This window comes from Porites lutea, chromosome 13 (assembly GCF_958299795.1).
Source record: "Porites lutea chromosome 13, jaPorLute2.1, whole genome shotgun sequence".
NCBI lineage: Eukaryota > Metazoa > Cnidaria > Anthozoa > Scleractinia > Poritidae > Porites > Porites lutea.
The window spans coordinates 14237001-14305018 of NC_133213.1; the positions used below are offsets into that span (position 1 = coordinate 14237001).

The 68018-nt window shown below is 38.3% G+C and overlaps 7 protein-coding genes across 11 annotated transcripts in view; 3 read left to right on the forward strand and 4 right to left on the reverse strand.

Annotated features, from left to right (window-relative positions):
- LOC140922709 (pre-mRNA-splicing factor 18-like) overlaps positions 1-14958 on the forward strand; it is an 85028-nt gene extending 70070 nt beyond the window's left edge. Inside the window, exons 1-15 of one of the 3 annotated variants that reach the window (XM_073372715.1) lie at positions 5143-5274; positions 7491-7559; positions 8494-8514; positions 8611-8712; positions 9002-9081; positions 9183-9216; positions 9420-9494; positions 10723-10800; positions 11309-11377; positions 11466-11531; positions 11894-11968; positions 12870-12941; positions 13622-13739; positions 14009-14046; positions 14588-14958. In XM_073372715.1, coding sequence (XP_073228816.1) covers positions 5209-5274; positions 7491-7559; positions 8494-8514; positions 8611-8712; positions 9002-9081; positions 9183-9216; positions 9420-9494; positions 10723-10800; positions 11309-11377; positions 11466-11531; positions 11894-11968; positions 12870-12941; positions 13622-13739; positions 14009-14046; positions 14588-14671 — 1047 coding nt within the window. In that variant the 5' untranslated portion in view covers positions 5143-5208 and the 3' untranslated portion in view covers positions 14672-14958. Of the gene's footprint in view, positions 1-5142; positions 5275-7490; positions 7560-8493; positions 8515-8610; positions 8713-9001; positions 9082-9182; positions 9217-9419; positions 9495-10722; positions 10801-11308; positions 11378-11465; positions 11532-11893; positions 11969-12869; positions 12942-13621; positions 13740-14008; positions 14047-14587 lie in introns of those variants that run through there. The other 2 variants (XM_073372717.1, XM_073372716.1) reach the window with 2 other exon arrangements.
- Positions 14959-19272: 4314 nt separating this feature from the next.
- LOC140922958 (uncharacterized) lies at positions 19273-23271 on the reverse strand. The gene is made up of 3 exons (XM_073373006.1): positions 22982-23271; positions 21320-21931; positions 19273-20470 (listed from the first exon to the last, which is right to left on the reverse strand). The coding sequence occupies exons 1-3, from the start codon at positions 23138-23140 to the stop codon at positions 19859-19861; spliced, it is 1383 nt and encodes a 460-aa protein (XP_073229107.1). The 5' UTR covers positions 23141-23271; the 3' UTR covers positions 19273-19858.
- A 1317-nt stretch (positions 23272-24588) lies between these two features.
- On the reverse strand, positions 24589-25892 carry LOC140922959 (uncharacterized). Its single transcript, XM_073373007.1, has one exon. The coding sequence runs from the start codon at positions 25890-25892 to the stop codon at positions 25086-25088; it is 807 nt and encodes a 268-aa protein (XP_073229108.1). The 3' UTR covers positions 24589-25085.
- Positions 25893-25927: 35 nt separating this feature from the next.
- LOC140922960 (THO complex subunit 7 homolog) lies at positions 25928-32048 on the forward strand. Its single transcript, XM_073373008.1, has 8 exons — positions 25928-25998; positions 26084-26207; positions 26905-27032; positions 28298-28384; positions 28541-28598; positions 29959-30025; positions 30694-30763; positions 31829-32048. Exons 1-8 carry the CDS (start codon positions 25986-25988, stop codon positions 31897-31899), a joined length of 618 nt encoding a protein of 205 aa, XP_073229109.1. The 5' UTR covers positions 25928-25985; the 3' UTR covers positions 31900-32048.
- Positions 32049-33643: 1595 nt separating this feature from the next.
- Positions 33644-54309, reverse strand: LOC140923229 (lysine-specific demethylase 5A-like). Of its 2 annotated transcripts, none has more exons than XM_073373315.1 (27): positions 54073-54309; positions 53894-53971; positions 53555-53614; positions 53321-53383; positions 51818-51886; positions 50887-51003; positions 49259-49363; positions 48711-48837; positions 47892-48112; positions 47291-47446; positions 44369-44641; positions 43897-43989; positions 43654-43742; positions 42703-42985; positions 41592-41786; positions 41095-41212; positions 40916-40982; positions 40675-40796; positions 40053-40203; positions 39275-39392; positions 38804-38950; positions 38405-38525; positions 38197-38284; positions 37559-37697; positions 37096-37275; positions 36036-36992; positions 33644-35492 (listed from the first exon to the last, which is right to left on the reverse strand). In XM_073373315.1, exons 1-27 carry the CDS (start codon positions 54226-54228, stop codon positions 34821-34823), a joined length of 4965 nt encoding a protein of 1654 aa, XP_073229416.1. In that variant the 5' UTR covers positions 54229-54309; the 3' UTR covers positions 33644-34820. The 2 variants fall into 2 exon arrangements, with proteins under 2 accessions (XP_073229416.1, XP_073229415.1); XM_073373314.1 differs by having other exon boundaries at positions 47892-48115.
- A 3265-nt stretch (positions 54310-57574) lies between these two features.
- On the forward strand, positions 57575-60600 carry LOC140923108 (coiled-coil domain-containing protein 77-like). The gene is made up of 4 exons (XM_073373177.1): positions 57575-57769; positions 57888-58227; positions 58971-59689; positions 60364-60600. Exons 1-4 carry the CDS (start codon positions 57578-57580, stop codon positions 60511-60513), a joined length of 1401 nt encoding a protein of 466 aa, XP_073229278.1. The 5' UTR covers positions 57575-57577; the 3' UTR covers positions 60514-60600.
- Positions 60601-61819: 1219 nt separating this feature from the next.
- Positions 61820-68018, reverse strand: part of LOC140922608 (uncharacterized) — a 21246-nt gene continuing 15047 nt past the window's right edge. Inside the window, exons 14-18 of one of the 2 annotated variants that reach the window (XM_073372590.1) lie at positions 67383-67410; positions 66549-66764; positions 65917-65981; positions 65105-65228; positions 64239-64382 (exon numbers count right to left, since the gene is read on the reverse strand). In XM_073372590.1, coding sequence (XP_073228691.1) covers positions 64375-64382; positions 65105-65228; positions 65917-65981; positions 66549-66764; positions 67383-67410 — 441 coding nt within the window. In that variant the 3' untranslated portion in view covers positions 64239-64374. Of the gene's footprint in view, positions 64383-65104; positions 65229-65916; positions 65982-66548; positions 66765-67382; positions 67411-68018 lie in introns of both variants that reach the window. The other variant, XM_073372589.1, reaches the window with a different exon arrangement.

A 68018-nucleotide genomic window follows, 5' to 3' on the forward strand; every position in this document is an offset into this window, starting at 1 on the left:
GAAAAACCTCTTTTTGAGTATGCTTTTGATCATCCTATGATATCATTGTTATTATATTTGGTTAAACACAGTATGGATCGCCTCACACTGATATGCAAATTAGCTATGAAATGGTATCTAATGCGCATGTGCACCAACTGAATGTGTCCCTATAACTTTCAATGATGTAATTACAATGGTTGTACCTTGTTCTTTGGATCCGGTATTGGGTGCAGCTTAGCAACCATTACTCGAACGCGGATTTATCAACCAATCAAGAGTAAAACTAAACCCAATCGTGACCACCCCACTCGTTTTCCCGCCCTTTTTGCTGACGGCGTCTATCTGCTTTGAGTTATGATTGGTCCATTGACCTTTTTGCGCATATGTTAAAAAAAACACCTGCTTTGGTTTGGTTTTGCCACAGTCAATTGAAAATCACGCCATCATAAGTGTCTAATTGTCAGTTCGTAACATAACTATCGTGTTTACCTCAATCTGTATCCTTGGAACAATCAAGCAACAAACTTTTTCGCCACTTTCATCGCAATAATTAGTATTACTGGATGTTGGGCTTTGGATTTTGATAAAGCAGGGCAGTCGTGGGCAGTCGTCGTTCTCTTTCTCAAAACATGAAAACCAGTCACTCTGGCCCACATTTACCTCCGGCCGACAGTGATCTTCCACTATATCAACTGTTTGAAAAGAAACATAGACATTAGAAATTAGAATGAAAAGAGGAGCTCGATTTAATGGCATATGTAATTCATACCAATGTACAATGATAAATAGGCTAGACTTTCAATAGCCTGTGCCGCAGAGGAAACTAAACCCCGGTTAGTAACGTCTGCGAAGCAGTGTTGAAACCATTGTTCGGGGCCCCCAACGAACTCAACGAATCACCGGAAGTGGGTTTCAAATTTTCTTTCAATCTTATTGGCTATTCCCAGTTTTCTGAACAATGCATTATCATCGCGCATGCTCAAATCCTGGTCCGTCGTTGGGTGAAAGAGGTTTCGGCGCTACTTAGCAGACGTTACTTACCGGGATTTAGTTTCGTCTGCGGCTCAGTCTAGACTTTCCAACGTTACCATTCGACAGACTAGAGGACTTTGAGGACAAGATATGGACTAAGCAGCGGTTTCCTTGCAAATTAGGCCAACTATCATGAAGACATCACTTTTACATACCAGAGAAACAACCTTTTTTCCTTAAAATGGTACACACTCCATTCTTAAGGGGGCACAATTAATGCGACATTCGCTGACGAAAATATTCATTTGACAGCTACTAATCATATACGCTGGACTTTTCCCTAAATACTCGAATTTGTGCTCGCAAAGTAAATCAAACTACTAAGTTGTTATTCTGAGCTTTTTTTGACACTTACCAAGTATGTGAAAAGATGCAAGCAGAAGACATATCGCAACAAGCTTCATTTTTGTCCCTCTTTATCGAGACAGCTATAAGAATACGTAAGCACAGATCAGTGATTTTATTTGAAGCGGGTTTAGCAATCGTAAAAATAAAAGAAAAACTTAAAGGAATTGCTATTTTAAAAAATGAAAAATTAAAAGAACAGGCCGAAACGGAAGGCGCAATAGCATGTCAGACTTTTGAGGAGAAAAGAAGAGGCTGAAAGGGCAATTGAACCTACAACCTGGCAAATAATGGTGCGATACTCTTTCAGCTGAGCTAAACCAGCCATCCATGCTGCAAACAGGGCAAAAGTGGCTCTATATATGTCTGTGTGAAGAAGGACATCGTACGGTTTGTTTTTAGGTTAAATTGCATTTGCCTCATATATCGTTTTTAAGAAAATCTTTAAAAGAGAGTCAAAACAAACAACCGGGCCTATTCGCAAAACCCGTTTGATAAGTAGCGGCCATTTTACTTTCCCATAACAACCCGCTAATATCCGCTAACTTTGCTTCTTGTATACTCTGAAAAGAATCTACTAGCTAGGTGTCATATAAAGGAACTAATAACTTATTTTATTGTATCTCTCAAATAGCATGCTCGCTTTGATTGGTCAATTTAGGGGACCGTACTTCACGGTAGGGCCCGTATCCGCTGAATGGAAAAAGCTTTCTTCGCTCTCCAAAATGCCTCTTAAAGGCAACTTAGAGAAGGCATTATTAGAGAGTCAAAACCTAAATAAAAGTTTGGGTGAGTTAACGATACGATTTTGGAGGTCATAGAGGTTTCCTTATCATATGTCGTGTTTATACGTATTTCACACGCTATTTTTATCAGTGGCCGTTCTGTTTCTTTGAGTTTTTTCTCCAAGAGATATAATAAATATTCTATGAACCTCATTTTCTCGGGTTGCACTATGAAGTTACGGAACCTTATTTTCTCCACCTGGATTTATGGCCCAAGCGCGAAGAGCTTGGACCATAAATCTCTGTGGAAAAAACTCGGTCCGTAACTTCACACTACGGTCGTCGAACTCGATATGTAAGTGGTATGTATTTCCGTAGAGGAAGGAAAATTTGCATTCGTTTAACAGAGATACGTTTCATTTTCCAACTCATGAAAATATGGAATTCTTACCATTGCACTCATGTACCTATATAATACTGGAAGCTAATCAATGGCTAATAGGCCACAAATTATACTGATATTGACTTCAAGTTATGTAAATCCGTTTTCTTAAATCATACAATGTGATAAAGTAGGTTTGAGTCGTCGCCTGAGTGGAAACCCGCTGTGATGTCATGGTGAGTAAGAGTCTGATTTCTAGGTAAACAACCTGTTGGGTGATTTTGGCACTATTTCTCACCTCACTGAAGGAAGAGAACTTCACTTTTGCAATATCACAGGTGTATCAAATTTCACTAATACAATTTTGTTGCTTTTCATATAAATTTGTTCCTTTTGTCCACTGACTCTAACTAAATGCTGTAAAAGTATGTAATTGTACCTTGAGAGTGTACCATTATAAGCAAATAAAATACATGGTTCCTTAGGAATCTCTCGATGCCAGATTGAATACCTATATAATTTTTAGAGTAACGTTAGGAAAAGAAACTCTGAATTCTCGAGCGATTTACAATGACCAAATGTAGAATGAATGTTTGATAAAACCATCGGCCGATAAAAAGTATAAAAGAATATCAAGGGTGCAGAAGTTTAATTAGGGAAATGAGACAGAGATGAGTGTAAAAATCCAGCCAATATGGAAGAATCTTCTGCGATTCTTTAAAGCATTCGAGGCATGCAAAGTAAGAATTAAAGCGTTGAATACACCTCGCAAAGGTTAAGATCATTGACCTCTACTTTCCTCGGATTTGCAAACTCAAAATACAGGCCCTTTACACTCAGTAACAGGCAATGAATGATTTATTGGTTTCCTGGTAACATTTTGTTCTTCATTGATAGGGTTGCTAAAAAGTTCACTTCCTTTGTGAGACGAATCATTGAACTTCGTGAATGGAAGTATGGGTGAGGTTAATAACTACAATTGCATGCTGTTGAAAGGGCTAACCATAAGGCACCAACACTCATAGTTCAATATCCTTCCTACATACTCATTAGCATTTAGTTATGGGAAAGTCACCCCAGACGAGCGAACCCGCTGGGGAAGACACGTAGGTGCTAATAGAGGGTCTCAATGGGGTGGTGGCTTTTACGGTTATCGACTAGAATTTTGGCTCTTTTACGGCTATCGGCTAATTTTTTTCAGTTACGGTTAACAAAAAAGTTAAAAATTAACTTCTTTTGTTTCAAAAAGTTAAATATTAATTAACCTATATTTTTTGTATCTTTAGAGCAAAATAAAGGTCTTAAGATCATCTCGGGATATGAAATAAGCTATTCTTTTGAAAAATTTTAACATTTGATAGATCATACTTCTTATAAAGTATTCCACTTCTAATATTATTTTACACATAAAAATGTCAATAGTCAATTTAAAAATAATCTTTGTGAAACAGCAAAGCACACACACGAACGCTAAACTCAAGGCCGGGGCGCGACATTCATTACAACAGAAATGGCCGTTTTCACACTAAAGACGGATTATTCGTGTGAGACGGGTTATCCGTTTGATGATTCGCGTCAGATAGGTAATACGTCTTAATTTGAAAATGGAATAGTTTTAATTTTTCATGACCAATCCGCCTGACTTTATCCTTCAACTTCGACGGACCGTTTGAAGACGGGATTATCCGTTCCAGATAGCCTGTGTACAGCCGCCCCTTCCCCTCAGAAAAAAAATCGGAAAGGAGGTGTACATGTCTGTCGGGAAGGGGGCGACTGTACACAGGCTAGTCTCAGACGGATAATCCGTTTCTAGCTCTAGTGTGAAAACGGCCAATAACAAAATTCCAGTGTCCAGTGTTTTTAATGGTAGCGAAGGACTGTACGGAACCACTGTCAGCCGTTTTGCCTTGTCCGTAGGCCTTATTATTTCGCGCGGCTAATGCGTTTCGGGTCACGTGGTCCGAGCGAGTTCGCCACCGAAATGCCTTGACCGAAATTGCGTGGGAAGACGCCGTACAGGGACTAGGCATGGCAATGTCTACCGTAGCGTCAGAGAAAAACAGGGAAATGTTGTTTATCGGCAACTTGTTTTACAAACAGTGAGATCCCTTTGTGTTGTTTCACTAGTGTTTGGAGGGCACGACCTCCTGAAAATCGCAAATATTAATCCCCAGCAAGAAGCCACACTTCCGCTATGGAAAAAAAATTAGTTCCCCGAGAGAGCGGCCGAAATGGAAATGGGTCTTGGTCTTCACCTAAAAGGCGCTATACCTAACGTGCGTACGGAGTCAACTAGCCGCGAAATAAAAAACCAACCATAAGTGAGTTTAGTACCTTCCTTAAAAGTAGCAAATCTAGGGAACAATTTCTTTTACGGTTAACTTTTTTTTACCCTATTTACGGCTAACGGTTAAAATTTTTCAATTTTTACGGCTATCGACTAAATTTTTGGCCGTTTTACGCCTATCGGTTAACCCCATTGAGACCCTCCTAATAGAGTACACAGGAGGGGTGGGCGGGCGGGGCGAATCCAACCAAAGTTAGACAAACTGACAACTATGAATAATCAACACATGCTTATATACTATGCACGAAGTCTAATGAATATTAATAAGGTATAAATAAGAGGTTCCACTAAATTTGAACCGCGCGGGAACTGGGTCAGATTCAGTGAGAGGACATTCCCTGCAAATTACACGACAGTTTTCCTAATGTATTTTGAAGTAAGGTATCGTGTTGTCGATGGATTTTCTTCTCGCAGAAATCAACAGAAAAAGTAAGCAGATCGAACAAAATGAAGTCACATCGGTGAGTATATTAAGTTTGTGACCAACAGTTATTTTGATAGTGAAAGGTGTTGTAGTTCAAAGTGAGAATCAATCGATTTATGATTATGACTAGGTGCATGAACATTTGCATTTAACCTTACAATGTAATCGTAATTAAGCTTATGTTTTCAGTTTGTAACCTGAACAGAAATAATTTGACACTCTTAACTGTTTAAAATAATTCGAGTGTCTAACTGAAAATATATTAAGACGAATGCTACGTGCATAATGAATGAAATTGCTTTGTTGAAATCTATAAGGCAAGGACTATGGAGATACAATGTAGCATGACGCTCATCAGTAGTGTTCCCTTGTTTAAACTAGAACACCCAGTCAGAGACTAGTGGGACTGAACAAAGAGAAATGAGTTTATACCTGCCAACTCTCATGCCTGCGCGTTGAAAACTTCGATCTCACGCCGGCTCACGCTTGCAGGCCAATTTCTCACGCCTGATTGAAAAATGTGAGTTGTTGCCGTCTAGCTTGACACAATTTCCAAAAATATGTTAACTCAGACCCATGTAAGGAACGAAATCCATGTGTAAAATGAATAAATGACAACACCTTCCTCGCGATCTCTGATTATATGGATAAGCGTTTTCTCGATAACTTCGCCTTCGGCAGACTTCGGACGTCTTTGGAAGACTTCGGGCTTCGGAAGGAAGACTTCGGACTTCTTCGGAAGATTTCGGACTTCGTTGGAAATCTTCGGAAATGATCGTGTCGTCTTCAAAAATCCCAGCACTCCCAGGATAAAAAAATCTCACGCTTATATCTCAGAAAAAGTTGGCAGGTATATGAATTACAAATGCAACTATATAATACAGACAAAATTATTAAATGTCACAGTTCAGACTCTTGTAGTGGAAGTCTTTAGTCGTCTTCCATTTTTGCGCAGCCTGATATAAACACGAGAGGGTTGGGAGAATTCGAGACAGTTATGCAAACCCGAGACGAAGTTAAGGGTTTGTATAACCGTTGAGAATTCTCCCAACCCCTCGAGTGTTTATATCAGGCTATGCAAATACAGGAAAAAGTTTTCTATTGCTTTTATAAATTAACTTCCCTGAGGAAAAAAACAAAACTCTTTGTTATCGCACTGATTAAAAAAGAAATTCTTACCATTCGCGAAGTCTTGTACATGAAGCCTTGCATGTGTAATCAGTTCTTGTTTTGCAAAAAAGTTACTTTCCAAAATACGGATTTTTTGCGCTTGAAATGTCAACTTTTAAAAGTGAAAGTTATTGACATAACATATTTGGAAAGATTTTCCAATTTTCAGTGGACGAGGCAATGGGTAAATAAAGTAAACTTGTAGAGTTGTCAACTCAAAAATTATTTCAAATTGGTGCTTGTGTGATTAGTGCACGAAAAGCAAAACATTTTGATGTCACAACCTTGTTTACATACTCTCATGCAAACACGCCTCTCGGCCAATCAGAGTGCAGGTACTATCTTAGTTATTCTATAAAATATAGATATTGTAAGCAGTATCTGTTGTAGATGTTGTGGTTTAATTTTAGCCTTGGTTTAAATTTTATTTCCCTTTGTTGTTGGGTATGGTTATATATGATAATGAGTTTGAAACAAAGGAAAATAAAATTTAAACCAGTTTTAAAATTTATGACAAACTACAACATACTTAGCTAAAATCCATTTTCAGGTTAAATTAGGATTTCCTTTGTCTTCTATGTTATGGTAACAGGACTGAATTGTATGCGGTCGTCCGATTTTGTTAATCACTAGTATGATTACAGACCGAATTGGACTACATGAAGTTCTGTTACCAATTAATCATAGCTTTAACAAAATTTGTGATATAATAGGCTATTTTTTAAATCAGAACACAAGAAATTCGAAATTTTGTTTTGCTAGCAGTGAAAAAAAAAAGCCATTTGAGTATGTGCGTGATGGCGCGTATTGTCCAATTACTTAGGCATGACGCGTACTGTCCTATTAAACTGTCCAATTAAGGCTGAAATCAGGGCAGTTGATAGCCAATCAGATTTGACAATTTTGTTATAGTTATGATTATAATAATAATACTACAGCTCAGAAACAAAAAAATTCTGAATCAAACAAGGTTAAAAATATTGTATTAATCTGAGAACAGCTGTTACCTACATACTACTCCTTGGATTAACTTACTTGTCACAAGTACAGTCTAACCAGCATTTTTTATGTATTTATTTTTAGAATAAGAAGTACTTTAGAAGAGGTGACCTAGCAGCAAAACAAGCAGAGGAATACAAGAAGAAGCAAGAGGTTCAGTGTTAACATGGCTGCTGTATTCATTTGATTAGATTCCCGCGTGGTATTAAATTTTTGGGCCTTGAGAGTGGGTGCTTGTTTAAGGCCGGGCCCTTGTTAAATTTTTATTATTTTGAGCAAGTATTAAGTTAATTTTATAATAAAACAGTAAATAATAACAAAATGTGAAGATGTGAGTATGTTAAGTTTGTGACACACAGTTATTTTGATAGTGAAAGGTGTTGTAGTTCAAAGTGAGAATCAATCGATTTATGATTATGACTTGAGGTGCATGAACATTTGCATTTAGCTTACAATGTAAGCGTAATTAAGGTTATGTTTTCAGTTTGTAAGCTGAACAGAAATAATTTCACACTCACTTTTCTGAGCCATTTTTACAACAAACTTTGAATGAACAGTTAAAATTCTGCTCTGGCACATCTTCAAATAATGACCAATACTTTTATTGTCCACTTAAGTCAGAAAGCCCCTTTAGGGCAAAGTGTCTCAACGAATTTTGTTGCCAATTGTTGGTGAAAACATTTTAACCTAAATTTAATTTTGACCTGTAATATTTACAATCTTTTGTTCCCTATGAAAGTAGCTGGGAGAAATCCCTAGACCCTGGCCCTTCTTGAAAGCCCTTCCAATATTTGGTAACTTTATCAAAGTTTTCAAAATTGTTTGTGGCTTATGAACAATGATTACAAAATTTGGATCTCCAGTGGGTTATCACAGAATTAGATAGAGAGCTATGAGATGTCATTTAATGTAGACAAGTATATTTTTAAACTATCACATCAAGGATATAGCTAGTACAGTTACTTCTTGAGAATAAATCAGTTTATCATCCTGCGAAGTTAATACCACCGGAAGATAACATGTACTATCTGATACTTTGATGGTTACAAAAATTTATGTTATGTTTGTTTTTGTTCATTTAACTTAGGAAAAACTAAAAGAAAAAGAGGTAAGGCAATCAATCTTTTTATCTTTCGTAGACCTGTTTTTATTTCCTATTTTGGTAAAGGAAATGTTTGCCTTATGAAAGAAATTTAATTCACAGGAAAAATATGGGAAGAGAACTGCAGAAGATGATATATTTTCTGGATTTAAAAAGAAAAAGGGTGAAGGTGAAGGAAAAGCAGCAATGATCCCAAGAGAAGAGGTGCAGAACATGTAGAATATCATTGGACATTTCAGTCTTAAATTAAGTTTATGGCAACGTAGTTATGGAAATTTCTTTGTTACCAGAAATTTTTTTGTTTTAATGAAGTTATGACATTTTTTTAATTCCCTGATGTGTCTAAACGTATACATGAAATTCCTGACATTACTTTTATACAAAGAAAATTTTCTAAAAAAATTATGTGTAATAACCAGTGTTTGGTTTAACGCATGAGAAACAGAAAATTATTTCTTCACCCTTTACTGACACACTTTCATCATTTTTAAAGGTGATTCGTCGTTTGAGAGAAAGAGGAGAACCAATAAGATTGTTTGGTGAAAGTGATGAAGAAGCTTGTCAGAGATTGAGGTTACCATTTATTGAATTTGTGAAATTATCTTTATAAACTATGACTCTTTAAGATAGACAAGTTTCTTTTTTTGTTGACAAACTAAATAATCTCTCTGCAGGAGAATCGAGATGCTTGCTCCAGAGATTAACAAGGTATGCTCTTAGAATTATGGAAGGAGTAAATAAATACATCTGTTATTGCAGACACTGTAATGGTAGGATGTTATTGGGAATGTCTTACACCTTTAATTTGTGGGTCAATAGAAATACTTTGTCCTTTTTTTATTAAACTTGCTATAAACATTGTACTATTTGAAAAATTAGTCATGCTTAGCAGTTTCTTATATGTTTACCAGGGTCTAAGGAATGACTTCAAGGCTGCTATGGAAAAGATTGATCAAGAATATTTAGCAGAGCTGATCAAGCAACAGGTCTGTCATACTCTATGGACGAAATATTTTCTCATGAAAGATGTGAATTTAGTTAAGAGACTCTAAGTTAACCCATTTGCTCCAGGAAATGTTTCCGAAAGATGCCTTTTGGAGATCTTCATACCTCTCCTCCGAAAATGAACCAAAATGGCCCAAAATGTTGTTTATAAGTTTATCACTTCACAGCCTTCTGTTTCTGATGCTACATGTCAGCTTCTGAAGTTCAGGCATGCACAGAAAGCAAAATATTTGTCGGACACTTACACCTTGCACATTCTCATTCTCCTCTTCTTTTCCTTTTCTTTTCTTACCTCATATTTTTTTGCTGGACATTAACCAGGCTTCATATTTGGTAGGAAAAGGGTTTGGGAAAGCTTTTGTGATGATAGGATTAGATGGAATAAAGTGCAGGTGGATAGTGGGTGGGTAGTGGCTACTGTTTTTTTGCATTTTTCTCTGGCCGTTGAACTGAATCATGCTCATTTGGGTATGGTTAGAAAGATCTCTTCCCCCTGCTCAAGTTAGATGTCAAAGTTGTTGGTGACTGTCGAAACTTATGAAATCACAAGCGGTAGAAGGGACGTACATCCCTACCAGTGGTTATGGGTGGTTCAGGTGTGAATGGGTTAAGATCTCAGGCAACAGAAACATTTCCTTTGCTGTCACAAAGAGGGAAATGTTCAGTGGCTGTGGAAAAAATGCTTCATTCTCATGATTGTAATTGGCTATATTTTGGCTGTAAAGTGAGTGTGTTGTGGCTGTTTACGGTTAATTTTGTTAGTGTTGCCAATTGCGTGTCCCCCAACACACTATGGAACTTAAATGATAGAGAAGAAATTATCTTGAAAATAACAAAATAACAGCTTCTCATGTCAAATGATTATGTCTCCCAAGCAATATCAAACTTTACAAACAACAAAAGAGAACTTAGAAAAACTGTTAGGCTAACAAGTTTTTAAAATCCTCAACACAGTATATTGCAATCTATTTTATTCTTCAAAAAATTGTGTATCTGTGCCCTCTTTTTAATTTTACTTTGCTGTGTTATTTGTTATACCTTCTTTCAAAGCTTTTAGCAATTACAGTATTTATATTTCACTTGCTTGGTGTTAGCTGTGATTGTCTGAATTTTGATAATTTTCCTGACTCAGCTCTTTTACAGTGTAAGCTGTGCACATTTGACACTTCTGATAACACAAAATTAAGATCATGTTTTTCCTTCATGCAGGGTGGGGAGGAGCAAAGTAATGAAAGTGAAGAGTCATCACAAGCAGAAGATGATGGAACAACTCTTGAAGATATCAAGGTAAAAAAAAATGCAGTTCTCCTCCTAAAGTTTTTGATTTGTGTGAGTAACAATTTTGCTAATCATGTTTTAAAACCACTTATTAATAAATTTATTGTTCCTCTCACTATTCTGTATAAATTAATGGATTTCATAGCAAAAAAATTTGATAATACTAAGCTATGTAATCTAATCTAAACTTATCAAACAAGTTAAATAATAAAATGATCATCAGACTCTTGATCATTTATTTATTTATTTTGTATTATAGAGGGCCGCAAGTTTATTAGCTTTGGCTATTTGGTGCCAACCCTCTTTTAATTTAAATAAAGACTTTATCTTATCTTATTGTACATGCGTGAATGTACACTCAAGTACATGTATCAATATTGGAAAGAATGACTTGTAAGTAAATTTTATGTGTTGTCAGTTTGAAAGACAAGCAGACGCAGTTGTAACTCAATAAGGCTCTGATAACTCATACACATAACTTGTATAAAAATAGTAACAAACAGTTTTGACTTTACAGAGTTTGGCCATTAACATGGGCAAAGGTGATGAAAGCCTGGATCAAGATGTTATATTAAAGTTTATACAGGTTTGTTAATTTGTCAAACACCAAAAAAAATTAAAAATAGAAATGGGTTTTCCATTTGTGCTGAGTAACAAACTAAATCTTTTCACAGTTCCTCCTTCATCTTTGGGCAAAAGATTACAAGACACGATCTGAAGACAGCAAGAGAAGCTTGGAGGTAAATAGATAAGAACGGTCAACCCTGTTGATATGGACACTGAGGGGGTCATAAAAATTGTCCGTATTAATGGAATGTCCATATTAAGCGGATTGAATTTAGAGAAAATGGCAGGGTTTTTTCCCCAGGGACAAAGCAAACTGTCCATAGTAATAATGAGGGGTCTGTATTAAGCAAGTGTCCATAACGGCAGGTTTGACTGTAATAAGTTTAACATTTTACACAAGTCCTAAATCCCTGCATTTGTCTTTTGTGCTGATAATAGTAATTTATAGTGAAAAACTTTGACTGCCCCACTGGGTTTTAGCTACTCTATCAGGGTACTTCCTATATAATATAATCTTCATTTTAATTTCTTACAGGCAAAACTGGCAGGTGCCACTCAACGTCAGACTGAATCGTATCTGAAGCCATTGTTAAGAAAACTGAAACATAAGGTCATATTTTCATGAGATATTCTTGATGTATGAGGCCTTAAGCCACGACTTTAAGGAAGTAGTATGTGCAACAAAATAAGGGTACTGATTATCAGATCTGGAGGAGCTACAATAATAGACAGACGTCTTTGAAACAGTTATGCAATATTCCCCCCCCCCCCCCCAATCCCTTTCAAGTATCTGAGTGTAATTTCAGAATGCGCTTATAAAGCAGTACTGTGTTTTTGACAAAGGCTTTGCAGATCTCCCTCCCTTAACCTACTGTATGTAATGCTATATAGGTACATAGCACACAAACAATCAGGGACAAAAGTCATTGTGATAGTCGTGTAGTATTCATACTTACCTGTAATTTCAGGTAGGCCTACTTAAAGCAGTAGTAATTTTTTTACAAATACCTTGCATGTCTTCTCCCCACATCCTATGCAATGTTAAAAGTTAGGACAAATTTTCGATAGGTGGGTTTTACATTGTAAGTGAGATGGGAAAGGGGATGTGCATATGTAGTTTAAATCGCAACTAGTGCAAATTTGTCCATGATCTTTTTTTTTTTTTGATCACCAGTAGCCACAGTTTATTTTTGGTAGACCCATTTCAAATTTGCATTACACATTTGTTGACATTCATCTCTAGGCCTACCTCCTCCAAGCAGGGAAATTTAACCTTGGTGTAGTAGTTAATGACATTAATGCTTTTATTTGTAATAGTGGCCCATTATATAAGTAAAAGTTCACAAAAAAACTCAAACTTCTTGTTGTAAAATCCTAAGATTTAATTTTAAATACTATTCAAATATTCCGCCAAAGAGATTTCACCTACAGGTTAAACATTGAAAAACCCTCTCCCAGTGGCTCATGGTAGCTTTTTAAAGTTTTAATCATGTCTTTTATGCTCTTAACAGAAAACCCCACGGGACATTCTTGCCTTTCTCACCACCATAATCATGAGTTTGTTGGAAAGAGAATATGTCAAGGTATGAAACATTCAAATATTCATGTCTTTGGGTGCAAAATCATAAGTACCAATGGGAAATTAGCTGGCCTTATTTGTTAAAGAAATTTTGAGCAACCAGTAGCACGTACAAGAAACATATTATTCATTATGAGATTCTTAAAGGGGCTGTATCTTGCTATTTGCTATCATTTTAAAAAACCAAAACTTGTCTTCACGTCAATTGAATTTCAAAAATAATGGTCCAGTTTTGTTATGTCAGATGTTATTTAAGTGTTGAAACTGTTTGCTGTCGTCTGTTACAAGGGATAGCAAGGACGGACATGGATTGAAACTTTAAAAAGTTGCACCAACTTTTTCAAGTTTTAATGTTATTCCTGCAAAAATCGTCAAAAAAATATTGGTTAGTTTTCCTTCATGAAATTTGTTTGATACCTTCTTCACCACTGTAAAGGTACACTTTGTTTATGAGAAAAGCCACTCTAGAGGTAATGACCTCAGCACGGAATTGACCTGTAAAAACACTCTCCTCTTGACATCGCCCCTTCAAGAAGTCTTTGTAGTGTTATCAATCGTGTTTTGTTAAAAAGAACTTAAGAACACATAAAATTTTTTTACAGACAGCTGTGTTCCTTGTGTAATGATCAACAACAGTATTGTACTGTTTCTTTGAAATGTTTTTTTCTTTTTAAATATTTTCAGGCAAATGACTCTTATCTTCAGATGGCAATTGGAAATGCTCCGTGGCCCATTGGGGTAACAATGGTGGGAATTCATGCCCGAACAGGAAGAGAAAAGATCTTTTCACAGAATGTGGCTCGTATCCTTTTCCTTCAGTATGATCATCTGGTACTAACGTGTACACACCCTGTAGTTGCTTTGTTTGTTTATATAGCGAAGCATACCTAATTTACGTGGAACCACACATGTGAAAAGCCTCAGAAAACTTCAAAATTATTACGTTAATCTGAAGTGCGTATAAGGTATTGGATACTAACTTCATAATGAGAGGCAAGAGGGAATCGAAATGTATTTATCATGCCTTTCCAGTTAAATCACTGTTGTTTCTCTAACTCATCATTTCATCAGATGTCCTCAACGACGAAACACAAAGAAAGTATATTCAGGTACGGCTATGATTGGAATATTAAAAGTACAAGTTCAGTTTTTTTTTTCACGGAAATCCTGTAACAAAGGCCACCCCTCATCGTTAGAACCACTTGGTACAGCATTATAAACATTACCACAGGAAAGTATTGCTCAGTAGCTTTCGTTTGAATGGTCACACTTAAGGATTTCATCCACAGACTCAAAAGTTAGAACCACCTTGTACAGCATTATAAACATTACCACAGGAAAGTATTGCTCAGGAGCTTTCATTTGAATGGTCACACCATAGGATTTCATCCACAGACTCAAAAGTTATAACCACCTTATATATACTAGGTGTGGCAATTATGCGATGCTTTTTAGTGGTATACCGGGAAATATCCTATGAGTGACTTGATTTTCCTAAGTACACGCACGAGCCTTTAATCAGCTTAATAGACAGCACCTTCGTAAAATACTGCTCATCTTTGTGGTGGTAAAGTGGGATTTCTTCAAGACAGAAAAATTGAAATCAGAATGTGCAACGCAAAATTTGATTTGATGTTTCTTCCATATCAGGGTCTCAAACGTCTGATGACATTTTGCCAGAAAAAATTTCCTGCAGATCCATCAAAGTCTGTAGAATACAACGCTGTAAAGTGAAAGAATTCAGAAAAGACGGAAGAATTGTATATCACCGACTTGCTGGAGAAACATCGCCTAAGCCGAAGGATTGCTTTCACAACTTTGTTTTGTGGACTGATCACTATGGCAACGGAAGTAAACTAGACACAAAATGTTGAAAATAAAACCTAGTGTGTATATATGCAATTCTGAATATTTTATTAATGATCTCAAAGTTCTGGTCGTTCAATTTTCTCCTTGGTTAAAATTTTATTTTCCTTTGGGTAAGTTAATGTATGAAAATTAGTAGGCAAGGAAAATTAAATTTGATCCAATGATAAAAAACTGAACCATATCATAGAAACTACTGTGCCTTCCCCTGGAAGGTGTGCATATGTGGGGTGTGACGTTAGTGCACTCTGTTACTTAAGAGTACAAAAAAGATGCTTTGTTATCTCAACCCTTAAAAGAGGAATACTCCTTTAAGGTGTTTCGATACAGTTTTTCAGAGGCCATACCGATATTTTTCAATCACCCTAAAAGTGGTTTTTTCCTTGTACGATCGCTATAAAATTTTCGTCAGTAATTGGCTATGGATTGAAATTTGTGAAAATGTAGTTTTAAGTAAAATCGGTATTACTATGACAACAATAAACAAAAACCTTTGAAATTGATAAAAGCCGAATTTTGTGTGATCTAGACCTGCTACTGAAAATCCAACACTAGGAACTTAAAGTTTGGTGTTTAGCAAACAATATCCGTAAGAAGTAAAAAATTCTGTATGTTTGAATTCGACTAAAACGAAAATATATTTCAAACCTTAGATTTTCAATAGCCGTGATAGATCATTTAATGAAAACGTTATAAATGATTCAAATTATTCTTAAGTAGCGTGAGAATGATGTTTAATATCATATTTTGATGCTAGGAAATTTTGGTGTACTTTCGTTCTTGCGATCTTGAAAACTAACCCGTTTTTCTCACCACCTGTATAAGTGCAACTTCATTCAGAATTTAGACTTCTAGCGCTTTCTTGTATATCTCCGAAACGACTCGAACGAATTTTTTAAAAATATCTTCACATAATTTTCATAATGTATATAAAAATGTCTGAAACTTTCATTAAGATTGATTCACTGCAACACCTTGAAATTTCAAGACGAGCTATCCTAAGAACCGATCAAAAATCTGCGTTACAATATTCACTGTTTTAACGTTATGCTAAGTTTTCCAAATTAATGCGGACAATATATATATCCATAACTAGTACATTTCAGTGTGAGTATTGTCGATGTTTTACATTTAAAAGATGCCGTAAATTCGTGATCGTGAGACACTGGAGTTTGCAATTTTGTCCCTAGAGATAGAATTTTAATGTATCGAACGTGGACTATTTCTGACCAAATTGTTTTTCTCTTTGAACAGTTTTTCTGTTATCTCATCGCGGGTACCTTGTTATATGACTTATATTGCCGTTGCCTTCGTCGGAACTTAAGGTCGCTAATAAAAAAAACACTGTTCAGTTATTTCCATCATGAGCCGGACGGTTGAGTTATGTTTGTGTCATCAGGCACATTGTGCACGGATTGTCAGAATCAAAAAGTATATCTTCCAGCGATCGTAGTAGACATACAATCTATTCGATATGCTCCGTTTAGGTAAAAATATTTTGATGGCTTGACCGTGGTCAGATCAACGGGTTCGGCGCATTTTATTTGTTTGTAATTATTCCAGTTATAGTAATAATACGACGTTTATCTACTGACCTCTCAGAACAAAACGTGACGTCACAGAGGCGATGAACAGTGCAAAAATGAATCTGATGAAAACGACGGTCTTCATGGTGCGCATGCGCTGATGGTGGATGGCAGTGGAATTTAAAAACTCTGCGACAATAAATAAATAAATGGATAAATATTATAGCTGTATACAGTAGCAAAAGAGGGTAGCAGGAAGCAGAAAGCGAAATGGTAGACTCAGTACTCTTTACTTGGTTTTTCATCGACTGCGGTGCATTCGGCTGACGACGACAATCGGTTTCCCCACTGAATTCTTTATTTTATAACTTGTTTTGACCACATTTCATTCATGTTTTTAAAAAAATATCTCTAACATGCCTACCATAAAAACGAGGCTAATTTTTATGAGGTTATAAAATAACAACATAAAATTCGACTGGATTTTGATTCTCCCAGATATTTTTAAATCAAGTTGCTCATCAACTATCCAAGCCAGTTCTTTTTTGCTGAAAACAGTGTGAAAACTTAATGTTCGGTAGCAATGTTTAAGTAAATTCTAATCTCCTTGTCTGGGTTCAACCAGGGATTCAACGTAATGTTTAAACAGCTGAAAATTACCTAGAAATTTCGAAAGCTTGGACTAGTTGCCTCTGGCCAGAAAAGCCATACTAACACTTTTAGTACAGACCCAGTCTTATGACAGTATAGAGCCTCAAGTTATCAGGTGCCTACCCTAGACGCCAGAAACTTTCGGGCAGGGGCCGAAGTTACTTCGGCGTTCGCCGACACCGAAGCATCCCTCTGCAAGCGAGAAAAAACCTCTGGCGAAAATGAATTAATGTATTGCAGGAAATCGAATAATTAACTAAATATTTGATAAGTAAAACCGTAAAATCACCCTTGAAAGCGCAAATCAAATAGCAGCAACCACAGAGCTACTTAGAGTCTTTCAGAGCAAATTGACTACATCTCCAGATAAAAACACATCATAGAGGATGATGCATCAAGGTCGTAACTCCCCAAAATCAATTCTATATTCCAGGGGAAATATTCAGGAATAAGTATGCAACGAAATTGGTCTTCTTTGTTTTTTATCTCTGGCTCTAGCTCTTTCTCTGTTATCCACGCCAATGTAGACTTTAAAATTAAGTCGAAAGAAAGAATTGGCTTCGTTGTTGGTGTTTTTTATCTCTAAAAGTCCGGGTGGCCATGTGATTTACTGCCGAAACGCGCGGGTACTTGAAATGCAAAATTTCACCCCGGCTTACATGAAGGGGTGGACGTACTTACGGACCTACTCCGTACGGACGATTTTCTCAGGACCAAAATTTCGTGGATGCGTAGTTTACCAAATTTTCTTACCCATGGTGCTACGCTGCTCGCGCTTCGCGCGCGAGAGCTCCGCTATTAACAAATGCATTCCTTGGTCCATCCTGTCGGAGATCGGTACTCGTGGCTGAGAAAGAACGAATCCTGCGAAAATTTTTGTCGTGAACAGTACTAATTCGTTTTTTTTCTCTTAAGTTCACGGACAAGAATATTTGTACAGAGGCAGAGGTTTCCTAGCCTGCGTTGCAGCCGCCCACTCTCTCGTCTAAACCATTTGTAGGGTACTTCTTGGTGTAAGACAGCCCAAAATGTCCCGAGACACTACCCACTACTGTTAGTGCTGTAGTAGCTAGTAGTAGTACTACCACAGCTAGTACAGTCTTACACCAAGTACTACCCGTGTAGCAGGTTTAGAGCGTCTGCGATGCAGGCTAGCAGGGCTTCGGAGTGCTTATTTCCTTTGTTCCACCAAAAACAAAAGAAATATATATTATATGGAGATGTGTCTGCTCGTAGGCTTAAAGCTATTTAATTTTGGAATCTTTTCTTTACTTTTGTTGCAATAGAAAATTGGTTCTGCTAAAAAATAAAATTGAAGGGTGACTATAAGCTTCATACGTTAGGTATTCCGGGCTTTGGGGGCCTCTGCGTTAGCGCTGCAGTACTTTACCAACTGCAGGGCTGTGAGGAACTATACTTCAAGAGCAGGCCAATTTACTGAGTTGATCTTAACTCGAGAAAAGAATTTCAACTCAACAAATTGGCCTGCTCCCAATGTATGGGTCTTTCATATAGCTCAAGGTTGAGCACAAATATCCAAGGTTCGACCACGGCAATAGCGTATACCAGTTCACGGTTAAAACAAACATTTACTACATTCCCTGTGGAAATTTCTCTGATATTTCTCATGTTGAGACTTAATAATGCTTTAGACTTGATTATTTCTCGACTTATGTCCATGAATTCTCCACATTTTCAGCTGTCAGCGCCGAGGGCGTATACCTATTACAAATATCGTATTAACTCATTCTAATGTCAGTGCTACAAGAGGGTTGTCGTCAAAGGAGCCAAGCCGAAGTGGACGGGTGTTACATCTGAGGTACGTACCACAAGACACGGTGCTGGGGCCGACTTTGTTCAACGTCTTTGTAAATGAAATCACTGAGGCAGTGCAGAAGAGAGGTTTTCTCAGTCGTCCTATTCAATTAAGTACAGAATTCTCTCTACACCCCTCGAGGGTCTGTCTGTCTGCAACTACTCCAGGTGTCTTACTCACAATAAGCACCTTGTCATAACATTAGCAAGAACCAGGCAATGAAGAACAAACATCAATTTAGTTTCGTGGCTAGAGCAATGAAAATTAACATGAGCAAAAAAAAGAAAAAAAAAACACGGTAGTCTAGCCATTCAAATAAAACCTCTAGGGCAATAAGACTTAAATTCGCGATATGGCTGTAGTAATTGAAATAAGACTTTCATAGGTTTACAGTAAGTTTGCCACTTCAGTCAGATGCTAAACTTGGAGAGTTTTGCGTTGCTTTGCCCTTTAACAGATTCTGCTTAGGCAAAACCTTCAACATATACATAACATTTTGTATTTATTCTTGTATTTCATTTATATTAATTTCACACACATATTTTTGGACAATGATATTCACTTTTTGTCTATGGCAAAACCATTAAATTTTGTGAAAACTACCCCTTAATACAAGCACCATTTTAAAAAGCTGGTATCACCAGCGGTACTGTTGCAAGGTAGGATTAAAAACTATTGTTAAATAGAGACCTAAGAGCCCTGTTTGCGGCACAGTCAGCTTTCAAAAGCTTGCCTTGCTATAGTAAGCTAGCCCCCACTGGTTTGCCACCAACAACTGCATTTTATAGGGGTCCTCGAAAAAAAGCTCTAAGTAACCTCCAATGAACTTTTACATTCTCTTTCCAGATTGCCTTGGATTTGCAAGTTAAAGAATGTGAGAATTTGACTTTCGATCCAACTTGTTCTCAAAGACTCTAGGCAGGTAATCAGGATGGCATATTCACAGGCAAAAATTTTCCAAGCAAAGTTTATGAGACAAGCAGAAAAACTGGCTCCACATGTTGCTGAGTCTCAAAAGATTGATAAAAAATTGCTTCGAACCTTTTTTTTTTGTTATCTGTCTTATCTGAAACTAAATTTTAACTTTGCTATGATCATCATGTGATCAGAGGGAAACATCTCTTCTGGTATTCTACCATTCACAGTTTCTAAAGTGTCCTTGAGTGATGTCATAGTAATTAGGTACAATGAAATAACTAAAGTGATTACAACAAGTCCAGATGTTCTGTTTGACCATAAGAAAAGTACTCTAGAATGTGATCGTCTTGTCCTGACCATGCACCTTGTCATAAGAAACTTGAGTACGAGGTATAAAATAAATATTGCAGATGCTACAAATAAAAGACCAATGAATATAAAACTGTGGTAATGTTCTGCATCACACTCATAGCAAAAAGGCAGTTCGCAGTTATTTTTGTCACCACCCTTAACACAAACACCACAGCGACATGACCCATGAGGACCACAGTCTTGATGGCATGTGTATTTGAATCGTGGACCAAGAGCTGTTTCTCTTGCCATCCGAAACACTGTTTTGAGTCTCTGCCACTTATTTTGTAAGCTGTATTTGTCCTGATAGATTTTTCCATCTCCAAGAAGTTTTGCAGAGACAACTTTGAGTCCAGTCAAAGAAACCAAGATTCTATCGGGACGGCTCACCAGCCCTGGTTCAGGCTGAAAGATAAAATGAGTAGAAATATATGAGTTAAGCAGCATTTAAATTGACACGTTTAAGTTCCAAAAATAACAATTCCCCCCCCCCCCCCCTAAAGTAGAGACCCTCTGAATGTAGAAAGAAAATTTTACAGGTGTTTGCAAAGCCTGAAAGTAGCAATACCCCCCCCCGCCCCCCGCCAAAAATGACCCTCCGAAAGTGATGACTTTAAAAGTGATTTCCCTTTTTTGCAAGAAATAACAGGAATGATGGAATAAAAAGTGTGGATGTTTTCACATTTGTTGCAATTTTCTTATTGTAACTTTGAACAGCCCATGTACGGTACACGTTTTAGCTACCCAAAAGAAATGTCCTCCCAAAAGTAGCGAGCCTCTGAAGTAGTGATTGGAGAAGGCTGCTAAATCCATTAGTAACAACGGTTATTACTTTCAGAACTTTATGGTAATCCAGTCTACTCTTTGAAAGTCAAAGAAGGGGTGGTCTATGTATTGTTGAATGGCATAAGAAATGGCTAAGAACTTGCCGGATTTTTACTCCAATACGTATTTTCACAGCTTTTTTGCAAAGTACAGTGAAAAAAATTCCCAAGGCTGAAATTGGGGGTGGCCACAAGCTCTGCTAGCAACATGCATGCTAAAAATTTGGTGAAAGGAATATAATATTACTAGAGAATAAGTGATGTGATGTTTAAATGATGTTTCTTACATGAAACACAGAAAGAAGGAAAGTAATGGGAATTACTAGCAATACTGTAATGTCAAGTAGAATCTTTCCATCTCCCACCACACCTCTCTATCCCTTAATACGTGAGGCCATTGCTTAGTGAGTGAATAAAAGCCAAAACTTACCATGTTACTGAATGTGTATCCTGCACTGTCTCCATTTGCGGTCACCCATGCATCCACAAAACCATACCCCTGACTGGAACCCTGGGGTTCAAAATAGTGCAACGGTTTACAGGAACCGTCCTTGTCAAATGAACCATTCATTATTCCATTCAATGGCCACGGAAAGTCATTATGAGCATTAAAATCTCCAAGTAACACTGACCGTTCACTTCCCATGGAGGCAACATAGTTGATGACGTCAACAGCATTTTCACACTGTTGTGCTTTGTCATATGATAAATGAACAATAGTTACATCAAACTCATCTCCGCTGATATCAACTTGAGCATGAAGAAGAACTCTTTTATTTTTGTCAGGGCTTGCCTTGCCGACAGTAAGATTGACAATATGACTTAATATTATGGGATGTTTACTAAGGAGGCCAAGTCCCTCATTTTCCCACCCTGGAGGCTCTTGTTGGCCTAGTGAAGGAGTAACCATGGTAACAGGATGATAAATCATGTATCTGTATTGCGGAATTAGCTTTTGAAGTTCACTTAGTTGATTTCTTCTGCTATTAGTATCAGATCGCACCTCTTGAAAACCAATCACATCTGGATTAGCTATTTTAATCTGCAAATAATGAAAATACAGATGCATTAGTATATTGCATACATGTATCATGTGTTTACAACAAATAGAACAAATAATTTTGAGTCATTGGAATTCACAGCTTGTTCTAGGTTTTGCCACTTCGTGTAAAGGCTTACCCTCTACTAATCCTCTGTCCCCTATCTCAGGTTCAATTTTCTATGATCTAATACCCTGAGTCCCACCCTTTGTAACAGCTCTACCTCTTCCCTCAGATCGGATTCTTCCTGTGGGTCCCACCCTCTGTGACAAAACTGTCTACTCCTTTTTTAATTTTAACAACCTCTTCTGTCCTCTCACCTATGATTTTTCTATGAAAGAACACAAACCACCACCTTTTGTTTATTTTTTCTTTGTTCTCCTTCATAAACAAATTAAATACCCAGTAGGTTGCACTGATAATAATCAATGAACAAACAATACACCAAAGTTGTTTTCTTGTTTCTTTAGTGGGAACACTATCATATAAATAGCAAAGGAGGATAAAAAACTGAATTAATGGCAAGGCAAAAAAATTATCTATCACCTTATCAAGGGAGAAACTTTTAGACTACAAATCATCAAAATTTTTTGTCACCTGTTCAGTTTTCGTCGCTGTACCTGCTGGAATTTTAAGACTATGAAGTAACAGATAGAACTTGTTTGCATGCTTTTGAAGAGAGTAATACAATATTATTTTGGTCCGACTTGTTATATATTCTAAAAACTAAGGAATATTGGGAAAGGATGAGAAGGAATTTTTTAAGGAAAAGGAATTGAGACCTTAGCTACTTTTGAATTCGCAAACAACTTTTATCTTTAATTTCCCATACAGATCAATATATTGGTGGTGAAAGATCAATGGAGTGGAAAAATAATAACAATGTTTTGATCCATAAAACTATGGGGTTTTATTTTTCTTATTACCCTTACGCCTGACAGGGAAGTTGTGGTGATGTAAAAAAGAAGACTTAAGAGCGCTGGAAAACAATATTACTTCAAGAAATACAATTTAGTTAGGTCTAATTAAAACTAGGGAAATCTAAGAATTACCATTTTCGCAATGTACTGTTTTCTGGTATCCCACTGAAACATGACATTCCAGATATTGTAGCTGGCCACCGTTACGGTTTTTTGTCCAAAAACTTGTCGACTGACGAAGAAAAACCCGGAGAAAGGTATCAACCATTGCAAGAAGAATCGAAGCGCCATGATAGCTCCTTGTCAGTTTGTTTTGGAGAATGAGTAAGCGGTTTTTATGGCCCGCTCTAAGTATGTCATATAACTGGTAACAAAGTGTGACTCAATGAAACTTCAGTTTCAACTGTAAGCGGTTGCTCCCAAACCCATAACGTCATAAAAATGAAATTTCTGAAAAAGTGTCTTATGTACATTATCTGAAAAGAGAGTCGGTGTCGCGTTACAAGCAACCGTCGAGACTTTGTATGAAAAATAAAATACTGAGGTCTGCGAAGGCTAAATATCATTTTATTTGTACTTTTTTCTATAAAATAAATAAAGGAGACCTACCTTTGATGTATTTCCTATGTTTTTTGGTGAGATTTCATCGATTTAGTTGGTTTTTTGGGGTGTTATTGTGTGACCTTAGTCACTCTCTTTACATCAAAGGTAAGTCTCCTTTATTTATTTCATAGGAAAAAAGTAAAATAAAATGATATTTAGCATTTGCAGACCTCAGCATGTTATTTCTCATTCAAAGTCTCAACGGTCACTTGTAACGCGACACCAACTCTCTTGTGAGATAATTCACATAACACACTCGTAACATGACTGGGCTTGGGATGCCTGTGGGATCCCACGTTTCTTTTTACAACTTTCAAAATAGAACTTGTTGGGGCCGTCACTCTGATGAGAAGTATACTTTGTGTGAGTGTGTGACTAATGTCAGTGGGGTGGAAAAGAGCTTCATGGGGAGGGGGTTTACGTTGGAAGAGGGCAAGAAAAAATACAGGGATAAGGCCATATATCAGACAACTTTGATAATATTTGTCACGCCACACTTATTCCTTAATTGTAAATTTTATATATATGGCACTTGACATTACACTGATTTTGATTCTATGTGAGGGATGGGGAGATATGGAGCTGGGTAGCCCACAAGCAAGCTCTCCAGGGCACTTTGGTGGCGGGGCAGGAAAATGAAGGATAGCTTGCAATTACATCTCTGGAATTTGATTTCTACCTCCAATTCCCCTGTGGCTCCCCATTGACTGAGCTGTCAGATCTCTGCCAATCAGCATGAAAGTGGAAACGAGTGTGAAATACGTAAACAAACATATTGAAAAACATGTTCCAAAGGTAATGATGTCATTACTAGTGTCATCTCCGCCAATCAGCATTTCACATCAACTTTTTCAATGCGGATATTCAAGTTCCAGAGATGTAGTTGCAAGCTCTCCTTGTCCTTGTCCTCTAACCAGCCTGGCAAAGTGTGCAGCTGGTACAGAGGATTACACTCACACAAGATCTGTAAAAACCAGCAAATAAGAACCTACACCTTCCTAAGTAAGCCTATACAGAGGGTTCTTGTAACGTAAATGGTAATTAGCACAAATTTTGTCTCGTTATGACCGGAATTTCCGAACATTCCCGACAATTTTCTGAGGACTTCCGAACACTGCCGAAAATGTCCGAAGAAGTTCCAAAGACCCTTGAATGACAATATTTTAGTGTGTTGTGATAAAGTAAAGTGCCTTTTTGGATTCGGGAATATTGAATTTAATTTTCGTTGTTAATCATGTGTTAAAGAAGAATTCGTCCGGGTTTGTGAGTCAGGCGTGAGAACTTGTCCTTGATGTGTGAGATCGATGTCTCAAGTCTGCAGGTGTGAGACTGATGCATAATGCGTGAGAGTTGGCAGGTAATTACTAGGCACCAGCGTCTCCAAAGAGGATCCAGAATGTTGACTTATCTTATTTGCCCAAGTGTACAGATTTTTTTCATGCATTTTAGGAAATAAGAACCTGTTTCAAATTTTGGGCTAAACAGCTTCTTGTATTGAGGGTGCCTGGCTGGCAAATTTAAGCCCAACAGGTTCTTAAAACCTGGTTGTTAGATGCGCGTTTTTACCGCAGTCTGCATTGTTTTGTTTGGGTAGAATACATGTGCCTACTCCTTAACCCATTAAAGTAGAGCGTCAATGCTTCCATCCAACAGCATGACCGTCCTCCATCTGAGGCTCTAGAAAACCACGGAAGGCTGATCCATCATGACTCCAGCGAGCACCATATCCTTCTGAACACCTCACCTCAATCACCTTAAGATCATGTGGTAGCAGATGAATGTTGATCCATGATGAATCATTTAATATTCGATTTAGCACTGTGTTAGCATGCTCATTCTTGACTTGTTCACTTCCAGCACAGGCACCCCACCATTCACTAGTAACATCTCTGTGGCAATGTTTTGACAGTGCCCTAGCCCCAACAGTCAAATTTGAATTTGGTTTATGTTTCGTATTGAATGATGCAAGAAGTGATGACACTGAAGGTGGTAAAACATCAACACTTCCCTGAGTGTGACAGATATTCAACAAATCAAGAATTCCTCTAATGCCAAGAAGTTTTAGTACTAAAGTTAACTGATGAGCTTTTTCAAAATCAGAAGTCTCTGTCCAGGAACTCCTGAGAGCTTCAAGTAGTGGTGTAGTTTTCTTTGTCATTTCCTCTCTTTGAGCAATAAAATCTCCTTCAGTCAATAAACCACTATCTTTACTTTTTACGGGAAAATCCCCATTTTCCATCCACTGCAGTAACTTTTTAGAAAGTTCAATATAAAGAGGGAACTTCGGATACTTTCCTGTTTCTGATGTTAAAGAAGAAATAGATTCTTCAGGATTCAGTAATCCCTTGCAATGTTCAGCAGGAAGTAAACCAGTTTCCTTTGCTATTTCCTGTTCTAAGACGCTCTTTAACACAGCACTGAGATTCTTTATTGACACCATCGTTAGGAGACGTGCCATTGTCGCATATACAAGGTGGTTTTCTTTAATTAGAGCCCAGTCTCCGAAGTGCTATTTCTCCGCTCAAGTTTCAAAATGGCGTCTGATGGTAAGTGAGAGATAAACAGCTTCGGTTAAAAACGATCTGTATTCATTTAGAAGGGATATATATGCTGATTTTTATTCCTACCTAGACGAGATCATTCGGAAGAGGTTACTGATCGATGGTGAAGGCGCCGGTGATGATCGTAGAATCACTGCTCTTTTAAAGACGTTTTTAAAATGGTGTAATTCAACCGGAACAGAAGAAGGCGATAGGTTGGAGCTATTTCTCCTCTGTTTTTTAATCTTTTAATCTTGATTGATCCTTTGGTACGTCTGGCCTCATTTGAGAGAGTTTTTGAGTGGTTCCGCTCACGTTTTAGGTCGATTCACTGACGTGTTTTTACTCGACTACTTGATTTTTACTTGTTAAAGCTTACATTGATAAAACAACGTGGTGTTTGCAGGCTGAGTGAAATAGCTGAAATACTATCTGTAGTAAACGCAAACGTTTTCAGGTTGTTTTTTCGTTGATGCCACAGTTCTTTAACCCGTGTCATTAGCATTAGTAGAAGAGTATTTACCCAAAATAGTTATCACGTTTATGGTAGGTTAGGTGACAATTGGTGAATTGACTGGCGAAATACAAGACTATGTAGGTAACTATTTTAACTTCAGCAGGACTAACTCAGTTGCCAGAGAACTTGACTGTACCGTTGGAGGTCATGGGTTTGATCCTTAGGGCTGGACCAAGTGGCCCGAGCCTTCTCTGGCTGTCTCATCTCTAGTAATAATGTGAATTGTTTTTAGCGTCCTCAATTGGTTCATGTACTTTTTTGCTAAATACATTGACACTGAAATAAAGTGCGTTTTTCATAGTCTTGCATAGGTATATAGTAGGGGCTTATTGCAGCTCGTGGTACCTAAATATCTGATAAACTTTGAAATCCTTTTGTTAAATTTCATTTTACAGTGATGCTACTTATCAGAAGATGCTTATACAGCTTGCTCAATGTGAATTCGCAATTGGCAAGACTCAGACTGTGTTTGAGATGAATGAGCTTGAAACCGAGAACTATGAGAAAACATACAAAGAGATTGGTAAGTGCAAGCCATAGGATGAATAAAAAACTAATCGTAGAAAAGTTAAAAGGGCTGTGTCATGGCTGTCTGGCTAGTTCATTTGGTTAATATTATAAGTAATGCATCTTTGTTTGCCAAGCTACTTAAAGTTAAAGTTAAAGGAATTTAATTTCACAGTGTGGGCACTCAAACTGGGACACTTGGAAGAAGATTGCCCAATCACTAAGTCTTTTTTTCTCAAAACAGAAGATTCTCAAGTTTTTTTTTACAAATGAATAAACATCATTCATAAATTTGAGGGCTGTTTCCTGAGCAGTCAGGTAAGTTCAAACAGTTTTAAAGTCTTCAACAGTTGCATTGTTGAACCATAAATTTTATTGGTCTGTTTTCAAAAATACTTGAGAATCTTTTGTTTTTAGAGAAAACGTTGTGATTGGACAATCTTCCTATCCTGGTGTCCTGGTTTGAGTGTCCGCACTGTGAATGACAAAATAGCAGCTTCTTATCAAACAAATATCTCTCCCAAAGTGTTATATCAAATGTTACATTAGCAAAAATGAACTTTGAAAAACTTTTAGGCTAACAAGCTTTCAAAAATTTAAATTTCAATCCATTTTGATCTCTTCATGTTTGTCCACCCATGCCTTCTTTTGCAGTTGCCGTGTTATTTATACCTTTCGCAATTTGATGGCAGTTCTTACTGCTTGGATTTTGTAACATTTTTGACACAGCTCGATTGAAGTTTCTAAAGGAGTTCTCAAACTTATTAATTATTCATGCAGTCAGAAGCGAAAAATTACAGCCATTTGGGTCAGTTGGATGAATCTTGATGAAACACCAGATAAAACACCTCCAGTTTTTCATCCAAGATGACATGCTTTTCAACTGAGATCAGACACGTTCATTTTAATGAGAAGTTTTACTGGTTCTGTAACACAACTCATGGAAACAATGCAATACCCGGGAAAACATGTCACTGCATAATTTCTTACTGTTTCATTTGAGAAGACGTATGTCAAAAACTTGGGCTTTGTGCTTCATCATGGGTTCCAAACTCGACCTACAGCTCATGTTTTCATCCATATTGTTTCTTGGTGTTTGGAACCCTTGGTGAAGTATTTTCTTGGCGTTTGTGAAGTGGCATCCTTTTTCTCTATCAAACAATTTCTTTTGTATTCTGGGGCAGATGATTTTTCAGCCACTTTAGATCCACAGGAACTTTTGTTGTTGTCTGTCTTTATTTGGAAGGTACATGTATTTATAAAGTGATGTTGATATTTCAGAACAGAGTATTTCACATGCCTATCAGGAAATTGCAGCATGTAAGACTGAACTGCAACAAGCAAAAAGAATACGGAGAAATAGACAAGGTCTGTTTATTTTTATTTATCAACTACCCACAGTAAATATTGTTACCTTCTGGTACATTTTTAGAGTGCTTATTGAAAATCATATCACCTCTGTAATTATTTATTCTATGGCAATGAAATGAATGCTCTTTTGTTGGCCCTATTTGATTTCTTCAGAATATGATGCCCTTGCCAAAGTTATAAGCAAGCAACCAGAGAGACAGGAAACACTCAAGTAAGCGATGAATCTCTTTTATTGAGTATTTCATGCATTCTGACCAATCAAAATACAAATGTAGATTGGAAATTGGAAACATCATTTTGATCCAAAGTTTCCTCTTTGTTGTTGTTGTGTTGTTTTGTATAGCTGATGTAGTGCAAACATATTGAGCAGTGTGCAACGAAAGTAATGTTCATTAGCCCAGGACTAGTGGATTTTGCTATCAGGCTAGTGAATTCTGTTCTTAACTTGCTTGATGGACAAGTGAGGCTTTTTGGCAAATTCAAATAATAATTATTAGTAATAATATTATTTCAGAAGAACTATAAAAAATCTTGCTTATAAATAATAATTTTGGGGTTAGTTGAAATGACTTTTGGGCCAGTGCATGCATCTGGACTAGTAACCAGGAAGAAGTTCATAGGTTCAACTCCTGCTGGGAGAACTCAGATTTTTTTCTTCCGAGCCGCCTGTGTCACTGATTGAAAAATCATATTTCTCATGTATTCACTAGGCTCAAAATTTACCATCCCATCTCTACCATTGTGCATAATCACACAATTATTGACATTTCTAGTCCTAACAGTCTGTTGGATGTTTGTCACATGAACCTATTGTAGTTTAATGGCCTTAATTCCCATGAGTCTCCTTTAGCTCAGCGGTAGAGCAACTGGACTAGTAACCAGAAGGTCATAAGTTTAACTGCTATTACAAGTACCTGGATTTTTTCTTCCAAGCTGCCAGTGTCGGTGACTGAACAATGTTCTTTCTCTGATGTTCGAATGGCAAGCTGTAAATGCACCCTGAGTGAGTGGTCTAGGCTGGAATTTCCCTGACTCACCCACACTTGAAACATGAACTACTCTCTTCTTCCTTAAGAGCTTTGGTTCCATTTAGGGTAGCAAATGTTTGATCAACTTAGCTGATAGAATAACATTTTGTTTCTTGCTCCTCTGCCAATTCAGTGCTTGGTACAGTTTCTTTAGCAACTAACTTCTTTATTTGAGGATGTGATGAGCCAGTACATGTATCCCATTCTTGAGTTTGAACAGGGGGAGGGGTGGGTGGCTAGCAAGACAGCAACCTTGTCCCCAGGGTCTTCTCGTTTTCCAATATGGTGAACGAGGTTGGCAATATAATGAACTGTTGTTAAGTCATACATGTACTTTCACAGCTTGTCTACTAAAATTCTCCCCGACCCAGCCTTTGTTTATGTATACCATGTTTGAAATGGTTGCAAGTGTTTTATAAATATTAATTATGGTAGTATCAAATTTAAAAATGAACACACCAGTTACTAACTAACTAACTAACTATCTAACTAACTAACAAGATGGAATGATTTGTATCAAGTAGAAATGTTTCTGCCCCACAGACAAATAGAGGGACTTGACAAGGAGCTTAATTCTCTAACTGAAACAAAGGAGAGTCTCTTATCCAAGGTAAATTAATTGATTTCATCATTTTCCGTTTCTTTTGCATACGTAATTGACTTTATGAAAGAGACGCAATAGAAAAGGACTGAAGAAAAACATTTGAACCACACATGGCAGTTCACCTTAGAAAGGTCTTCAAGAAAATTACAGTAAAAACCTGCGACTAAGAACCTGCATTTTCCCGAGTTCACCTGAATAGGTTCTTACATAAATGGTAATTAGCACAAATGTAGGCTCTTTTGGTACTTGAATAGGTTCTTATTTTCTGAAGGAAAAAATACATTGTAGCTTAGAGTATTTGAGGGTGTTCAGATTCCTTAAGTAAAATCTGCACATCAATACAGTGCAGTTGGAGTGATAAGGCACCTATGTCTCCAAAGAGGATCCTGAACGTTGACTTATCGTATTTTCTCAACTGTACAGAATTTTTTAAAAAAACTTGTAGAAAATAAAAACCTGTTTCAAATTTTAAGCTGAATAGGTTCTTGTATAGAGGGGGCCTAACTGGCAAATTTTAGCCTAACAGATTCTTAAAAACCAGGCTCGTAGTCGCGGGTTTTTGCTGTATTCCTTAGATACGGTTGTCTTTATGAGCTGCTGATGTCTGGTTAGAAAGTCAGTCCGTTACAATTATTGTATGTTGATGTACGCGTTTTTATTTTTTTTCCTTTTAGCTGGAACTTCGGCAGAAACAGTTTCATCTTCTTATCAACACGATTCATGAATTACAACGAATGTTGGAAGGTAAGTGTAACATAGTTGATTTTTCAATGTGGGGTTACTCTTGCAATTTTTAAAACCCTCTATATACGAAAACGTAGTGAAAATTCTAATCTTCTTTGCTGTTCTTCTTTATTTTCTTAACCGTCGGTTGCGTTTTCAGGACTTTATAGGTCGGTAAGTCGGTTTAAAAAGAGAAAGAAAACAACGGATGTTTTTGGTGAAAATGAAAGAAGCTACAGCGTAGCTTGTTGGCCTTTTTTTGTGAAAGTTGACTTTTGCTCAAGAAAATTAAGTGCGTTCCTGCTCGTAAGGTTCAAGTGAACAACATTAAAAAATAAACTTGAGTTAGCAGTAACCGCATTATTTTTTTCTCGTTTATTTTCCCTTTTCTTTATTTTTCCTTATCAATTGGTTTCGAAAACGTCAAAATTTCATGGATGAGACGACAGTTACGGAGAGAAAAAATGCGGCTGGATGGCCTTTATTAACAAATCAACTCAGTTGGGTGTCGTTTTGTGTTTGAGCAGCGAAAAAAAAAACAATTGTGAGGTTTCAAAACGTTTTCTCAATGGTAACCTGAGGGAACAGCCGACATTCCACAACGCCACTACTGGTTTCCCCGCGAATCGACGGCTGAGAAACGAGCGCAGACGATCACGCGCCACTTTCGAGATCAGTTGAGCCGCGTTTGAAATTGGCTTTAGCCAATCAGAAGCACTACCCAGATCTGGGTAGTGACGCATCATGAGTATGGAATTTCTGCGTTCGTTTCTCAGACGTCATTTCGAGTGGAAACCCGTGGTGGCGTCGCGAAATTACGTCTGTTTTCTCAGGCTTACTCACGGGCTGTGTGGCGGAGAGGAGGAAAGTGCAGCTCCCCCCCCCCCCCCCGCCACACCCTATGCTAGTTCAACAGTCCAGTTAACCTGCAGATGATCGTTCCCTAGTCGCTCAGTTTTCTTGTTCCACGAACGCCTCGTGCTTCGCTCGCCCGAAAACGCGAAAAATGAGAACCTTTTCTGCAGGCCACTGTCAGGAGCGCTACTGTCCAGTTAAATGACGGTGTTATTAATGTTCTCTCAACAGAAGACAAGACTGATTCTGATGAGCCATCTACAAGTTCTGGTACTGAAAGCTCTGCCATGGATACAAGCTAGAGGCCGTAGTCTTGAAATATTTTTCTGCACTTTGTAAATAATATTTTGAGTAATAAATAATGTTAGGGACATTTCTTGCATCCAGCCGGTCTGTCTTCGCATGTGCGCTGTTTTTCACTTTGGGTTCTGGTCGACCACGGAGTCAAATATCGAGGAAGATGCTTCAAAACAAACTTGTTTTAAGTTTCACACTTTTTCAGTATGGGCGTTAGGAACAGGGCATCTAATTCTCGGGCGTCTTATTCTAACAGAGGATACCATCCTTGTTTGCGTGGTGAAGATTGCATTTTGTTTTCTTCGAAGTATCGATTTGGTCGAAATTCAGCTTTTAAAAATACTATTTGGAATTGTAGAAAGCTTCCTAAAATCACTGCCATGTGCTCACTTCTCTTTGATTTTCTTTGCTTTCGTTCTAAGTTATTTCAAGAAAATAGAATACTCAGGTCGAAAAGTAAATCAATAAAACAAAAACCTGGGATTAAGCGCCCTCTTGCTATGTTCCTTAAAATGGGAGCTGTCCACAGACTTTCGCGTTCCCCGGAAAACGAGAACTCCTGATCACAGGTTACCGATGTCAGAGCGAGGGCACCACAAGCGATGGCTAGCCCTCGGGTCAAAAATTGTAGGCGAGTTCCTCTACTTGATCACGAGGAACCGGGGCTTTAGCTCCCCGCAGCCCCACACGTATGCTAGGCATCGCCCGTACCATTCAAAACGTGTATAATTATTGAAACCACTACCTATAACCTCGCCAACTTACTACGCTTGTGGGAATCAATTAGCACACATGCGCAAACGAAGTTTACATTACTACATTCTCGTCCCCAGACTCCTGGTTTAATTTGAAAGGGACGTTTCAAGACCGCGTCCATGTGACCAAAAGAAACGACGGGCTCTGGGGACGAATATAATATTACTTAGAAAAGCAATCCCGTTCCAGAGGCCGCGATCCTTTTGGTAAGCGACAACCTCGTTTTCAGGGTCCACTCCTCCTCGGCCCCGTCTTTCGCCACAGGGGCCGAGTAGGAGAGGATCCTTGGAATGAGATGGGGTCAGCGACTGGGATCAGGACCGCGACCTCTGGGAATTAGGAGCCTACTAATTGTCAGGTGACCCAGCAGCCTGTTTTACAGTCCTTTTCTGCTATTTTTCTAATTCTGGGACGACTTGCAGCCCATTTTTTAAGCTCTAACATGTATCCGGAGGGGAAAAGACGAGACTAATACGGCCCAAAAAATTCCAAGTGCACACGTAGACGCGTCAAACTTGGTTTTGTTTTCCCAAATAAATGTAGGTCATGTGATTATATTCTTTTGAAGAACTATTTCTTTCAAATTTCGTTTTTTCTCGTGCATTTGTCAGCATAATTTATGAAATGACAGAAGGGCAAATTCGCTTAAGAAACATTTGTCGAACAGCATATAAGCCCAAGAGGTTTATGACGGCCATCACAGCGCACGGTGTTCATCACATCACCGGGGGATAATCCGTGTCAGTAGACCCGAAAGAAAATGCAGTAAAGATACACTTAACTTGTCCTCTACCTTACCCCTTGACTGGTAACGTACGTACTTTTGCAACTACGGTATGACAGTATAGCTCTTTAAAATATTGTGTGCTTAACCCCAGCTCTGGCCGTCTGTCACGCAATTCTACGTTACGCTCTCAGCGTTGCGTGACATAGCGGACCAGAACTGGACAAAGAACTTTATTGAAAAAAAACATAGTCTAAGGACTCTCAACATTTTCAAACTATTCTTTTTATTCGCGCATATTATTTAGGGGAATTAAATACTGATGAACGGCTTTCTGTAGGGGTTGAAGGCGGAAACAGCTAAACAGAGTAATACCGTGCTTTTTGACCAACTAGATTGATGAAAGATAACAGTACCATAAGAGAATGGCTGTGGAAAATATACAAACGATCATAGACAACTTTATACAAAGGCTATATAAATACGCTAAATTTGTTCACAGTAACTTTCCACCTCGAAGCGTGCTAGAAACCAAAAAGTATCCCGTTTTTCACAAAGGTAAATCATGAGAAAAGAAAAAAACTGTCTAAACCCTTAAAGCATGAAAAAAATTATATTCTGATTTTATGATTCACGGGCTACTAGTCACTCCACTAGTAGGCTGGAAGAGAGCAATAGTACACTGCAACTTTGATCTTGGGAGCAATTTTATGAAATCTGGAGTAAAGTTAAACGGTTTGACCAAAGAGGAGGAGAAAATCATCAAGATTTCATAGAAACGCGGTCTTGCAAAATTCGTGAATCATCTGAAATATTCTTCATTTTTCGAGCGATAGTTAAAATAGCATACGAGTTGTTCCGAAACTCTGAACTATCATTCATATGCTGGCTTGTACACGTTCAAAGCCTGAATTGGTTAAACGGCCTCGGAATCTTTTCGATCGAGGCTTACTACGAGGCCGCATGGTTGTCGATAGAACGAAGAGGGTAATGGCACATTTCGTTCACACAGGCTTTTCCCCGACCCCAATTCCTTCCATACAAGCTGCTAAGAAGAATTTGCAAAGAAAGATACTCCACAAGGAAGCAACCAAATTCCAGGATAGTTACTCACGCACGCTACTAGAATCATTTTGTGTTAAAGACGCGGATTTCTAGCAAATTGGACGATAGCTCTGCGACCACACTCAATCCAAAACTAGTGAATAACTCGTCTCCCATAGCAATATTACACATTTTTAAAAAAATGTTGTTCGCATATAGACGCACAACTGCATGTGAGCTGGGCGCCATGTAATGTATTCCTCGAAAAATATTCTTGTATCCATTGTTAAGAGGCTATAGTACAAAGAGTACAAAGTGAAATCAGTTGAACTGTTCTAACAGGTCACGACCCATCATTTTTATCCATGTTGTTCGTCTCCGCGTGTTCTCACTAAACAACGCCTACTCGGCGTCCATATCTTCTGTATCTGAGCACAAATCGATCATGGTTACCGGACGCACTGCCTTTGTCGCAGTCGACTCCACGTTTTTATCCGAATGCACGGCCTCCGAGCCTTGAACCTCATCTATGCAGACAGGAGGGCTTGGGGAGGTAGGGGTAGTGGCAGAGGGTGTGGTCCCATCAACATCAATATTTTCCGACTCGGGTGAGGCAGCAGTGGGTGTCCCTCCCGCGGCCACGTTAGTAGATGACGACGCCCCAATCAAACATTGTTGACAGTTATAAGAGTCCATAGCCTCGGCTTTCTCTGGGCTTAGTCCCACACATGCTAAGTGGTACCATTTTTCACAGACGTCGCACTGCACCCAACCAACTTCGTCTCCTTGGGGTCTTGTACATTTGCCGGCCGCGCAGAGCTCGTCGTCATCATCATCGTCATCATCCTCTTCAACATCAACTATTTCTTCCTGTTTCACCTTGACCGCTTTTTCCTTTCCTTTTTCTTTATCCTTCCGCCGTCGTTTCTTTGTTATCTCCGTTTCACTTGTCGTGTTGGAAGCAGAACTGTTACTTGACAGTTTTTTTGTTGTCTTGTCTTTGTCCTTTTCGTCGTCGTCTTTCTTTTTGCGCTTTCTCTTCACCTTTTCTTTGTCGGATTTCGCCTCAAAAAGCTGCAAAAATTTGAAAATATCATTGAAGGGTTTTCAATTAAGTATGGAAGCAAATATTTAATACGAACGAAGCGCTGTGCTTGACTAAATAATCTAGCAAATTTTTATCAACCAATTAGGTTTTCTTTGATTTAATAGCTGCTGGTATAGTGATTGGTTAGTGTGTTGTAGTTTTTCGGCACCGACATTAGAGGAAAAACATAGTCTTGAGTGTCATTCGTCACATACATGCAATAATTTTTTTACAAAGCGTTCCTTACCACAACACTGCTCGAAAAATAGGATTATTCATGAAAGCGACTGGGATGAAAAAGCAAAGGCTGCGGACTACACCAATAACTTGTAGATAACCCTCTACCGACTGTTTTGGCGTTTTGTTTTCATTAAACCGAGTAATGAGCCTCTTGAGTTTCGAGGGCGCGATTAAACTGGCCGCAGAACGCACAAACTCACACTTCTTTAGCAGGTGCGATAATGTGCTGTTACTTCCGCTTAGGAATTCACATTCTAAAGAAATAAAAGACAATTATGTTATTTTTGTACCTGTGTTTCTTGTTCTTCACGGGTCTTCTGACTTAGTAACACTTTCCACAGTTGTTCAGTTTCGTCAAGTGTCACCTCCAGTAAATCACCCTCCATCATCAGTGTTTCGGCTCGTGCTCGCTTCTCCTCCGAAAAAGCCGGTCTAGCTTCGGCTGCACTTGTACTCCCTTCGTCAGTGACAGAGACATCACTTGATGCGGCGGCCTTCTCCGAGTCGTCATTCTGAAGGCCTCCTTGGGCGAGCCGCAGTAGCGCAGCTGACGCAGACAAGTTTTCAGCACTAACTCCTTGAGGCCAGCTGGTGGAAGTTCTACTAAGAAAAGTCAGCAAAGACACAACATCCTCGTCAGCAAGAAACTGCCGCGCGCGATCCTGCCAGTTCATTGCTCTTTCAGTGAGAAACTGCAGTGCTTCCCCTTCGGGGAGACGCACGGGCAGTTTTTGTAACGACACCAACAGAGACAGGATAGTCTCCAGACGCGGTCTTCTGGATCTTAAGCAAAGCGGGCAGAGATACTTCAGCTCTTTTGCTGCTTCCAACGCCGCTGAGCCTTTGCCCATGGATTTCCCACCCTGGGTTCGTGGTAGCGGCACACAGGAGCCATGATACCACTCTTTACACAGCTCACACTGCAGCATAAACCCGTCTGGTCCCCGCCGACATATACAGTACTGCCCGTCCAGGCTTTCTCCCAGTTTGCGTTTATTGTCCTCTTCCTTTTGTCGCTGTATATTAGCTTCACGCAAGTGTCGCATTGTCTCCATTTCTTTTCTCTCAGTCTCTCTAAACTCAGCGATTTGCAAGGCAGGGTCTCTGCCGATGTACTCGTCTAACGCAACAAGATCGATTATCACCTCTTTTTCCTTCTCTTTCTCCTTTTCTTTTTCCTTCTCGCGCTTCTTGCGTGGTTTTGGGCATGCCTTGTATAAACCCACGTCTGTGCGAGGAGACAAGATCTGTAAAAGAAACAAAAAAAGGAATGAATTTTCTCGCCAACTATCCTTCGACAAATATGTTTTTCCTAAAGGTTATCAAAAGATGAGTTAGAGTATGACTTGCCTCCAGCAGTGTAGCTGTCGAGTTCTTTTTGAGAAATGTCCTTGCCGCGCGGTCCCTCCAGGCGCGCGCAGCTGCCACTTGGGACTCCATCTGTGGGAGCTGTTCCAGACGTACAGGAATGGGCCTCCCTCGCATCACTAACGACTCCAGCACGTCAAGGTAAGGATAGTAATTGTCATTCTAGAAGTACACCATAAAGCAGGTTACGATGACTACAACTCGGTTAAGAACGAACACCGCACCCTTAGCTTTCGAGTACTTCTTGTATTTCTTGTGAATGAATTCAAAACTTGAAATCTCCAAATTCTCTCCAAAAAGCTTCCAAGAAGAGAGGCGTTCTAAGAGGTTTTTAAACTACTTGACTTTACAGTTGTGTCAAAAACTAAAGAACAAAACGCTGTGTTTTCTGTTGAGATATTTTCTAACGTGGTATGAATCTCAGGAGTGGACAAGCCTATCTTACCTGAACCTGATCGACCTTGTCAGACCACTCACGAGCCTTACGCAGAGCTTCTTTGAGGGCGCTTACATTTGGTAGGTACAAAGGCACACGAGATGCCTCTTGTATGATTGCCTCCACTGTAGCCATCACGTGACGCGGCCTGTTATAAAACAATACAGTAATTTACAATGAGTATATTATTGTCCACAGTAATCACCATGTTCAGAAAATGTGAGCTGTTGATGTTTACTTTTGTCCAGGAAGAGTCATTCACTCTGTAGATAGCATTTTTTCACACTTTTAGGACAACTGGGGTTTATGTAGCAGCTGCTCGGAAGAGAAGTCACCAATTTTACGTTCCCCTAACCCCAGACAATACTAAAACAATTGGAAGAATGACATGACATTGTTTCCTGCGACCAATCAGGAGAGACCTTACAAGCAGCTCCTACTCTAAAGCTTCTAAAACAAAATTACTAAAATACAGCTATATTACTTATCCCAAGTCTTCCTCTTTTCCCCCTCCAAAACTCTCTTCAATGTTTACGTCACCTAGTTTATAAATGTTTATAGGTCTGCTTGTTTTTTTCGTTAGATTCCAAACGACCTTTTCTTTCGTTTTAAAGATGCAGGGTATAAGTCACATGTATGTTTCTTACCTTGCTTGAAGGCACAGTTTTGCTTTTTCTTCCCACCGTTCACCCAGAGCCACAAGACCACGGAGCTCGCTGACTGCTTTCTCAATTGCTGTGGAAAAAGAGATGATTGGGCAAAACACGAAACTAAGATTCTGATTTTGAACTCCACAATGGCGTGAAATGTAAGGTTGCTATAATAATTTCAAAGGCTGTAGACAAACTTGAATACCTGTTTTCTGAGGAAGCGAGTTTCCAGTTTCAAGTAGTTCTTGTAGGGTATCAAACGAGACTTCTTCAGTGTTGGCAAGAGTGACATCTACCTGTTCTAACCAATTAGCCAAGCGTAGTTCCTGCAACACAGACAAAAAAATAAAATTAAGTACACTAGTAAGAAAATGGACATTATTTGAGTGTAAATGTATCATTTTACGTGGTTATCTGAGCCACGTGGAGGTGTACTGTTTGCAAGGCAATGGCAGTACCTTTACTTCTCAGTTATTTTAAAACCCCGAGTAATGGTCCGGTTGTGGAAACTCGCACTCTTCAGTCAAGTGCTCTACTGACTGAGCTAATCCTGCTGTGGTAACAGCAGAGACATTTGGGCTTTCACAAAAATACTTGTCCTTACCTGCTTGAGTTTGGGTATTTCAGGCAAATCAACATCCAAAGTGTGGCCATTGTCCAGTAGCTGCTGTAGTCTGGTCACGTCAGTTGTACCACTCTGTATCACCTTCTGAGCTTCACACTGAAAACTCTCCACATGTGTCATCAACTCCTGCAGGGACAATTCAGAACCAATCAGCCCGAGTGTTTGTGCATTGCAGAACAGATTGCAATTTGGAAGAGTTGGCTTTTGACAGGAGTGTAAACTGGCAAACTGGAATTACCCAAGCAAAAAACCCTCACAGAAAGGAGGATAACTTGCAACTTACTTTTAACAGAACTCAAAGTAAGGCTGTGAAATAAGGATCAGCGATGGGGGCATCTGTCATGTATGAACCCGTTATTAGAAAACCAAAACATTCTGAAAAAATTCTCTACTGTGTTTCCAGCAGCTTTTACTGAATGCTTTTTTCTTAGCAAATAACTGGTCACTTACTTGCACTAATTCAGCTTCTCTAACAACACAAGGCAAGTTCTGCAGTTGCTGCATAAATCCCTGCAGCTCATCAAGACTCAGACGAGTGGTTGGAACAGTATCTGAACCACCATGAGGCCTAAAACAAACACAACAAACATATAACGATAAGTTAGATGCATTTAAATGCAATTTAAAGAAGTTAACAACTAAGAGCACCTTAAGTGCCTGAGGTCAGCGGTTTTTGGCATGCTCATGCCCAGTAGCTGGCTACATTGATCATATGATGCATTGGCACCTTCAGCTTTCCTTTGTGCTGGGTTCTTTCAGCCATTTTCTTCCCCCTTCCTCCCCCTAGGCTTTGTTGTTTTTTTCTCCCCTGAAGTTTTCAGTGTGATGGGTGCCTGTTCCTTTACTTTCGTGTGGGGGCTCATGGCTGTGTTGCACTGTTGTGCTAGTCATGGGGGCATTGTTTCAATCTAGGGGCTGGCTGCCAATTGTGGAAGCCCCTGGATATTCCAGGCACCCAACCTCAACAGATACTGTCCTCATGCAGGAGAGAAGAGATGAGAGTGTGTTATGATCCTATTAATTATGGCTGCGATAGATATGACATAGATCACACCAAATTCCTCATTGCTGAAAACTAACAATGGGTTATTGCTTAGTTCCTGCAGTTCATAACTACATTGAAGGATCATAGCTCCTGGAATCTGAAAAATTTCTCCAATAGCTTCCCTGTTTAAAATTTTGATTGCATTTGGATTTCAACGACATGCAAACTTCAATATCATTGTACCTGGTTCTGTGCTTCCTGCTGACCAGTTGAAGAGCAACACTAGCACAGCGTTCAGCTTCTGCTACTGCAGCTTTGAGCTGTTGGAACAAATCACAGTCAGGGAATTGGCTCTGCTCTGCAGTGCTCACTAGATCCTTTAGCTCTGAGACATCTGTCAATCAAAAACAACAACTAATACGTCAGTAAGATATAAACAGCATTTCCAAGTTGTCCCAAGCCACTGTTTAAATCAAGGATAGTTGCAAAGCCTTTGATATGAAAATAGCTTTTTAGGATCAATTTAGGTCTCTGGGAAACTGCCCACCTACCCCTCCCCTAAGTCAACATTAACACTTACTTCTCACTTAGGGAAAAATGTTGGGTTAGGGGAGGGGTAGGTGGGCAGTTTCTCAGAAACCTAAATTGGTCCGATTTTCATTCTCATACAAATAAAAGTAAAGCATTGCTTTCAGAAGAATGGCTTTTTACTAGGCTGCAACTTGATGAGGGTTTTTGAAACTTAGAAATGGCCTATTCCTGTAAAGTTGGTCTCAAGATGCAAGGTCATTAATCAAACTGTTAAAAGTTTTCTTTTCACTGTAGGCTGTAAGCATTAATGAAAAAAAAATCTTCAATAACTCACCAACTTTAGGATCTGAAGGATCTAAGGATCTCTTGACTTCAGTGGCCCAGTTGTCAAATGAATCAGCTCTTCTCTTGAGACGTAGCAACATAGAAGGTAACTCTTGAAGAGTGTACCTGTATCTAAAATGAAATAAAAATAATACATTAATAAGAACGTTCACAGTTGTTTGCGATTTTTCCTCTTCACAATGTATGTAACATTTTGAGGTATGTTGAACATACCAACTACTTTTATTTACCTCAAACTTTTCTCGTTCGGTTCACAAGAGCACAGTTCAGGGACACAGTCCATGCATATCAGTTTACCTGGACACAAAAATAGATTTAAATATGTTAAATATATCACAAAAACTAGATACAAGAAGTGGAAAATTAACCCATAGGTGACCATGTGAGGTGGTGTCAAACTACATCTTACCAGGGCTGCATGAACACTGGACAGCTGACAAAAAGCATGTGGTTTTGCATACACGGCACTGTCGCTCATCATCGGGTAGCAGCTCAAACGCTTCACCTCGTTCAAACTCTGGAATACCCTGTCCAAGATGAAACTGGCTATTAAACTGGCAATGGAAAGTTGGCTAGTATTAGCAATCACAACCTAGTCAGTCAGAAAACCTACCCTGCACCACACTTCACACTAAGCTAAAAATGATAACTCAATGTAACCAGTGGCAATGCTGGTAAAATTAGCCCATTATCACTGACGTTTTCAGTTTTTCAGATCTGTGTTCAAATTTCTCAAAGAAAGTACAATGCATAAATGTATAATTGCAGGGTTGGGTCATTAAAGAAACTATTGACACGCAAACAGTGCTTAATTTGCCAAGCTCTCTACTTTTGTTTTGTTGCTAATCCATTTGCAAGATGATTAAAAAAAATCCTCTAATAAACCACTTAGCATTCACAGCTTACCATTTTTGCCAAGCGATGCCTTCTATTAGCTTCCTTTTCCACAATTGCAAGCATTTCATCATAGACTGCTTTGGCAAGGTCCAGATCTAAACCATCTGGATCTGCAGCCATCTTACAAACCAACTCCTCATGAGAGAAAACTGGGTTTCTAGCCATCTCTCGGTAGTGTTGAATACAGTGACGACCCATAGGCAGCTAAAAAAACATTCAAATGAATTTTTAATAATTACACGTAAATAAAAAAAGCAGGTGTAATAAGTTTTTAAATGGACAACAAGAAAATGTAAGTGTATAAATAATAATTTTGGTGCTGTGTTTGTAAGGTAATGAGACAAAACTGAGTTGATAAGACAAAATGAATTGGTGCCTGGAAATTAAAACAATATTATCAGCAAAAAGCTAGATTCTCCGTAAAGGAACAAATGTGACATTACAACCTTCCACATCACAGCTTAAGTCCACATTACACAAACCACTTCAATTAGCCTCAGTGATAGAATTCAAGAGAGCAATTCCTTTTTTTGTTACAGGGGAGCAAAGCAAGAAGCAAAGAGGGAAGTAAAGGAAACTGTTGTTAGTTTGTATAAGTAGGATAAAGTCAATTGGCCGTATGCAAGAGATTTGTTAAAGCAATTTCCTCTTTCTTTGCAGGTGTGTGTGTGTGTGTGTGTGTGGGCTGGGGGGGGGGGGGATGGGTAGGAAGAAGGGGGAGAGGCAGGTAGTCCCAGGTTTTCAATTACTTTTCCATAGGTGATTGCCGACCGATGGTGGAATAGGTGGCCGTGACCAAGAAAGGGGTTGCAAGGTCCCTTTCCTCTTGGAAGTATGGGGGTGCTCCCCTGGAAAAAAAGTGAAAGCTAGAAGCTCAGAAATAACTGTTTAAATATGGTGTTTTTTACTAACCAAAGAACAACTTTTTTTACAAACCTACCCATAAAATCTTAATAGATCAAAGAAAGAGATCCAAAAGGCAGCTGTTAGCTGCCAGTTTATTGAAGCCTCTGGTATATGTAGTCTGAGAATTGTTTTATCAAAGTTACCAGTGGTCATCACCTTAACATATCTTTACAGTGCATGCAAGTAATAAAGTATCAAGAATAAGACAACATACCCAATCAGCAGTGGCAAAATTGACAGCTTCAGCTAAATTCAGACCCTGATTAAATCCAGCATGATATGCTCGAGGAAACGTAACAATAAACTCGCCCGCATACTGATTAGTTCTGACCACAGGAACTCCCTTGGCTGTGAGTGCATTAGGATTAATAATAGTGACAAGTTGATGAAGAAGATCAGGCTGTGCTTCAAACAACTCTGGGGCGGATTCTTTCATAGAGTGCTCAAAATCTTCAGCACAGTCTCCTGGCACACCGTACCATGTCTTTGGTTCACCCCTGCAAAACACAGCAGTTACATGTGACACAACTTCTAGTTTTAGTGCCAAATTCATTGTATCATGATGGGTGTTTTGCAAACATCAAAGGAATTTCGGCTTCTTCAATCATCTTAGCGGACCTCTTAGGAAACACATTGTTTACTTGAACAAGATCAAAAAGTCATGGTTTCTGATTTGTGGTTGGTAGATTTCTATCCATTTTTTTGTTTCTGTGTTTCAAGGTTTGTTGCCAAGGATCGTCTTGTTTCGGGCAATAATCGACTAGTTTGCTTCGAAGATCTTTCTGATCTTTCTTATTCTTGTCACTTGCAAGAGTAAAGCAATGTCTGCCTCCTTCCCTCAACAAGAATTCCACTCTTCATTGTGATTTCTTTTGCTATTCTTTAGAAGTCAAAAATCATTCTCAGTTTTGTTTTTGTGTGCCAAGCTGGGCGAGTGCCTTGCATTGTGATTTCCATTAACCCCACCCCCACTCAAACCATTGACTAAACAGAAAAACCCAAAATCCCTTCAAAGTTTGTAAAAAGTGCAGTGCAATACAATGAATTTTAAGTTACCTGGGGGAATGAACCAGACACTAAAAAAACTGCTTGTGCATATTATTATGGTATCTAGTTTGCTTTGTGCCCTGGGTTTTGGGGTAGAAATAAAAAAAAATTTGCTAACCAATGCATGTAGTTAATTGAATAGCTCCAGTGATCTTCATTGTGCCAACAAAAACTGCTGAAACACATTCCCACATATATCCAAGGAACCTGCAAAAGAAAATCAAAGTTAACATAAAAAAGCTACCCCAATGACTGTTGTTGGGGCGAGGGAAAAGGAAGTATAGTTTATTTTTCGCTTAACTACCCAAGGACATGAACTGAACACAGAAATAGAGGGTCAGAGCTAATTATAACAACAAACCTTCATTCCTGATATATCAGCACTGATGTGTGACAACACTGATTTTTCCAGATTTGCAAGATTATTGAGATTCCAACCTGACTTGGCATAATACTACAAGGACAGATAAAACAGAAATAAACAAACATAAACAGGCTTATCTCTAGAAATGAAAATAACTTGGACCTTAGCTACTTCTTCAGCCATTACACAAAATTGTGTATATATTTCCATTGGAGTTCATGTTGGGCAATTGGGGCTAAATAAGAGCACTTTGTGATGTCTATCATTAAGAGGATTAAATTGAATATCGTTCGTGTGTATTTTTAGACATAACTCACTGAATGACAACAATAACATGTTTTAACATTAACACCAGCCTCCTCCATTAACAAACTGAAATTTAATCCAGAAAAGCAGAATATAAAACTGACAGAACTTGACTGCCCAATGAAAATCTGCCATTAAGAACCACTGAAGCTTCATAATTCACCTCCTCCTCACTGGTTACAGCATTATATTTGTATGGAAATCCACTTCCATGAACAGATGTGTGCAGATCAGCACCATACTCCACAGTCACATCTTCATCTGTTGATGAAACAAGTCTCCAGAACTCTTTCTCTACAACATCAGTGGGCACCTGCTCTGGTGGCAGTTTAAAGTATTCTCTTTTGAAGTTATCAGCCATTTCTCCAAATGACTGAAGTGTGTATTCTCTCTTAGCTTGTTCAAATCCAAAGGCTTCTACAGGTTTATTACACTCCTGCAGACAGACAAAAAACTACTTTCATCAAAACATGCACTATTGTAATAATTTACAACTAACTTCACACAATTCAAGGAAAGTTGAATAAAAGATTTATTGCAGGCGACGAAGGAGCCTGCCACCTTTTAGTTGGTCAGTGGCACACTTTTAACTGTCTAACGAGATTTTCCCCAAATCTGTTCACATTACATACATACATACATACACTTTATTGATGCTCCCTAAGTGGGCTTTTCAGCTCAATAGAATAAAAAAAATACAAATATATAAATTAATTGAGAATGTAAATACAATAATATTATAATTACAAAATATATATCAATAATATAATATATCAACTTAATAAAACATTTGTAAGATGACGTCTAAAATTCCTGGGGCATTTTAAGGACTTAATGTTATCATTCAAGGAGTTCCAGAGTTTGGCTCCTCTGAAAGCAAAGGAGCGCTGCCCTGTTGACAGGCGACATAAAGGTATATCCAAAGCACCAGATGATCGAGTTTGTCTATTATGGACTTGAGAACGTGATTTAAACATATCAGCAAGATAGTCTGGAACAAGCTTGTTAATACATTTGTGCATCATAGTAGCGTCATTTAGAATGAGTTTCTCTCTAATAGGAAGCCATTTCAATGATCGCAACCCATCCGAAATATGGTCATACTTTCTTAGTCCCAGAATAATTCGCCCAGCAAAGTTTTGGACTTTTTGTAACTTGTCAATATTGCTGCTGCTGGTATTACTCCAGACAGTTGAACAATATTGGAGTTTACTAAAGACAAATGAATTTATTACTAACAGAAGTGTTTTCCTATCCAGGAGGTGCTTGATTCTGTTAATTTGGTACAATTTAAAAAGGCATTTAGAGGCAATCTCAGTGATATGTTGGTTATAACTGAGGCGTGTGTCGAGAAGAACACCCAAGTCCTTAACGACAGGCACAGGTGTTATTTCCTTGTCAAAAAGTGTTATACTGAATGATGACAGTTTCTTTAAAAGTTGTGGTAATCCAACAGCTAGAACCTTAGTTTTGTCCGGATTAATCAAAAGAGAGTTTTTACAGCACCACTGACATATTCTCGTAAGATCTTCGTTTAAGGCGAGGATGGACGTGGGTAATTCGGCAGGTGAAAAGGACAAATACAATTTACAATCATCAACATAGGAGGCAGATAGACAACGTTTAGGAACAGAAAGGAGGTCGTTAACATAGATTGTAAACAAAACCGGACCTAAAATAGAGCCTTGCGGAACTCCGAACTCAAGTGGGAGTACTTTAGAAACTGCGTCACCAATTCGAACGCACTGTTGTCGGTTAGAAAGGTAACTCTGAAACCAATCCAACGCACCCTGGGAAAAATCGAGATTTTGTAGCTTGGATAACAAGATGTCGTGTCGAATACTATCAAATGCTTTAGACATATCTAATAAGACCATGATGGAAACTTTCTTGTTATCCATAGCCTGGAGCAACTGATCTGTAACGTACAACAGAGCTGTTTCTGTCGAGTGAAGCTTTCTATTTCCGCTCTGATGTGCTGCCAGTTTATTATTTCTAATTAGATGCTCCATAAGTTGTCCATGTACCAACCTTTCAGTGACTTTTGAGACTATTGGTAATAATGAGATGGGGCGATAGTTGTTAGGGACATCTGGATTACCGCATTTGAGAATAGGTGTAACCTCTGCTGTTTTCCATGCACGTGCAAATGTGTTGGTAACAAAGGAGTTATTCACAATGTGGGTAATTGTTGTTAGCGTACTGGGTAAACTGTCTTTAATTCTTGGAATTCCGATGTTATACCAACTAATATGCATGGTATGTGGCCGCGAAGGCCCTGGTGTTGAGTTTACAGTCCGTCTGATGCTAAGGCTGATGTCACAGTAAACATGTGAATGCATATGCACGTGATGCAACAATCATTATTACAACTGACTCACTAGCAGACTTAATTCAGGTTAAAAAGTACTGTACTAAATGGGAGACTTCGTGCATGACTGGATACACGCATTACTTGTGTCACGCATTACTGTTTCAAAGTATCTTTGCCGGCAAATACAACCGTCTCTCCTCACTCCTTACCATTTGCAGGCTAATTGTATCTAAGCAACTGTGAATAAAATCACTGAATTACATATGAGTCTTGTTTACTGTGTTGTTCAATCCAGTTTTCATGATCCACAGTGATTTCCTTTATTGACACTATAACTCTTATAAAAGGGCATTCACATTCATATGAAAGCAGTTTCGCCCGCATTTCATAGCCAACGGCTACTGCTAGTTTTAATCTATCAACTCAAGATTTAAGGACACAGGCTTGAAGGTTCTAACTCATGGATCAATAAATAAAATTTCTTCAGAGGGAAAGTCAAATGTTGACTATTTCTTTCTTGAGTTCCAAAGTAGTGTAAATATGCTGGGAGTTTTTATTAGTATGAACAGCCTCTACAAAATTATTACAAAATAAAACCACCACTCAACTTCAGAAGTGCCTTAATGCAAATACATGAAGAGTAAAACACAAATTTGACAAAGATAACATTTATGCAAGTGCATGCAAGTGAACTTAAGAAAACACAAGAACTAGGCAGTGGTAAGAAACTAATGTTCAAATAAATGTAATACTAATAAGCTTATTGCTAACCTCAGCAACACATCTTGGACACCTCCAGTCTCCCCGAGGGACAGAAGCTAATGGCGGAATCAAACAGTAAGTATGATAGCTGTCATCACAGCCATCACAAAGTAACATGCTTTCCTCAGAATCACCTTTGCTGCATACTTGACATAAATATTCATCCTGTTGGGTAAAATGAACAAGATATTAAAGCAGAGATACAAAGTTTGAGACACGCTGTATGAGGACAACATTTCTGCTCTACCCTGGACAGGGTACTGTGGGGGTAATTTTCCAATTTTTTTTCTTGCAAGTTATTGACAGAAATAGATCAAAGAGTTTGCATTTCTTTACTTTAAAATCATGACAAAAGCAAATGCAATAAGACAACCAACTTTTACCCAACCACAAATAAACAATAATTACAAGGGGGAATGAGTCTCAAAGTAATGTTAACCATCAAGGTTAACACTTTTAACTATAAGCTGACTATAAGCAGCCCTCCAAGTCTGAACCACCAGTGACTTTTGAAATAAGAAAATAATGATGAGAGAGGCATGGGTGGTTTTTTTGGATGAACAGATTTTGTATGGCTACCCTTTGTAGGAATAATGACATTCACATTTACCAGGACAATTTTTGGGTAATAATTCTTTCTGCTGGCCATTCTCACTGGTCTTCTTCTACTCATCTCGCACTGTTCCTTCTGTAGTACACTTTCAAATTTAAGCTTGAGAGCTTGCTTAAGTCTTTTTTGTTTAGAGGGAGAAGGTGAAGTCTTGTCTGGTGTCTTAGCTTTTGGTTTGACATCCTCACTGAATTCCATTTTGACTGGGCTATCTTCAAGTTCTGCTCGTAAATAATAATTGTGTAGTAAATTAAACGTAGTGCAATGCATACTGAAAGAGTAAGTGAACAAACAAATACTGCAAATAAATAAAGACGGTAAATGTTTTTCACCAGGATCCCAAAGCATACTTATTAAGTGAAAACAGCTGCAGGGTTTCTGATAATACTGAATGGCGTGATTTTGCACAATTACCTCAGTTCTCATGCATTATATAACTAACTAAGAAATCTCACAAAAAGACCTTGGCTTCTATTTTGTAACTTCATCCTTGAGTTGATCACAAGAATGCTCCGAAGGTAAAAATTGATTAATCTGGACAATCTTGCTCCCTTTTACTTACACATTTTATAGCCATTATAAGTGCTTATCTATCGTGATTTCCTTGTTCCTGATTGCTTAGTGCACTGTGAACCATCAAGGAAACTTCACCAAAATTCAACAATAGCCAAACTCAAACTGGTGGTCAAACTTCCCTAATCTGGACTATTCATGTTTGGTGACTGAGAATGTCTGACCAAAAAACAAGGACCTTACAAAACACTTTCATAACAATAACACTGCTGATGCTGGTAGTAAGTGACTATTTTCATATCTTACCTTGCTTTATGTTAAATTCCTTTTTAGGCTGCAAAGTGCCCTTAGTCAACCCAGCCATTTTAGGACCAGGAGCAAGGAACTGTAACTTCTTCAGTTCTGGGTTGTTTTCAAAGTCTATTGAATTAAGCTGAAGAAACACACAAGAATGAATAAGACTTTGTCCAGATCAAATTGAAACTTGGAAATGTTGGCTTTTGATGAAAGGGGAAAACCAAAGTACCTGGAGAAAACCTCTTGGAACAGAAAAAAGAGCCTACAATGAACTCAACCCTGATATGGTGGCCGCGCTGGGACTCAACCCTAAGACACACTGGTGGGGGGAAAGTGATCCCACCAGCGCACCATCCCAGCTCTCACTCAATCCATATAGAACTTGTAGGACTTAAAGCTTTACTTCTCACTAGCAAGCTTAATAGGCATTGCTTGATTTTCACTTAGAGGCTTAACATAAGGAAAATCACATGAAGGTGGAACATCCAATATCATTTTGTGGTGTATTTTACAAAAAGTATTTGTGGTGTATTTTTTAAAAAAATAAGCCTTTTTACCTCCTCGGCAGTAGCTTTTTTTGACCTCCGTGACATCTGGTAATTGGTGTTTGGTGCATTTGAAATGAAGTCCCTATCTTTTTCCTCTTTCTTTGTATCTTCATTCTGATAAGACAATATGAAATATTAACCTCTGACTGGGTTTAGATTCTGAAACAACAGAGCAGGATGCAGAGAAGACTACTACGTTTTTAGACCTTCAAGAATTTATAAAGAAAACTGTATTTAATAAATCATTTCCTTTATGGCTACTGACTGCATCTTCATCAAATTCTCAACACTTCTCCTTTTCCCTCCAAAAATAAAGTACCAAAGTGTGACGTCATAAAAATGAAATTTCTGAAATTATGGGATTTGTCAGGATATTCTGAAAGAACAATGTCCAAGAGGCCTACTTGCCAAAAATGAGCATTTCAGGGTGAATTGTCTCTGAGATCGTAGCCCAGTTATGCTTAGAAAACTCCATACAAACCCTTCTAAATTTTTTTGGGGTCGACCCCCCCCCCAAAAAAAAAAAAAAATTAGAAGGGTTAGGGTTGGACATTATTCTTTCAGAATATCCTGACAAATCCCATAATTTCAGAAATTTCATTTTCATGACATCATCACTATAGTACTCTATAAAAGCTACTTGTAGCTACATGTATAATTCAATGACAATGAGACACATTTTTTATGATAAGCATTTCCATAACCAAAAAATAATCCCTCAAGCTTTACTTGGACTTGTACGTCTGCAATAATTCTCACTGTTTCAATCAAACATTAAATTACTGAGAATTTCAAATGCACCAACTTCTTGGAAGGACTACAAATTTCTTGTGACTTTTCCACCACAGATGATGGAGTCATTTTGAAAACAAGGGGTCACTCCATACCACTATATATGATGTATACATTGCACATTGTCACAGAAAGGATTATACACGAGTCCTTACAGTTCCAAACAACTTTTCATTCTAATCATTTTAAAATGTTTGTTATATCTTAGACAAGTTGTTAATTAAAAGATTTTACTTTGATACCACATCAAAGGCCAAAGATTTACTGATAAACTGTGTCTGTAATTTTAGTTTTATTCATGCACAAAAGTAGTTACATTTTTTATTCATATATGTACATGTAGTCTTGTGTAAATAAATGATTGGAAGTTGTGGGTGTTTCTTGGCATTGCCGAAACAACTGTTGGTTTGCAAGTTGTTGAATACGTCTTTGCTGAAATGAAATTAATCGAGAGTGCAAAATGTATTTTAGAAATATTGTCTTAAAAAACAAAGAAAATGTATCAGGGATAATAAAAAAAGGTGTGTGTAAAGATGTGAACAGTGATTTTTAAGCGGTAAACAGTCACTAATATTATAAATACTATGAATTTCTAAAGGCCACTAAAAGGAAAATAGGAAATTCCAGGGGGGTTATATAAGACCCTTCCTGGACGGAAATTCCAAGGAGATGGGGGGTGGGGTCTAATCTGAAAAACCATCCGTGGGCAGGAGTATAGACATTTTCTGGAATGACACAATTCTCGTCATCAGACTTGGACGAACAATACGGAGAATAAGTTGTAAATAATCAGAGAAATTAGACAAAATTTCTCTAATTTCTCTGATTTAATGTTGTTTACTAACCCCTGGCTGGGGATCACCAGTGAAGGCTCCTGCTTGGAAGATGTCATAAGGGTACAGATACTTCTCATAGTTCATCCGTAATAAAGATGGAGCAGATTTGCCAACTTGATAACCCATCTGTAAAGGAAATTAGAAAAAAAAAACATGTTAAGAGGATTGGATATGCTATGCTGTATGTAGATTCCATTCTTAGGTTAAACCAGTATTTTCCTTGCCATGAAACAAAAGAAAATCTGAACTAAACTAGGATAAATACTGGCTTAACAAAATACTGACTAAAACTGAAGAACTCTATTAGAAATACAGATGTTCAGAGAATTTGATTCCCACCTAGAAAAATCAGGCTTTCTTTAGGTACCCAAACCTGGCCTCACCTTGTTGTACAATGTTGATGATAAGATACATATTTCCTTTGGGACTAAAAACTAGAGATCTGAGCTACAACTTCACTTTTAAGACTTAACTAATTAACATTATAAGCAGCAGATTACAACATCAACCATAAGGATGTCATGGACTCATCGTGCAACAGGCTAGATAACATGCCTTTTGACAATTTCAGAAAGGAGGAGCTTATGAAATGGTTGACAATTTTGTTCATGGTTTTACCATTAGGAGAACCTTTAAAGTGGCTTGTCAAGTTGGGCATTTTTTTTCAGGAAGATTACCTCAACTTTAAGGATTGTTAACTGTTTATCCAAAAATGCTATACAGCTGTAGTTGCTTTCAGTTTATAACCAAGAAGCTACTGTTATTTAGTACACTAAGTCTTGTTTTGTATTCCCAACTTACAAGGCTGTTGCTACTTATTTTAACATTGCCAGCATAGACCATGGCAGAACAGAATAATTTGAGACGACTCTCTTCTTTATGTGTGTTATGACGCAGCTTGCATAGGCCAAAAAGATAGAAGACACAATGGTAAATATACCTTCCGAGCAACAATGGACCATTTCTTCTTCCTTGTTATATACTCAAAACCTCCTTCCTGATTCACAGTCTGACAAAAAATGGCCAAAAATTAATAAATAGAGAAGATTTGGTATAGTAGGTTAGACCAGTACCCTTACTGTGTATTAGACAAGAGAACTTTTTGTACTAGTGTGAAATCCAATGTACCGCTAAGTATCCTAGATTTTAGAACAGAAAACAATTCGCACTCTGTAATAGTTCCTGTCGCATGCAGGCTATGTATATTTTACTCCTCCAAATGGACCTTGCCTTCAGCAATGTCTATTTGTGTTTACTCATTCAATGATGATAGTTTACAGATGTCTGCTGAAAAAAACAGTTGAAAACAGATCCAAGGGAAAAAGTTTTGCATCCCTTCAATAAAATGACTTTGTGGCTTAAGTGGTAACAAGACTATAACATAGTGTTAAGTGAAGGAGGCAAGTAAAAATATTACTAATATTTTGGTTACAACAGGCAAATAAAAGCTGCCACTTCAAGACAAAAGGCAAGTGGCAGCCCACATTTGCAGGGGACAACCACAGAGATTGTCATTTGCATCAAAAACATAATTCTTTTGATAGCTTGAAGCAACAAATACAGTACTAAAAATATGTTGCAAAAGCATGTTTCAACCCTACTTTATCCATAATAAAATAATATAACTCTTCCGTTTTCAATCGTAGACTTTAGATAAATATGTCTAAGTAAGTGGTCTACAAATCTTTTAGATCCAGCAAAAATATGTACAAGGTTCTTAGATCTTTATGGGTACATTTGTTGGTTGTATTTGAAAATAAGAATACACAGAAAAGACGCTTCCACAAGGACTAAAGGCTTGTGGGCCACACACAACAATCTAAGTCTTGTATTTTAACCAGGGATAGAGATCTGTGCACGAACAAGCTATTTCTAGAGAATATTTCAAGTATTCACACACCCACATTTGGCCCATCAGCACACCATAAGATGTAGATGGCATACAAGAATTAACTAAAGGTTTAATATGATTCTGTTTACACCTTGTACAAGGAACTATTTAAAGATCACAAGTGCCTGCTTACATTTCCTATTTTGCTCCTAAATTCAAACAGCTGTTTGCCTTGAAGTGAAAGGGCACTGGAAAACGCCATTTTAGGTAACATTTTACATAAGAAATACTGGAAGTTCACTTTCAATTCTCAAAACACACCCTCTATAAAACAAGGGTAAGCACAAAGCTTCATTCTTCCGAAGGAAACAAAGAAATGTTGCCATGAATACTGTTAAAGAGGAATATTTCGCTGTGAAAGATGCACACCAAAATGGATACTAGCAATAAGAGTTCTTTATCCAATCATTTGCCTGGTAATGGAAGGTAACTCCTTCCTGGAACGAAGGGAGTGGTGCTTAACAAATGTACGGACGTAATTGAAAGTCCACGTTGCATTCAGTAACAGAGACTTTTCAATTTTCATGAAGAAATGTCCCTGGTTTCTCTTACCTTATAAAGACGAAATAAGTCCAATGATTTTCTTTCAACTGTTGGAATCTTAAAGGATGTTCCCTGAAAAATGAGCCATCCAACGACGAAACCAGTTAGAGTGAGGAGAATTTTTTTTCAGAATAACAAATGCGAAGTAAACATGACGAAACCAATATGGCTGCCATCGAGTTAAGGTTTCAACATAGTGAACATTTACCCAACAGGGAAGACGTTTAGACAAACAATATTTACCTGAAGTTCCCAGAATTTGGCAAGGCTGTCTAAAAAGTTTAGTTTCACCCTCGTTCTTGCCTGGATAAAAAAGGAAGAGCTGTTAACGAGGAGCAGTTGAAGCAAAAAGAGAATTTTAATGGGAGGGACACATGTTGGCTACAATCACTATACATAGTTTACAGGCAAAACTTAGAACTTTCTTGACAAATAAAACAGCGTTTAACTTTTTTAGACGTAAGAGTATGAATCAGAGATCTATGCGAGCCACTTTTTGTGCTCTTCGGAGCAAATTTCGGTTTGTTATTACATGTGATACTCAACGGATTTCTTGAAAAAAGACGAACAATTTTATATTACCTCTAGCTCATTCAGACGCTGTATCCTTGGTGTGAATCTAAAACTTTCCACGTCTACTGAAAACGGGGGCTGCCAATCCTAGGATTACACGTAAGAGTTAGTACCCCTTTGATGGCTAAATGGATGCCATCACATCAGAAAATAAAGACTTTTCTACGCGAAAAAAAAAGATTTCTAACCGGGGGAGGTCGAATCTTGCAAATGCCAGTTTTCTCGGCATAAGGCCTTATCTTTGCAATATATGCCAGAGGGTCCTGGAATTCCTCTTCAGTAGGTTCAAAGACTGGGGCCTCTGGAGGTGGGATAAAAACGAACTCTTCAACGTCGTCCTCCATGACTGCTGTTTAGTCAGGACAAGACCAGCCATTTCAAAACAAAGGACTTGCATTTCGCCGAGACCAACGCCATTTTTAAAATCGACTAATCATCTCATATGACTGACGGCTCCACTCGCTTTTTGTTTGGATGAGCACGTGACGGTCAGTCTAGTGTGTGATTGGCTGTGAGCTTTCCAATCATGACGTCAAGTTGCCACTGAAATGAGGAGACAAGTGCTTGAAAATTGCTGAAAAAAATCAACTCCACACGGGGAAGTAAATAGAGATTTGACCCACGATTTAAAAGTTGCAGTCACGATTCGTTTCACGCAGTCAACAAATTTTACTCATCTGATACAGTTTAACTCGTGCGTGATTGGAGCACGTGAAGCGAAAGTTGATTTCCGATTAGTCCGTGACAGCCACCAGCAACATTTCCTGTCCATATTGCGTGAATAATTTTCAGCTGATTTATAAATATATACAGCAATCACGATTTCTTAATACAAAAAGCTCGATTTCAAGAATGGCTATAGTTGGTTATTTCGGGCCATCGCAAACAGATTTTTACCATTATTGTAGTTTAGTTATTTCTTGACGTAATAAGAATAAAATGCAGAAACTTATTCATTATTAAATTATATTCACTTTATACTTTTAAAGGCCGGCATCATTTTTTCACTCTTGCAACAGAAAGAGTTTCAGCCCTCAAATTGGACGGTGCAAAAAAGCAACTTTTCAATAAAATTAATGACAGTTAACAAATCGACCACAATTTTCTATGGTCTACACTCTGATCTTAAAGACCATAGAAATAACGTTATAAAATGTGCAAAACTGAAGTTGAACCACGAGCCGCAGGCGAGTGGTTTCACTGCAAAGTTTTGAACATTTTATGGCGTCATTTCTATGGTCTATAAGAGTGTAGACCATAGAAAATTGTGGTCGATTTGTTTTTTAAAATAACATTTTTTTTAACGAAAAACCAAAAACAAAACAACCGGCACTGCGTGACATGTTAGGTCATTTCCATGGTCTATACTCTCATAAACCATAGCTCTCGATCAATCGGCTTGCAAGGATTCGCTCAGGTATTGTAAAAAATAAAAGCGAGTAGGCTGTGTATAAATATGGGACGGGGACAAGGGGACGGGGACATCGGGACGCGTATGGTACGCGGGGACGTGTGGGACGAGGACGCAGGGACGTCAAACACAGGGACGCGGGGACGTCAAATAGGGACGCAAGGGGACCCGGGAGACATTTTGTTTGAATATTTGAAGCAAGAGAGGGTCAGCTGGAGAGCGAAGGTGGTTTTGAACAGTTTTTGATAAATCTATCAAAGGACTCTGACCTAATTGAGGTTTTTTTAAGATCGACTGATACAATGGCAGGATTTAATCGGAAAACCGATTAATTCAGGATATAGCTGCAGAGCAAGTAAGACATACAGTGGAACCTCGATATAACGAAGGGCCAAGGGACATGGTCATATTTGTTCGCTATAACGAGGTTTCGTTATCGGCGTACTTTTCCAAATATTTTACTACAACTGGGGTAAAACATCGTTCCTTATACCGAGGACTTTGTTCAGCATAGAAGTTCATTATATCGAGGTTCCACTTTTTTAAGGGGAGGCAAGAGAACTTACGCGTTATTTCTAATTGTATATACTAACAGCCATTTCGATAAAGAAAGTTGTTGGGTGCGTGATTTCAGTTAGTCTATTATGTACACTTTCAACTCTATATTTAGTCCTGTGCTGAAGACAATTTTCACATCTTTTTTCCTTTCCTCCTTCCCCGCCTCTTTTTAACCTTCCGGGTCGGTATATTTTTTCTCCAAGTTCCTGAAAGCAGGGGCGTAGCTACCTGTAAGCACGGTACGCACGTGCGTACCTGAAAAGTCCAGGGTAAAAAAATAACCAAATAAAGAAAGAAAGAAGGTGAATACCTAAAAAGCTTTAAAACAAAATATGATTATTATAAAAGGCACACTTTGCCCTAATTCATTTAACTGCGCTTGTTTCTGGGAAATGTTATTTTCTAAAAGAACAGAATGTATTCTTCCACAACCGATTGTCAGTTTTCAGGAAAGCGACGTGAGTTACTTGTGTACCGAATATTGAATGTACAGTATATTTAGGAGGAAAATAGCCCGCAGATAGCAAGGTGAATAGTATAAAGCGTGATTGGCTCATCCTGTCTTTGCAGTGGACTAAGTAGGGCACGTTTACGTGAACGCGGGGTATGATGATTTATTTCATATATCATTAACGCAGGGTGCTTTTGTTGGTCAAAAACAATTAATCAATGCACCTGAATCTTGTTTGGGACGTTGAATGGGGAAGGATTTGGAATTAAAATTGTTCCTACTTCTGGAAAAATCCTGGTTATGCCCCTGGAAGGAAGTTCCAAACCACGTTGAGTTATCCCTTTATACCACGAGTTTGTGGGCGTCGCAGCTAGTCTCCTGGCTACAAATCACGCTATACGGAAACTACGCCCTCGCCGTTTGGATAGTGCTGCAGCTCATATAACAAGGTTTTCCAGTTGGTGATGAATAAATAGATCGGGACAGGATTTATACTTTTACATTGCTGTAAGCTTAATGAATAATCAGAAGCTGAATTGTTCTTGCCTCACGTATATATACAGTAGAACCCCGGTAACTCGAACTCCCCGCTAATTTGTTGTAATTCGTTTACCTACCGAGCACTTAGGAGTTCTTAAGAACTCATCGAAACATGGTTTTTATCCCAGGGAGTGGGGGGTACTCCAGATTTCAAGTGACGCCCGGGGATGATCGAAGAATTTTGGGGGGTTTTCGATTCCGGGATTTTTTGGGGTGAAAAGATTTGGCAAGTATTGTTTTGGGTGGCTTGATTTAAGTAGGGATTAGATTCGTGGTGGTGCCCGCATATGCTGCCCGCGTAGTTCTGCCTGCAAAGTACAACCAAACTTGTTTTGCTTTCTTGAAATTTTAAAGGCTCGGAAATTCGACTTGGGATTTTTTAATTTGGGGGGCTAATTATTGGTCCAGGGATGATGTTTTGGATTTTGTTGGAAGCCCTAGATAGGGATTTTTTCGGGTTTTGACTTTTGCCCCCATACGATCATCCCTGTCACTTGAAATCCGGAGTACTCCCCCGCGCCCACCCCCACCCCCACCCCATACCGCAGGGGTTGTTAAAAATTTATTTACAGGCGATCCCAACCTCGTCCCCAGGGCTTTTCCCTTAAAAAATGGGTGGGGCCCACCCATTTTTAAGGGAAAAGCCCTGGGGACGAGGTTGAGGCGATCCGAGCCGCTGAAAGCCATCCAGCGGCTTCCCGCATGAAAGTTCGTTTACACCGCCATATTCAAAATGGCGGCTGCCATAACCGATCCAAACGAACGAAAAGAATCACCTTTACCGACTGTAAATGAACGCTTGGGACATCTAAAACCTTCAAGAGAACTGCTTGAATATTACAGAAGGAAAATTGCGGAATATGATGGCGAATACGACGAAATGGCCCGTAAACTGGAGCTTTACAAATGTACCTATGAAGAACAGGTAAGCTTAATGTTTTTTGTATTAACAGTTAACAGAGAGCTTGCAACTCTGTATTTTGTCGCCGCTATACTTATTTATGTCATTGAGTTTAAAGAATTTTCCCTCCCTAAATTTTAAGCATAAAACACAGTGGGAATTGCGACAACGTGAAGAAGAAATCGCTGAACTACAGAAAGCTCTTAGTGACATGCAGGTCTACCTCTTTCAAGAACGTGAACATGTTTTGAGGTTGTATGCGGAGAATGACAGGCTAAAAATACGTGAAATTGAAGATCGCAAGAAGATACAACAATTGCTAAGCCTTTCTAAGACTACAGCACCAGAAATAACATATTTCCACCACCAGCCTCCTGCCAAGGCTATTGTCATCCAACATAAACCCAAGGATAAAGATGAACCGGGTAGGACAGCTAGGAGACGACCTCTGACTGGACGCGGTCCGGGGGGACACAAGAGAGGTAATTTCTATGGAGTTACCCCAAGGGAACGATTATTCATTGCGCCCCATGCGGGTTGATTCTCAGTAGAAGCTTCTGGTATGTTATTGTCTCTAGCTCGGCTAGTTTAAGGGATGTTCCATTCCATCATTTATTCCAATCGCCTCCCACATCCCTATCCATGGATGAGCGTCCTCTGCAGAAAACTAGTAGGAATCCGTTTTAAAGGGACATACACAAAATGAGGAGAGTTGAAAAGATTTTTTTCCAAAAAAAGGTGAGGTGGTAGAAATCTGCTCATCCATGGGTTGGCGGAAGGGGTGTTCCATTGTTTTTAGGCACTTCTTTTTGTCTAATATATACTAACTGTCACTGTTACTTACTGGGTAGGGTATGCAGAAACTTAAACTAGGCAAGGCTGTGCTGTAAGATTGAGAAAGACTGCACGGAACCCAGTACCCTAGAACTGTGCAATCAAAGGTGCTCAGGGTATGACTCCTTAGTGGCCTCTGGGTGCTGAACACATTCCTTATTTGAAGGCCCAGACTGCACCTACTCACCTTGGACCAATTTAGGTTTCTGGGAAACTGCCCACCTACCCCTCCCCTAAGCTAACATTAACACTCACTTCTCACTTAGGACAAAATGTTGGCTTAGGGGAGGCTAAATATTGATCACTCATTTTAAACCTTACCCAATTAAGTTTTAATTGTAACCAAGTTTGCTGAGTTGACATGTTAATTTTACTTGTCTTACATATGGAGATTCCTCTGGAAATGTGCATCTAGTTAAAAACCCAGCTGAAATGGAAGACAACCAGACCCTTCTGCTTCAAATAGAGTCACTGCAAGCTCAACTAGAAGAGCAGACCAAGCTGGCAAAAGAACAAGTTGATGCACTGTTGGAAGATCGTCGAGTACACATGGAGGAACAACAAGCACAGAGAGAACGAGATTCAGACAAGATACTAATGATGCAGGAAAAGCTACGGAAAACACATGATCTTCTTTATGACAGCACAAAGGATTTCCTTGAGCTTAAATATGAGATAAGGGCCAATGAGAGACACTGGATGGTGGAAAGAGACAGACTTGTCCAAGAAATTGATCACTTGCGAGAACAGCTGGATGTGTCAGGTGCAAGCATATTGGAAGTGTCGGGTGAAGTAGTTGAACCTCGTCAGGCACAGCTCATTGCTGTACAGTCACTAAGACATCAGCTTGAACAGTCACAGAAACTTGCAGAAATGTACCGAGAGCAGTGTATTGGTCTAGAAGATGAGTTGGCAAGGATAAGGGAACGCACTGATGTTAGTGAGGACATTTTCAAGGAGCGAGCAGAGAAGATGAGTAAGAGATTGGTTTTGATGAATTCCAGATATGAGAACTTAGAAAAGAGAAGGGCTTTGGAAGTTGAAGGGTTTAAAACAGACATTAAAATGCTAAGAGACAAGCTTAAGAATGTTGAAAAGCAGTTATTCAAGGTAAGCCCCTGTGTTTTCAGGGCTTTGTTTACAATTATTATTATTGTTTTGGAAAGTCAGTAAGTTCTATATTAATATTTTATCAGCAGAGTAAGCTATTGAAATGAAGCTGCTGCAGGCATGGATCCACACCGGTTTCCACCGTTTTACGAAAATCAGTCAACGTTTTCATAAATAAATAAATTTTTCTTGAAAAAAACTTTCCAAGTTAAAATCTGGACAATATTCTGACTGAATGACTCAGAGACCCGGGAAAGAGTGACTTTAGGGAGTAAAAATCAAAAAAAAATTTTCACAGGGGTACATGCCCACGGATCCCCCTACAAACGTATGCCTTCAGTGCTCGTTTAGGAAAATGGTCAGTATTCATCCTAGATCCACACCTGTGCTGAGTCTGGTAGAGCTAAAAAATAAAGTTGAGACCATGTTAGACTTGTCACAAGTTGACTGTGTGAGTGCCAAAGGCACAAGGAATGCTTGCGAATTAGGCCATGCCTGCTTAGTTAAGTTTGAAACAAGGAATCTGATTGCAGATTCATCGTTTACAGCATGTAAAGATTAGTAAAAGATGGAGAAAACTTTACAATAAATCATCACTGTTCAAAATTACTTCACTGCACAATAACCTTAAAAAGATTTGGTTTGAATGACTGAAATTTTCCTGTTCATTTCAGGTTACTGTTAACATGGGTGATGACTATGATGAAGAAGTTCTTAGGAATGTGCGGAAAACTGCTGGAAAATCAAAGAAACTTGTTGGAGAACTTCATAATCTTAAGGCCAAGATTTATTCATTAGAAAATGATATCAGACACATGGGATAAACATTTTTTTTGTTGTTGTTGACCTTTTTACCACTTTGAACTTTAATAAGCCAAGTAATTTTAACGTATGAGTAATGCATCAGTCAATTCCACCTGCGCACAGCCCCCCCCCCCCCCCCCCCCCCCCCCCCCCCGAGGGGGGCTGGGCACAATAGCATTTTCTTTGCCTTGGATGACAAATTCCTGGGGGTGGGGACTCTTGAGCTGTCAAATCCCCCACAGTGGGGACGCAAAAAGAGGGTAAATGTCCCATCCTCTGTCAACACTGCACTGCAACATTTTTTATTGATCGCACAGTCAAATAGTGCCATTTTAAGCATTTTAATGTGTGATTTTTTGTTTCAATTAACTTCTTCCTTTGTGATAGTGCTAGGATTCTAATTAAGACTTCACACCGCAACGACATGCACCAGTTTATGGTTTTAGTATTGATATAAAATTATTGACGTTAAAATCAATAGAGCGCTGTAAAGTGATATGTTATGAATAGTTTTATAAAATTCTTCAAATAATATCAACAGCAATTTGATTCAATAACCAAAAAAAGTTGATTCACATCGATAGCTCCAATTTCACTATGAAATTCTGGCTTGATAAGCAATGAAGAAATGCATGCATAAAATCAAGAACATATGCCTTTTCAAACCTCTACAATTTATTCCTGTCCTTGACAGATGAGCCAATCTGCTTTTTGACCTTTTTTCCAGTAAAACCTGGGCACAGGTGGAATTGACTGATGCATAACATAATAAATTTATTAGTCTTTGGATACTAAGTTTTTTTAAATAGAATTTAAGTGCACCAGTAGGATGAGATTTTGTAAATATTGTTAACAATTTTTCATGAAGCAGTGGTAGTTAACTCTTAACATAAGCCAATAAAGTATATTTCAAATTAAAGTTAAATTCCTTTGTAACCTGGAAGAAGTATTATTTTAAAACAGTGAAAGGTTTGAACCCAGGAGTCATTTCACAAGTAGGTGGAATATGATGGAATATGTAGTCCTGAATAGGACTGTTGTTGACAGTGATGGACGTTGTGACAACCTGTGTCACGTCATCTCCATAGACAAGATGGAGACCCCATGTCGAATTTCAAGATAAAGCCATTGAAAGCACTGTCAACTACAAAATACTCCCCCTTCCCCCCAAAACACAATGTTGAAGTCTGGCTGGATCATTTCTGATTCCGACTAAACAACTTTGGCCACTTTGACTTTGGGGTTGAGAAAGTGCAAAATTCTTAAGCACTTTTTGTTCAAGATGGTAGCTAAAAGAGAACAGAAACAAATCTCAGAAAACCAAAATACAGCTTTAAGACCTTTTATTGAATTTTTAACCTTAATTTACAAGAATTCATTTACCCTACACTAGAAAACAGTAGGAATGGACAATTTCTCTGGCTAAATATATTTTAGGCATTTCTAGCATTTACAATATTATAACCTTGAAGATCTCCAGCTAAGTTTATTTACAAGTTTAAAATAGGAGATCTGCTGAAAAAATAGATTACTGTCAACAGCAAAATTTTTCAACCTGCCTATTTCAATAATGATTTGAATTGTAATTCAATTTTAATGTGATGTATACAAATATTGATAAAAATAGAATTTTTGAATGAAAACCAGTCCCACTGAATTAGCAACCCTTCAAGCCATGGGTCATCAGCATCTTATTCCCCCTGATATTATGACCATCTAATCAAACATACAGGTTGCGAGTATGAGGGAAATTATCTCCAAAGATTAATCAATCTTTAAGCAAATTCTCATTGGTCATGAGAGAAATGTATTGAGAACAGTTTGGAGAACATGCATGTTGATATTCAGGATTGAGAGATTACAATGAACAAATGATCTTTTTAATCTACTATAATATACTTTAAATAATATTATTATATGTCCAGAGGATATAAACTAGCAAGACTACTCCACAGAATTCACAGTCACTCATTCAAGCCTGATTCATTTCTAATTTTTGTACATGTACCCTCTTAACATTAATGGACATGTAATAATGCAATATTAGCCTGTGAACCAAACATTTCTGGCTATCACTTTCAGTGGAGACAAGTGACAGCTGAGAAAAACATCTAGTTCACTGTGTAATGCATTATTTGAGAAAAATAAAAAAAAAAGATGGCTAGCAACAAACTGGAAGTGGTGAAGGAATGAAATATAGGTTGGTTGTTTAACACACTGGCTAGCCTGAGAAAACAGCTGACATTTTACGATATGATGCCACTGGTTTCACTACTAAATGACATTTGAGGAACAAGCCCAGAAATTCTATGTACTGATGACACATCACTACCCGCCATCAGTTCTCACGTGTGCTGGTGTCTTGAACTGTAGGCTATTTTGTCAGGCTACACGATGGCATGTCACTCATTTTGTCTTAATGAGAGTATGATTCACATGCCTGAAATAACGTATGCACAGGCGTGTAGCGATGAATGCAAGTACAAATAATAATATAAGAAAATGAAATAATGCATGTAGTGTTTTAACCATGAAACAGCTGTCAACTTTACGACTGTAAATAAATACCAACAAAATGAAGCTTCAGAACAAGCAAAAAATAATTCTTAAGCTATGGGTAAAAGGGACAACAAAAACATGCAATTTGTTTTGGAACATTTCTGAAGAACATGTTGAAAAGCAATGTTGCGCGTTTTACCACCCACATTCAAACCTGTCTGGTAACAAATAAGGTTGTTGAAAGTTGCGTGAATTCTAACTTCTGATTGGAGAAAATTATGCGGGAGTCATGCCATACATGGGAGTTACATCACTTGCTGCAAAACAAGTTTGCCTTGGGCTGTAAAACATGCAACATGTACAGATTTTGTCGCAAAAAAAAAGAACTACTCTCTACTTTCTGTAACCCTGCAACAACCTGATTTGTTGCAAGATAGGTTTGAATGTGGGTGGTATATCAACACATCAGTTTTCGACTTGTTTTGCACCAATGTTTCAAAACAAGATGTGCACTTTTGCTGCCAGTTTTACCATCCCTTACTGTAGTTTGCACAACAGGTTTCACGTCTAGTTCCAGAAAACATCCTAACCAGCCCATGAAGGGTCTTTCAAGGTTTCAGTGGGGTTGGCAGGGGGTCCTAAAGGCCAAAATTTTTTTAAGTCAAACTAAATTGGAGTTTTCAGAGGGGTGGGGAGGGTGAAAAAAACCTTCATGAGAAAGTATGAGTATTTTCTGGAATGATACAATCTGAGTTTGAGTGACAATATTAACATCCACCCATCAAATCTCTCCCCCACCCCCTATTTCTGGAATGTAGATTGTGTAGTGACTAATCACAAAGGACACAAGCTTGTGGTTGTATTAGTTATTACTGATTAATTATTAATTAACCTTATAAACAACTGTCTAACAACCCTGATCAATTTTTCTTTGCAAACAAAAGTATTCCAAAAATATTTTTGGTGCTCATGGTTTTCTGAGTTTCCCAGTGAAAGTAACTAAATCTCTAACTGAAAAGACCTACCATGAACTGCTCAGAAAAATACCTTGCCCAGTCTAAAATATCATTCATCATAATCCATGTGCCTGAAAAATCTGAAGACTGACATTCCAAACTGTCATAACCATCCCAAATACTCCTGAAGGACAGCCTGTTCAGCTCATTTGAACACCGATAGGCTGGATAAATGGTTAACAGCCAATCACATGCCAGTAAGTTTATGTTGGTGTTGAATATTTTCTTTCTACTGGAGTGGCAATGGGGCTCATCTTTGGTGATGGTCGTCTTGACATGCTTTTTGTATTGTGTCTGTGCCGCCATTTTCTAAAAATCCCCCCTCTGTGAAATGTTGAACTATGCAGGTCTTCTGAGATTGTCCGATCAGAATCCTGCAAGAAAATGACAATAACACAATTTGCATTCCTGAAGACAGTTTGGTCATAGGATTTAAATGTGCCAAGTTTGTAGTCAGGTGATTTCAAGCTGAGACCTCACACAATTGCTGCATCTATATAGTCTATTGTAATACTGTTTTAAACAGAGACTTGCCCTGACAGAAACAAGTGCTCTAGCTTTTAAGACTGGGCAAAAGAAATGGTTTAGCAAAACGCTAAGCACAGCTAATGTAGCCATAAAAAGGTTAAAAGCAAATTAAGTAACCAAATAGCAGTGTCATATCAGACAGAATTCAATAAGTCAGTTAATCACTGTAAACAGAACCTCTTTTCATGATCAGTGGCCACTTGTCCCTTCTCAGAGGGTGGCTTAAACTGTAAAGTATTATAAATTATTTTGGTTAAGTTATTTTATTATAGTAGTAGTTTGATTGAATTAACATTCAATTATTGGCAGCCTCTTAAAGCTAAAATGCCAATTACCGTAGTTCCATAAACAAGACATAAATATCCACTAAGGTGTTCTAAATATCAGCCACAGTAATACAACTTCCTTTTCTCTCCTCCAAGATAATCCATTCACACTCAGCAGAATAAAAGCATACAAACATTTAAAGAGCTTAATCAATGTAACATCAGTATAAGTATAGCTTGTTAATATATTAAATTTTGTTCCTGTTTTTTTATCTGGCCATTAAATTGAGCCCTATACTCACTCCCAATGTGTAAAAGTCGACTCATGCTCACTGTCTCTTTAGATTCAGATTTTCTTCGCTTTCCTTTCTCCCGTTTAGTCTTGCCACCAAATTTTTCAATCTTTCCAGGACCTCCGTTTATTAACTGTTTTGCGTTAAATGATTAGTAAAGAGTTAGCATTATTATACTTAACCTTACTTAAAGATTCATGAGTCTATCAGCATAACATTCGTCTGTTTTAAAAAAGATAATATGGTGAAGCCAATAAATTGATTAAATCCAAGGTTATAGAGTTGGTTAGTTTAACTAAGAAAGGCTCCATCTTGTTGTTATTGTCATGGCCTTGTTTCAACCAATAATAGTCTAGTGAGAAAACAGCTGATATTTTGAGACGCCAACAATTCCACACTGATGATGCAACACTTCCCAGATCTGGGTGGTGCATCTGATTGGCTAAAAATTTTCCTTAACCAATCAGAAGCACTACCCTGATCTGGGTAGTGACATGTCATCAGTATGGGATTTCTGCACTCATTTCTCAGATGTCATTTCATGGGGAAACCAGTGGTGGCAGTGTGAAATGTTGGCTGTTTTCTCAGTGTTTCCGTTTTGTTTAATAAAGCTTGGGAACATACATGTAAAATATACTTACGCAAAGCAAAGGCATGTAGTTAGGATACGAGATTTAATCTCATTTGAACCACATCTTGATGGTAGGGTAGGGATTCTCTAAGGCTAAGCTAACCCCATCCTTCCCCCCCCCCGCTCTCCCAGTCACGATTAGAAATTCAAATCTTTGATATTAAAAGAAAGAAAATTTTAACAGACTTACTCCATCAGTAAAAGCACTGTCTAGAGATGATATACTGCTGCTTTTCTTGAGCTCTGAGGTAAATTCTAGGAAGCCAAAAAAAAAATTCAAATACTTATATGTCCTTGAAACACAAGGAAATAAGTTTATCTAAAATAAGGTGAGCTATATAATAAACTAGTAGTTGGACAACTGGTAAGAAGGTTAAGAAAGTTGTTGTTACATTTCCATGAAATAGTGTTTTGCAATCTCACAATAATTCAAGTTGACAGCTCCCAAGAAGCTTGGGCTAGCTACCTGTGTGCTTCAATAAGAGTAACAAAATGGGTGCCAAGTTCGCTCCCTCCAGATTTTCCTTTTCTAATCTAAGCAAAATGAGGATATTGTGGACTCCAAGAATTGGAACAAAAAGTCTGTACCTCACTTGTTAAAAATTTCCAGGAGTCACTCATCTCACCAGCACCACCACCACCCTATTAAGCCCCATATGGGGAAATATGGTGCCTAGAAACTAGTAATAACCAAAGGTAGGGGAGTGCAGGCGGGATAGATGGAAACGCTCTTGCTCCAATGCTGTGCTTTGTGAACCATTTGAATGATACAGGGTCTCAATGCATGTGATCAGATTACAAGTGGTAGAAGGTCAAACATACCAGTGTTTTCATTGATGTTTAACAGAGAACTAGACAGTTGTTTGGATCCCAACAGACCAGCTGTACTCAGGGACTCCATTGAACTGGAACTGTCAATCAAACTAATGGTATCAGGAGTAGGCTTCTTTGATTTCTTGGGTAACGTCAAAGATGAACGACTTAGATCTACCCCGGATCTGTTGAATCTTGCACCAAGATGCTTTTGTTTCTCTGTTGCTGTTAAAATCAAGTATATGAGAATTTTTATGACTAGTGAATCAGATGTGCTAATCATCAATTATTATAATCAATCACAGATCAAAATATAATATTATAATACATTGGAATTACAGACTATGAATAACGTTCAATAATATTGATTATGATGCAAAAAATTGTTTTGTTCGCAAATACACATATTAAAAACTTGTGGGTTGAGAGAGAATCTCATCACCCGAAAGCACAGAAAATTTCAAGCTTCAGGCAAGAATCTAACTCATGATCCTCCAAGTTCTACTAAGCTACTGGAAATCTATAGCGAGCAGGGTCAAATCCACTAAGGTCCCTTTTCTGATACACTTTGTATTTGTTTTGTTCTGTTCTAAAACATGTAAAAGCATCCACTCTTCATGGAAAATTTTCTTATAACGAGGTTTTTCTATTATAATAATCCATAATAGACCCGGTGGGTCAGTTTGATTAATTCAAATGATTGATTATGAATTCTCAGCAGATTCCCAACACTGTCACCATAATGCAGTGGTAGACCTGCACGCCAGCCAAAAAAGAGAAAAATTCCAGAAGTCTACAAAATTACTCTAAAGAAAATTGAAAATAAAGAACTCTTCCACTTACTTATTCTGTCACTCTCCATTTCATTTGTCTGAAAGAAAAAATGTTCCACCATAAACATGCTCACATGGGCAAAGAATAACATGGTTCGCACAACTTACGGAGAACAAAATTCAAGGATATTTCAAGGACAAATTACAGTTTTCAAGGACCAGGATTTATTCAATAAATCGGCATTCATTGACCCCATTTTGAACACCTTATCAGCTAAAACACTCAAGGGAGTCATTTAGGATCAGCCATGGTTGATCACATTACTTTACACTACTCTCCGTAACAACACTTTGCAAAATGACTACAGTCACAGGGTATGACTTACAGTTGCACCTTAGGGACAGAAATAGCATTTGGAATTTTTAGAAATAAAATACAGAAATAAAATATTCTGAATGCACTAAAATGTTTTTACACTACACGTGAGATTTGCAGGTTCTTACACCAAGGATGAGCCAAATTTTCTACAGGAAAATAATCTATTTTTACAGAAAATCGCAAAGAAAGTCAGTTTTACAGCTTGCCATTCGGGCAAGCTGTAGCTAGCACGCACTAGCCCAAAAGTCATTTCAACTAGCCTGAAAAATTGATGGGCATTGGTTACAATTCTTCTGTAATTTAAATTCCCCCAAAAAACTTCATTTG

Excerpts from the sequence above, each read along its gene's own strand:
- LOC140922958 (XM_073373006.1), bottom strand. The coding sequence starts at position 23,140 with ATGGCGCTTCGATTCTTCTTGCAATGGTTGATACCTTTCTCCGGGTTT. Across the intron at positions 21,932-22,981 it reads AACAGTACATTGCGAAAATG|ATTAAAATAGCTAATCCAGA; the intron begins GTAATTCTTAGA and ends CATTATTTGCAG. Across the intron at positions 20,471-21,319 it reads GATACACATTCAGTAACATG|CCTGAACCAGGGCTGGTGAG; the intron begins GTAAGTTTTGGC and ends TTTATCTTTCAG.
- LOC140922959 (XM_073373007.1), bottom strand. The coding sequence starts at position 25,892 with ATGGTGTCAATAAAGAATCTCAGTGCTGTGTTAAAGAGCGTCTTAGAA.
- LOC140922960 (XM_073373008.1), top strand. Across the intron at positions 27,033-28,297 it reads GAAAACATACAAAGAGATTG|AACAGAGTATTTCACATGCC; the intron begins GTAAGTGCAAGC and ends TTGATATTTCAG. Across the intron at positions 28,385-28,540 it reads AATACGGAGAAATAGACAAG|AATATGATGCCCTTGCCAAA; the intron begins GTCTGTTTATTT and ends TGATTTCTTCAG.
- LOC140923229 (XM_073373314.1), bottom strand. The coding sequence starts at position 54,228 with ATGGAGGACGACGTTGAAGAGTTCGTTTTTATCCCACCTCCAGAGGCC. Across the intron at positions 40,797-40,915 it reads CCGAACGAGAAAAGTTTGAG|ATACAGGTACACTCTTCAAG; the intron begins GTAAATAAAAGT and ends ATTTCATTTTAG. Across the intron at positions 37,698-38,196 it reads AAACTGTGCCTTCAAGCAAG|GCCGCGTCACGTGATGGCTA; the intron begins GTAAGAAACATA and ends GTTTTATAACAG.
- LOC140923108 (XM_073373177.1), top strand. The coding sequence starts at position 57,578 with ATGGCGGCTGCCATAACCGATCCAAACGAACGAAAAGAATCACCTTTA. Across the intron at positions 57,770-57,887 it reads AATGTACCTATGAAGAACAG|CATAAAACACAGTGGGAATT; the intron begins GTAAGCTTAATG and ends CTAAATTTTAAG. Across the intron at positions 58,228-58,970 it reads TCCGGGGGGACACAAGAGAG|ATTCCTCTGGAAATGTGCAT; the intron begins GTAATTTCTATG and ends TTACATATGGAG.